Source organism: Helianthus annuus, chromosome 9, assembly GCF_002127325.2.
Source record: "Helianthus annuus cultivar XRQ/B chromosome 9, HanXRQr2.0-SUNRISE, whole genome shotgun sequence".
Lineage (NCBI taxonomy): Eukaryota > Viridiplantae > Streptophyta > Magnoliopsida > Asterales > Asteraceae > Helianthus > Helianthus annuus.
In genome coordinates, this window is record NC_035441.2 from 184,491,990 (window position 1) to 184,564,078 (window position 72,089).

The 72,089-nt window shown below is 37.8% G+C and overlaps 2 protein-coding genes across 2 annotated transcripts; both read right to left on the minus strand.

Annotated features, from left to right (window-relative positions):
• Positions 1 to 9,032: 9,032 nt before the first annotated feature.
• Positions 9,033 to 10,773, minus strand: LOC110876942 (nucleolin-like). Its single transcript, XM_022125099.1, has 3 exons — positions 10,478 to 10,773; positions 9,469 to 9,523; positions 9,033 to 9,242 (listed from the first exon to the last, which is right to left on the minus strand). Exons 1-3 carry the CDS (start codon positions 10,771 to 10,773, stop codon positions 9,033 to 9,035), a joined length of 561 nt encoding a protein of 186 aa, XP_021980791.1.
• A 33,665-nt stretch (positions 10,774 to 44,438) lies between these two features.
• On the minus strand, positions 44,439 to 49,575 carry LOC110880075 ((6-4)DNA photolyase). The gene is made up of 14 exons (XM_022128637.2): positions 49,131 to 49,575; positions 48,950 to 49,021; positions 48,704 to 48,784; positions 48,371 to 48,550; positions 47,495 to 47,566; positions 47,318 to 47,404; positions 47,143 to 47,241; positions 46,278 to 46,361; positions 46,126 to 46,212; positions 45,951 to 46,022; positions 45,768 to 45,881; positions 45,129 to 45,216; positions 44,955 to 45,050; positions 44,439 to 44,864 (listed from the first exon to the last, which is right to left on the minus strand). Exons 1-14 carry the CDS (start codon positions 49,485 to 49,487, stop codon positions 44,689 to 44,691), a joined length of 1,665 nt encoding a protein of 554 aa, XP_021984329.1. The 5' UTR covers positions 49,488 to 49,575; the 3' UTR covers positions 44,439 to 44,688.
• Positions 49,576 to 72,089: the final 22,514 nt, after the last annotated feature.

Genomic DNA, 72,089 nt, shown 5'->3' on the forward strand with positions numbered 1-72,089 from the left:
AAAATATGAATTAAGAAAGCATTTCTACAAACAGATGGTACAAGAATTATTTAGAATAATCTATAACTTAAAACCAAAGATCAATTAAAAAGACTGTAACTATAACAACTCACCTGATGAGTCTTTGTTTTCTGAAACAAGGTCTTTTTCTTCCTAAAGAAGAAGATAGAGTGAGTAGAGGAGGACGAAAAATATGAATTAAGAAATACATTATACAAAATACATTATTGACTTATTGTTAAAACTGTGAATGGAAAAAATATGAATTAAGAAAGCATTTCTACAAACAGATGGTACAAAAATCATTTAGACTAATCTATAAGTTAAAGCCAAAGATAAATTAAAAAGACCGGAACTATAACAACTCACCTGATGAGTGGTTTTCTGAAACGGGGACTTTTTCTTCCTAAAGAAGAAGATAGAGTGAGTATAGGAGGAAGAAAAATATGAATTAAGAAATACATTATAAAAATACATTATTGTTAAAACTGTAAATGAAAAAAAAAATTAATTAAGAAAGCATTTCTACAAACAGATGGTACAAGAATCATTTAGACTAATCTATAACTTAAAATCAAAGATCAATTAAAAAGACCGGAACTATAACAACTCACCTTCGAGTCTTTGTTTTTTGAAACAGGGTCTTTTTCTTCCTAAAGAAGAAGATAGAGTGAGTAGAGGAGAAAGAAAAATATGAATTAAGAAATACATTATAGAAATACATATTGTCAAAACAGTAAATGGAAAAAAAATATGAATTAAGAAAGCATTTCTACAAATAGATGGTACAAGAATCATTTAGACTAATCTATAACTTAAAACCAAAGATTAATTAAAAACACTGGAACTATAACAACTCACCTGATGAGCCTTTGTTTTCTGAAACAGTGTCTTTTTCTTTCTAAAGAAGAAGATAGAGTGAGTAGAGGAGGAAGAATAAGTAAAAATGAAGGTGAGATTTTTGAAGATACTATAGAGGTGTCATAAAGAGGAGAGGAGGATGAATGAATGTGGTATTCTATTTGAGGACATATGGCATGAACATTCCACTCATTCTCATTAAATGCCCTGGCCCTACTAAATGTTCAATATGTTTCATAATTTTCCGAGAAATACGATTTTTATTTCTCGTAATTAAACTTATATTAGATTTCCTTGCAAACTTTTATAATTTCACCACCCATTCTAGTTATAGTTCTAGTTGCTAATAAAAAATAACATTATAACAAACATTTCATTTTCGTTGACTTGAGTTTGGTACCGGTATGATTTTCTATGCCTCACTACATTAATACAACATGTTTTAGTGATCAACTTAATGTGTTCTATTAAATCTTAACTAACTTTTCATTAAACCTGTTTTTCATAAACCTTGAAATATTTTTTTAAAATGTTTGCTTAGTTTACAAAAGCTTTATATAATTGCTTCCATTTTCAAGTGACCTTAAACTTCATTAAAAAATACCCAATGCTGTATTTTATTTAGGCTTATTGTTTAGTTGAGAGAACGCAATTCGACTTGTTCAATGTGCCTAAACATGCTATGGTCGAATCACTCGTCAGAAAAGTTTCTTAAGTTGACTAATTCTCTAAAATTCTTTCACCTCTTGGAGTAGTTGATTAATGATGACTTATTTTATCAAGTTCTTTAACTTTTCACCAAATTTAAATTGGTCAATCCTTAATTTATGGACGACTCACATATTAATTAACCTTGTACCAGTTGTATTCCTTTCACTTGATGTTATTCAATAGCTTAATCTTTTGGACATTCTCGGTTTTGATTGGAGAATATAATTACGATGTGAGCACATCAATAACTATAATTAACATGTGTGTCACATATTCTTTTTTTTATTCTCATTAAACAAACAGTGCATTTTACATTGTGCGATCGTGTATGCATCAACATTATAGTTAACGGAGATGGTAAAAAAATTAACTTATAATTTTTTTATACAAAAAGAAACTCCTACCGTTTTAAGAACATTCAAAACCAACTCCCATCGTTTCAAAAATTTTCAAAAATCGTCATGACTAAAGTTGATATTCAACCGGACGCCGGACACACCGTTCGAAAATATCTCTTATACAAAAACAAATCCCACCGTTTTAAGAGCATTCATTCAAAACCAACTCCACCGTTAACAAGTTCAAGAACATTCAAAATTCGTCATGACTAAAGTTGATGTTCAACCCGACGCACCGTTTGAAAACAAAAAAACCAGCCGACGTATCTGTTGGTGATTTTTCACAAAACTGGATGATCAGAGATGCGTGTAATCACTCTCAGATTAAATTATTGCGGTGGTTCACTAGAATAATTTAATCGGATACAACTCTGATTTTCGAGAAATTGAACCAGCGTATGTGTGTGCGAAAATTGTCTTAATCAGAAGAAGAATGATCAAAAACTTGTCTACGAATTTGGGGTTAGGGATGATTAACCGCCTGATGGCAGTTATCTCAATTTTTAAGACAAAACTTCCAATAAAACTGCCATCGTTTTATATTTAAAAAATGTGGTAATTTCCAGAAAAAAAAATCTGATGAAGTTTTTATTAAAGCAATTTTCTGCCATAGTTTTATATTTCGACCCCAGCCAGCGGCTCTACCCCTTGGACCCTGCTCTAAGGAGTGCTGCCCCCGGACCCTCTACAAGGGGGCGTTGCCCCCTTGGAACCACGGTAGAATACGGGCTCCGCCCGTACACTTCGAATTATAATAACTCAAATAAGCATGCACTCCCGCATCTCCTAATTTGGTTGATATGTATTATTATTCGCTTTGACCACCAAATGAATATTATATATCTTGTAATAGTAATGTCGGCGGAGTATAAATCAACTATTTACTGATACGTTGTGCTTAAAGGATCAACCCAGCTAGTTAGGTGTGTGTTGCATATCTAAAAGGTTTGGGTTTGAATTGGAAAACTAGGAAGCTTTCTTTAGCGGGGAGGGTTACGCTAGCAAAAGCGGTTATGGGGGCCCTTCCGAAGTATTATTTATCTTTATTCAAAACTCTGAAAAAGGTCATTAATACCCATCAGGGAATCAGAACGAATTTTGTGTGCAGTGTCAAAGGGGAAAGAGGGGATCGCTTGGGATAAATGGTTGTTCTTAAATGTATCAGAGGTCTAGGGGTCGGCAATATTCGGAGTTCAAACTTAACTCTTCTCGCTTGGGCCTCTTCTCTCTTCGATTTCAAGCTTGACTGAGTACTGCAAATCTGTATTTTGAAGTTAATTTACAATAATCAGTTTGGTCTAGTTTTTTTTATTGAAAGGTTAATATTAAATAATATATTCTGCTCTCTTCCTATGTAGTCTAGTTATGTATGTATTTATCGACAATTAAATGTGTAGTTAGGACTACACAAACTTATAAAAATACGAGTTTATTAAAACTTTACAGCATAATGTAAATAAGTACGACTTTCAAAGTATAAATGACGACGTAATAAAGTGCGGAAGCTTGTTTCTTGTTTGTGTTCGTGTTCGGTTCTTCTTTGAGCTTGATCTTTATCCGGGAACTCATGATATTAACCTGTGATCAAAACCAACTTAAAAGTAAGTTTTGATGCCTAAATAATAGTTTAAATAAGTTCGAAAACATCAAACGATAAACAACAATCAATTTGCTAGCTCTTGTGTCTCTCGCGGCCGCGAGAGACTGAGCAAACATCTACGCGGGCCGCGACCTGTGTCGCTTGGCGCACCAGAGTCATCAGACTCCCTCGCGTGGTGCAAGGGTCAATGTTTTCCAGCAGGTCTGTATCTGGACCTGCATTTTATGCCAGCTATGATTTTGATCGAATATCGAACTTTAAAATGTCTTAACTTTTTATCTACTTATCCGTTTCGCGTGATTCTTTTTCCTATGCGTTCGTAATTTAATTCTCCATCATATGGAGTTAAAATTTAACATTCAAACTAATAAAATTCCAAATTTTTAAGTAATCGACTTATTATTCAAAATCAACATTTTGACCCGTTTGTATTTAAAACCACCAACCTGATTCTTAAATAACCAAAATGCATACGCTAATGTATTTAACACACAATCTTTAGCTCGGGTTCGTAACTGCTATAAATTGCGCGACTAGTACGCAAGCTATGTGCATAAAATTTGCTCTTTTCTTTTTGACACTACAATATTTCCATATCTAAATAACGATATATAATTCACCACAACTATTTTGTGGTGGATTTAACATAACGAACCCCTTTTTCCCAATTTTACCCTTCGGCTAGTCCTTTTTCGCAATTGACTATTTCTAGGCATTCGACCCACAAATGTTTTTGCCTAGAACTTTTATACACATCTAAGGGTTACAAAGTCATAGTATAAGTTTCTAAACAACCTCTAAGGCGTTTACCCGGTTTACCTATCAAGGGCTTTTTGGTCATATTTAATCCTTCATTATTGCGATGAAGGACTTCGACTAAATATTTGACCCTCTTTGCACTTTTAACTATAAGTCCACATATGCGTACATGGCTCGGGTCAACATATTGACCCGTTTTAATACCTTGTCTCAAGGTTGCTAATCCGTTGCATCATTAATCCATAAGCCGTCTTATCCTGTGAGCGTATATCTCAACAAACGCTTATTAGTCGTTAATTGTCAACTGGTATCAACGTTACCATTTAACCCATTGGGTCTAAATGACCAATATTTTGTGCTTATAATCGAATGGTAATTTATTTTTTTACCATCTCATTAAGTAACTCATTTCGAATTTTTTGCTAATTTGTTTAGGTTTCTTAAATCCGTTTCTTACGCGTTTATCCAACATGGCTTATGCCATTTGGTGTCGTTTTAAATATTGACTTTGATTCATTTATACTTGACTAAATCACCGTTCTACACTTTTTATTCGTTTAGGCTTACTCACCAAGTAGCCGTTCGAAAACTCATTTTTTTACCTTAGCGTTTTCATGGTTAATTTACTGTTTTACCTCAATTTACCATTCATTATGGTTTTTATCATTTATATTAGTTCCGATCCGTATTATTTCGCGTCGAAAACCATATCTTGAACTTTATCCTTATCGTATTTGCAATTTATAGAATAAACACATATTCTACAAAAAAAGGTGTAAGTTTCACTTGTCTTGCATCCGGTTAGGCTCTTTTTCACGTACTCGATCCGTTTGACCTGCTTCTTTCCCAAGCCTCCACCTAGCTCGTTAAGCGTCAAACTAGCATCATAATTAGTAAGACAGTTAAATTAGTCATTTCTAATTACGACTATTCCATCTTACGTGTTTTACGTCAAAATTATTGTTCGACCTTATCATTGGTCAATTTAACTTTTAAAAGTCAACTGCCCTTAATCGTATGAAATGCATATTTGCATTCAATAACTCATTTAGGAGATCTCGTCAATTATCCGGTAGACATTATAATGATGCTACCGTTTTAAACTACTTTTCTATCCATGTTCATGCTATTATTAACATCAAGTTAACCTAGCTCCCACTTATCAAAGACACTTTATTCATTCATTACACAAAATCTACGAGTTTTCATCTATAAGTGAAACCCGTTTAAATTTGTTCTGAAAGTGGTTCAGAGAGAGCTTCGGTTTTATCTTTTCCTTTATGAACAAATGTCGAGTATTGAGAAGAGGGGATTTGAGGGAGAGATACATTGAAAGTGTGGTTTGAAAATACAAAAGCAGAGAACACAAGAGTGTAAATATGAAGAGGAAAATAAGAAAAAAAAACTTTATATAAGAAGATGATTGGCAGAAGTGAGAGAGTGACATGCATTAATTGCAAATTACGTATTCCCAGGCATTTTGAATTTGAATTTACCGCCAACAAAACATCTGCTGATATATACGCATCCCTTGAACCTTCAACCTCTGCTGGCTTTAAAGTATAGATATGGGCAGAGGTTTTGGATGGCAGAGATTTATATAGATTTTAAACTGATTTTATGCAGTAATGACATAAGAAAAGCATTGTTGGACAGCCTCTATGGTTGCCACCTCAGCTTTTCTTATGTCATCGGGATTTCTCCTTTTATAGAAAGTGTATATATATATATATATATATATATATAGAAACAGGATCAGGAGAGAACGGTGAAAAGTGTGAGAACAGTGAGAACGGGTCCTGGCCCAAAACGTGGCAGGGCGCGCTAATTGTTATGCGGGGGTATGATTGTCTTTGTCTCCTTCCCGCTAAACAATGGCGTTATTATTCCTTTGCCCAAAAAAAATAAGTATAAATGGCGTTTTCATCTTTATGATAGTTTTATATTGTGTTTTTTAAAGTATTTTTTTAACAATGGCGTTTATGTTTTAATAGCGTTTTCATCTTTATGCTAGTTTTACATGGCGTTTTTTTTTAAAAAGTATTTTTTAACAATGGCGTTTATGTTTTAATGGCGTTTATGTTTTAATGGCGTTTTCATCTTTATGCTAGTTTTATATGGCGTTTTCTTTAAGTATTTTTTTACGAATGGCGTTTATGTTGTAATGGCGTTTTATTGATATTTGATAGATATGGCGTTTTTGTGTTTTCTACTTGTTTTAGTTTAGTTTTTTTTAACCCTTTTTTAATGTTGTTTATGTTTTAAATGGTTACTATTTGTTAATTATTCTAATCATGACGTTTTCTTTGATTTGCCCAAATACGATAGAAGATCACACAACCAAACATGTAGATGTAATAATGTAAAGAGTAAAACACAATAGTCAACATTAAAATCCATGGCGTTTAGCTAATCTACAAATTCATCCATTCTTTGTGCTATTCTGTCGTCTGCTGTGTCAAACAATTCACGTATTTTTTGTTCCCCTAAAGCAATGAATGTTCTTAGACAACTTGTCAATAGTTTTCTGTTTTCATTTTCGCTATGAAACGGGATTTTTACAATGTATTTTACCCTTAGTTCATTTAGCTGTCTTTGCTGGAGTTGATTTGGGGCATCTTCTTTTGCCAAACCACTTCTCCAACGAGCTATGTCCCACATGTATGTTTCCATAGACGTTGTCCTCCAATCCATCTGTTGTCTGACAATCTTCGCCTTGCTCATGATCTTATGCTTTGGGTGTCTTTTTAATACGCAAGTAGTTTGCAAAAGCTCTGTGCTGCAGTTCACATTTTTTCGCATATATTAGTTTGGCGTTTTGTCAACATAGTTCCTATATACAAAGTTTTTAAGATACTTACCAATCTTTCCACACATCCTTCATACTTGTCCTCAATGCTGACGTCATCCTCTGCACCGCTGTTGTCCAATACATCAACTCTTTCGTGTTTTATGTTGAAACAGACAACATAGAAATGTCTTTCCCATATTATTGGCACGAAGACCAGTTCATAATCTTTGATGGTTTTATTTTTCTTATCTCCTTTGAAACGTGTATTTTTCAGAACAGTTTCCATGTTTCAGTTGAATTCTTTGTTTTGTATATTTTCTTCTGTCGTTTTCTTGTATGCCGGAGTATTCTGTAATATTGAGTACCATATTTTAAACAACAAAACAATGTCCTATTATAATTTTATCAATTAAATATAGCAAAAGAGTTACCAGCAGTAATTCTGAGCAGAATAACCTTGAGGGTGATTCTGGAGCCTTGTATTTTTCTTCATAGTTCAGGATATGTGCCCAACATAGAATAATTGAGACGTGTGCTTGAAATCCTGGTTTCATGGTCTCACATATCACCCTCATGAGAAACTTTTCTCCCATCTTGAACACCTCATGCTGAAAAAATATCATTTGGCGTTTTAGTTATAGAAACTCATTCTATTATAATACATGGCGTTTTGATCGTTTTTACATGCATATTTTCAAGTAAATGTTATGAATGGAAAGTTTGGCGTTTTATTTTTGAGAGAAGTGTACATACGCATAATCGTCGTATCCAGTGAAGATGTATGTGAAAAGGTTATTTTCAGGGTTTGTCCTTGGTTCATGTATAACCACTTGCCTCCTTACAAAAGGTGACAAACATACCATTCTCATTTTTTATCTCTCTTCTCCTCTTTAGCCACAATCTTTTATTTTTATCTTCTTCATCATCTTTATCATCTTTTTCATCAGTAGGCAGCTCTTCAGGGTTTAAAATTGTATTTTCTTGCATCAGCTTTGTGATGTCTGGAGTGTTATCCTCATCACCTTTCTCCTACACATCTGACCTGTTTGGCGTCTTTGGTGGTGATGTGTTGATGGCGTTTTCATCCTGGGGTTTATTGGGTGTCTTTTCCTCTTCAAAACTTTTCAAGAGGTTTTTCCCAGATGTAGATGTAGATGGTGGCTGCTCATATGGCGTTTTAACAAACACTGCACCTTGTTGGTCAACACTATTGTTCCCCATCTCCCATTCAATTTTTTCTACTTCAGGTGTTGAATGCCTGACTGTATTGTGTTTCTGTCGTGGGGATGTTTGGTGTCTTATCAAATATAGGCATTTTTGGGGTCTCTTCAGCAGGTTGCAGATGTTTTTTTTATTGCTTTAATCACTTCATCCACCATTCTTGAATTATTAAGACCTTCCTTTATATCAATCATTTGTTTTAGATCTTGTCCCGGCAGCTCTAAAATCTCAACAATATTCCTTTTAATTATTTTTTCCCATTGTATCTCGAAATGTGATATTCAAGTGTATTGAAATCACAACTCCATCTTTCAATATCGTTTTCGTTTATATCTTTATCTGATGATATAGTATCCTCATCACCATATATGGGGGCTGTTGTAGCAGTCGATGGTCCGGCGTTTTGTTCTCTGGCCATATCCCTTTCTTGTTCTACTCTTGTATCCTCTTCTCCTTCTCCTTCTCCTTCTCCATCTCCATCCCTTTCACCATTCCCTTCCGACTCCCCTTCCTCTTCTCCTTATCCTTCCCCTTTTCCTTCTCCTTCTCCTTTTCCTTCATTTTCAACTTCAATGGGGTTTTCATGAACTCTTTCCGCTTCAATGGCGTTTTCATCAATTGTTTCCACTTCAATGGCATTTTCAATTTGAGTCATCTTCTTCTCCCTTTCTTCTTCATTTTCACCTCTTTCTTATCCTTCTTCTTCATTTTCAAATTCCTTGGCGTTTTCATTAGCTGTTTGCACTTCAATGGCGTTTTCTGTTTCGGCCATCTCCTTTTCCGCTTCTTCTTCATTTTCATCTCCTAGTACCACCTCATTTTGAACCTCAGTTTCATGTGTACCTTCTTCTCTTTCAGCTGACATTTCTTTGGTGTTTTCATCAACAAATTTTGAGATGTTCTTCAACAATGTCGTACATTGTGAGTATTTAATGTGTACCAGGAGACTGTTTGGGTATTCAGACTTTGACTGTTTTAACAATGTGCTCATTTTATTGTAACAGTCTTCTAATTATTTGTATGCTCCATCCAATTTATCAGCCATTTCCTGTTATATTAAAAAAAAGGATTTTGTTGATCATGGTGTTTTGTGGTTTTTTTTTAAATTTATTATTTGAACAACATACCTCTTCAGGTTCATTGTTTTGTTCTTCTTCATCAGCAAAAATGTTGTCGGGGTTTCTTCCATTTGAAAAACGGAGATGAAAAATTGAATCGAAACGAGAAGAGATGAAATAAAAACTGAGAAATCGGTGGGCGCCAATGAAGAAACACTGGTTTAATTGATCGGAATCAACTGAACCAGGGGGTTTGAATCCGTATAAAAAGGGTTAAATCTTCTCGTCCGATTCGTGGGTGAATGGTCTTCTTCCTCTAACAATCACTGCAAAACAACAGCCATTAGACTAACCACGGGGAGAATGGAGGTTCTCTCCGTGACCACCCTCCGGCGTGAGAATAAGTACAGGGTATGATGAAGAAGAAGTGAAAGTGAAGTGAATGTAACTTGAGAATTATACCTGAATTATCCTTCTATTTATAGCCGAAGTTTGGGCGGGAAAATTTGTTGATGAAAAGTTGACGGAAAGTGCCTTTTCCGTGAGCGGTTATTTTTTTCTTCCGTTAATCGCTAACGATTTGTGTATGCACACGGATCGTGATTTTGATCAGCAGTTAGGGTGTTGCCACGTGGAAAGTGGGCAAGTGTAGATCTTTATTCAATTTCGTGTCATCATCGTGACTTCGAGGGAGCCTGGGATGATGCCACGTGGCTATTCGGTTATAACCGAATAGTGGTGCATGATAGAGTCTTCTAGAAGGATACAGCTGTAATCCTGTGTGACTCTTCCTCATGTTAACTTCGTGGTAACAGAGGAGTTATTTTTATCCAAGTCTGGATATTATTTATGTGGAAGTGTTTGCTAGGATTATTATCCTACCTGCTTTGGAGATTGGCGCAAGGATTTGTTAGTTTCCTTTTGGCGTGCAGATGTTGAACATCGTTTTTCTTTTCTAAGTTCTCTTTGCAAGACCAGTGCGCAGCCGTGCAAGGTCTGAGGAAGGTTTTTTGACGAGGTTGTGGTATGGTCCCGAGTACTTGAAGCAAGGTTTTTGGGACCTTACCCCTTCACATACTGTGTTACTCCTCTGACAAGAGCATGGTTTCCTGATGTAGAAACTTCAAACATCATTTCCCGGCTTTCTCTATCCTCATTCACCATCCTTTGAAGTGAAGCCGCTTCATCATCATTGAAGGGCATGGCTTTTTGCACATCATAGTTATAATGATCATCATGATCAAAACCATCATCATCATCAAACTCATCATCATTGTTATCATCATGCTCATCGACCTTGTGAACATCATCTTCATTCTCATCATCATCATCATCCTCATCACCATCATCTTCATCATGAACAACAACCTGCATTTTTCTTGTTTTTTGTGTTTGCTTTCCTTAGCTTTTTAGACTGTTTTCCTTTTTACTTCATTGCCAACAAGGCATTTTGCCATTGCACTCTCAAATAAGTCAAGAGTATCTGTTGTAACCCACTCAATTGGGTATCCTTATTTTCGGTCCCATTTTTTTCCTATTGCAAGCATCGTTCACCAAGGCAAGCTGTAACAAAATAGATTTTTCAAATGACAGATATTTTTTGGCGTTTTAATGACACACAAATGAATAGTGAAATTTTATTCTTGTTGCAAGTATGATCAGCGGCCCAGTGTAATGCTTTTTGGGAGCCTAACCGGTTTTGGCGTGTTGCAAGAATTGGATGACATAACTACACCAGTTCATTTGGTTTATTTGAACGTTTGGTGTAACGTTGTGCAAGAATTGTTTGTTGACGACCGCATTGTCAGTTGCATGCCCCATTATAGTGAAGAATGCTACAAGGAAATTTAGGTAGGAGTCTCTCCCAAAGCCATGTATCATAGGCAAAACGCTTTCAAAGTATATCTTCACACTTGGTCTGTTAACCCAGCCTAACCCTTGGAACTGTGCTTTCCACTCAGCCACCACCTTGTCTTTAGTTGTTGGTCTTTTTTTCATGTTCACGGGCACCCTTCCATTCGGTATACCCGTTAAAGAGTGTATCAATTCTTCATTCATATGTATGATATGGTTGCCAACGTTTAGGGTGTTTGTCTTTTCATTGTAATTTTCAACCAACCAGTATGCAAGTATTGTCGGTACGGTGTCTATTTTCAACCTTAGTGTAGCACCGAACCCCATTTGGTGTACTGCCTGTCTTTGATTTTGGTTTAGATTCATAAACCAAGCAGTCAAGTTTGTAGGTTTTACTCTTGACAAGATCCTAGCCCCTCTGAACTCATGATATGGTTCTTCCTCAACCTCAACATTCTGACTTAATGCCTTCCTCTTATTGGCGTTTTGGGCCTTTCCAGTGTGGACATTTATTCTCAATCTTAACCTCTCTTCGCCTATAAAAAATGATTTCATGGCGTTTTATTTTATGGTGTTTTAATAGTATAATTTAACATAACTATGATACATTTATGGCGTTTTATAAATCAATAAGAGATAATAGATGTTGAATAAGACAATAACAGTTAAATGGCGTTTATAACAGAAACCATACATTTTTTGGCGTTTAGTAACAAAGCATGACAGGATACATGTTAGTGGCGTTTAGTAACACATGAGTGATATGTAAAATTTCCTTCTCATACATTGTTAAACAAACGATACAAATTTTGGCGTTTTCGCAACAAAGTATCAATGTGTAGTTTTACATCACGAAAAGTAACATTGTGTACCATGTCCTCTTGTTGTCTTCTTTCGTTGCCCGTTCGTTTTTTGGCGTTTTGGAGCCGATGACCCTTCCCTTTCCACACTTGTAGAAACTACAAATTTTTGTTAAAATTAGAGCGCCAAAAGCAGCATAAACTAGCACAATGTAAATCGAAGTTAGCTTACTATGTTTTTTTCCTCTGGATCTAGTTTGATCTTTCGATGCCATAGTTTTTGTTGTTTCGCGTTTTCTAGGGTTTTTGTGTTTTACGTTGGTTTTGGGGAGGTTTCTTTGGGAAGTATATATGTTTCAGTCACACTTTGATGTGTTTTGTATGTGAACATTTACATTTTTGCCCTTATGGAAGCGCGCCACACTAATAAAAGTGATGTTATTTACGAAAACGTCACCGTGTCATGTAGTCCGTAGATTGTTTTGATCTGACGGTCCGTAATCGTTCTCACACTTTCACTCGTTCTCTCTAAATCCTGACCCTATATATATGTGTATATATATATATATAGAGAGAGAGATAGGGTTAGGATCACGTGAGAAGTACTAGGCTAATTGAGAAACTTGAGAAGCATTCTGTACTACACATTTTCCCTAAGCTTTTTGTAATATACACATATGTATAGTTTAAAATTGACTATATACATATGTGTATAGTTCAATATTTGACAATATACATATATGTATATAGTCAATTTTATACTATACATATGTGTATATTACAAGAAGCTTAAGGAAAATGTGTGGCCCAGAATGCTTCTCAAGTTTCTCAAATAGGGTGGACTTCTCTTAGGATCCCTACCCTATATGTGTGTGTGTACGCGCGTGTGCGTGCGCGTGTGTGTGTATAACAACCCTATAGTAAACCAACACCCTCAAAATATTTTCCGACATTCTAAAAATATTTAAAATATCTCAATATGTCCTAAAATACCCCCTATACGCGAAAACGGACCCCGAATACCTTTAATATTATTAAAATTAATTAAAAATCAAATTTTTGGGGCTGTCGCGGGCCGCGTAGACCCCTTAGGGATCTTACACGGGCCGCGAGCGATCATCAATACGGCAAAACCCTGGGCCGACACGTGTCATGATCGTGTCAAGGCTAGGGGTGGTGACCGGTCAAGGCTAAGGTCTACGCCCCTATGTTTCGGGCCACGTAGACCTAAGCTGTAACACCTCGAAAATTTGTGTTCAATATATAACGACACATGTCATGTAAGACAAAAGCATTATAAACCGGATTTAGTTAAAGATGTATTGGCAGGATTTTTGAACATGTCGACATGTTAATTTATACCTCTGAACGACTTCATTATGAATCCCAAGACCCTAATATGAATAATAAACATCTAGTATACCTTTAAATCCGGTGATTTCTAACAATAATGGGATCCTATGAAATAATGCACGAGAAGCCTTCGTTTATGAATTTCAATATAGTTCAAGCCAATAATACAATTTGATAGAGTAGACACAACTGATCAAGCATGGGTTAAAGGCCTCATACTGACAATTCCTGGCTCAAAAACATGTTATACAAGTTGCCTGTTCGAAGCTTGAAAGGGTAATTTTTTTTTTGCCTTCTGGTAAAGGCTTACGGACCGTAAAGGTCCTGCCTTACGGTCCGTAAGGAGTGCCCAGCGACAGAAAGTTGGCAGTTGGCTGTTATAAACGTTTTAACCGACTTAAAGAGATATTTTCACCCTCATGGGCGACCCCTAACAGTTCCTAGGCACTAGGGACACTTGTGGATGATCCATGATCAGTTGTAGCATGATTTGTCATGATCATAATGAACCAAATTCACTATAAAAGGCTCTCATGTTGCAACATTTTGATCACACCTTCCATCTGCATTTGTGGAGCTTCCTGGAGCATAAGACCTGTTCCCAAGCATCTCTAATAGTACATTAGACCTTGGTAAGTACCCTTGACCTTCCTTAATTGAGTTTTACTTAGTTATTAGCTTAGAAGTCAAACCGTCGAAATTAACGTTTGACTTAGCGATTAATCACTAATGGTTCAGTGTTTAGTCGAATCAAAGGTGGTTATAAGTTGGTAATCATGTGGGCTTTAAACCCTTAAAAGGGCACCCTCTGATTCCCATTCTAACTAGATCAAATGTCGGGTCAAAGTTTGTATTAAAAAGTCAACAGAAGCTTAATTTTCGAATTAACATGTAATTAGCAATGTAGAAGGCTTGCAACCTATTTTATCACTCATATAACATGCTAATAAGTATAAGAGCAGGTCTAGGCTTGCTTGATCCGACAATTTTCTGTTATAACCCGGTTCGGAACCGAAAGTCGCAAAACTTTGACTTTTGCTTTGACTTCAGTTCTGACCCGATTTGGTATGATTTAGATATGCCTTAGAGCTTCCTTAGGACCAAGTTACATGATGCTATAACCCTCTGTGATTGGTTCGTTGTTGCCCCATTCGTTTACACGTTTCCGTTAATTGACTAATGTTGACCAATATGCCCTTTTGACCATAAGACGAGAATTTTGGATATGTAAAGGGATAATAACCTTTGTTGCTGAATTATAAACATGTCCCTAAATTTTCACATCAGTTTGAGGTCTAGGTTAGGAGTTATGCTCAGTGACGTAATTAGAACGCTTTTTAGTAATTTAACGGCGTCATTAGCATAAAGCCTATCTAAACCCAATTTTTGACACCAAACCTTTTACCCACTGATGTAATATAATATTTTGAGATTTTTAAAGATTTTAATTATTTTTAACCTGCTCATAACCTAAGGTTATGGCCTTGACTCGGTAAATACCGATTATACCCTTTCGGGCATAAAACGAGTTCTACATAATATTTTGACATAAATCCAATTGCTACTGATTTTATATAATAAATAAAGTATTTTGAACTATATAACCTGATCAGAAAACTCAGATTTCCTGTATAACCCGGAAATCGCTTAAAATAGCCTTTTAAGTGTAATTAAACGCATAATTTGGGTTTAAAACCATTTTGTCATGTAAAGCTTATTACCTACTGATATAACTTGTTAAAGTAAGTGGTTTTACTGATTACTTTAGACCCGAACATCAGAATTATAAATAATCTCTTTTATAATCTTTTAAAAATGACCAAAATACCCCTACGGGACTTAAATTGGGATTAAACTCGTTTTGGGCATAATGGGAGATATCCTACTGATATCACAACATATTTAAAGCATATTGACTTAGGAAACCTGTATAGGACTCTTACGGTTACCCGTTACGCTAATTAAGCGTTCGGTTCGGTTTATGTAACTAGTTTGCATAAATTAGCCGAAACGGGTCAAACCTTGTCGTTTTTATCTCAAATTCCAGAATGTGGTTAGATTACCCATATTATACAAGTCTTCGAACTTGTCGGGTCGAAATCACATTCTATTCCGGTCTTCGCTTAATCACGCGTTCGAACCGTATCCTTCTTTAAAAAGTAATCGGTCTAAGTTTAGACTTAATTAAAGACCCGTTAGGATTCTAATAGGTTATTATGAACCTTCGTTCCAGAATAGGAGACCCGGTAAAAGCTACATGCACTTGCTTATTGTGATTAATACTTTGCAAAGGTAAATACTTTTAACTTATCTTCCCTATACGGGCTTGGGGTATGGTATATAAAATACCGCTTGGTCGGACATTGAATCTTTAATCGATTAGAGGTTAAATCATTGATATGCTCCGTTTTGAAATGTTTTGTTTGCTTAAAGCCTTTGGGGGGTTAATGACCATGTCCCGGATATCCTTGGCATCATTTTACGAAATGGCCACGACCTAAGCACGGGGTGTAGGCGTACACCCGTCAGTGCCAAAAATAAATAATGTGGTGTGTCTATTGATCTTTAACTCGGTCTACGTATCGGGCTACTGAACGCATAAGGAACATGTAATTCTTCTACAAGATTATATTCAAATAATTATCCCAAGTTATAAAGAGTTTGTGCCATGTGCATTCAAATCAGTTTTTATTAAACCTTTTCAAATAAGTCAGTTGAATGTATTTACCAGTGTAAACTGACGTATTTTCCCAAAAAGGTTAGGTGCAGGTACTACGCGAACTAGGCTGACTTTCTCCTAGCGTCCACAATAAGCCTCGCAAGCTTGGATGTCAAAACTGTTGAACAATGTTTCCTATTTATTTTTTATCCACCTGTGGATTATTTTCAACTATTTGTGATACTTGATATTACAATTATATTCGGTTGAAATACATCTATCTTTTGCTTCCGCTGTGCATATTTAATATTGTGTTGTTTGACTATAATGTTACCAACTACGTCACGCTAATCCCCCACCGGGCCCACCGGTGAAACGTGGAATATCGGGGTGTGACATAAGCTGAAGCTTACGCAAGCCGCGAGGAAGTCCGATTACAGCCCTATAAATTGAGGGCATCAGATACGTATCATAACCCCCCTAATTTTCACATAGTAGGCACTATACTCGGGTATAATACCCCCCTAAATAACGAGGTTCTGCTCCATTGTAAGTATCATAACCCCTGGATACGTATTAGATACTCTGCCCGATTGATCTAGGGTTCTGTAACGGTTGTTGTGGTTCTGCCCGACGTAGTCATTGGAATGCAGTCTCGGGGAGGGTATTACTAATGTTAAAATGGGTTATTATAGTAACACGTGTGCATTTGTGTAAAATTTAGATAATTCTCAGGAAATCCTTACAGAAAACCTAAGACAGCAATGTGAGTAATCTTCTTTTTGTAAACAGTTTTTACAAAACCTTAAATATTTTACAATGCAATTTAGCAGTGACTGAGTCTTTGTAATTCTACAATTACTGCCGGTATGTTGGGGTTTTGTATACAAAATGTGGAACACGTTACCATTGGACGAAGAGTTAGCCAATGTGTAATATGACCCACCAGTCAGGATTGACAATACTGAATGAGTAATTGGGTAGATGTAAACATTGTAATCGCTCTCACTACTGTTTAAATTAATAAAACTTTTCTTGATTAAACTGGGATTCACTCACCAGTATTTCCCACTGATAAAATATTTTTAAACGCGTTTCAGGTAACAGAATGTGAAAGCCAATTAGAAGCCAGCTGGACAGCACTGAAGGCTTGGAAAAATGGCTATAAAAGTTACCTAAATAAAGAAGGCGTTTAATTTCAATAAAATGAGATTTATCCCTATAAATTAGTTTGTAACGAAAACTTGGGTTTTATCCCAATATGTTTATTTACATAAAATATGGTGTTTTACTCTGATAAAATAATTTCCTAACTACGGTCCTGATGTAATTTCCCCTGCCAAATTGATAAACACCGATACCACCGACACTGAGTTCGCAGCCGCCCGTTCCCGGGACAGATAAGGGGCGGGGGTTGTGACAGAAGGTGGTATCAGAGCTAAGCCACTGATTCAGCCACAGAAGTGTTCTGCTGACACCAAAATATTATTCAATATGTTAGGAAATAAATTACAGAAATACGTGCCTAATTGTATTTTATTGATATGTGTTATTTGACAATTTGTTAGTTTACAGTATGAGCGACCAAGGACCATCCGACGCGTATCGTCAGTTGTCTAGTTCGCCTAGAAGCGAAGGTGCCACTTCACAGCCTGCCCTCTCTGGGTATTCTGCTGATACTGAAGAAGGAATATTCGTGTTTAATGCTCAGTCTGAAGAGCCATTCCCTCAGAAAAAGAGAGGATGGTTCAGTAGGGGAGCACATGAGCGTAGAAAGCGAATGAAAAAGTTGCAAGAACAGAGAGTCCTAGCAGCAGCTAAAAGAGAAACCGATGCCCATGCCCAGGATATGTTAAATAGGAGTTTAGCCAATTTCCATATCCTAGCAACCACTGCAGCCGACCCTAACCTGGAGCAATTGTTAGCACCCCAACCACAACCACCAATTCCCAACCAGCCTATGGAAATAGAAAACCCTGAAAATCAAGTTGAAATGCATGATTTTAACCCGGAGGAGATACCTAGGGTACAAGCACCCAATCCCTTAGACCCGAATTACGACCCGTGGTGGGACGACAATAGGGACCATGTGCAGCGTTACCCCATACATGAAGATCTGCCCATGCCGAATCTAGGAGCCTACCTAGGTTTGGACCCTCTAGATCCTTATTACGATAACGATGTGTTCATTAGGGAGATTTTAGAGAATCCTTATCCATACCAGGCACCCACACCTCCATACCAGGAACCCGAACCCCAGATTCCGAAACCAGTCCTAGAACCTGCACCCCCAATGAGTGCAGACAATATACAAGAACTCAGGACATTTGGTGAGAAAATTTTAGAGAGTAGCGAGAGAATGCGACAAGTGGGAGAGCGACTCGTCTGGAAGTCTGACTAGCGCAATATGGATTTCTAGATGAATCCATATCCATGAATGTGATGATAGAAATAATGATAATAATAATAATAATAATAATAATAATAATAATAATAATAATAATAATAATAATAATAATAATAATAATAATAATAATATATAATATGTGTGTAAAAAAAACTACGGATGCCTACTACTATTAGTGTAATTTTATTTCAGTTGGTATTGTAATTTTAATTTCTAGTGTTGGTTTGTAGTAGATGCATATATATATAAAAAGAGTAAGTCGCAATGCTCGACGTTTTTTTATCAACATGCGTGTTGTGTGATTAATTGTATTAAATATTATTTTGTGATATTAATATGTGGTAAATGTTTAAAATTCAGATGGACAACGAAGTGAATCCGGAAAACCAGAACAATAATAACCAGAACGACAATAACCCGAATAATGAGAATCTGAACCCCAATAACAATGGAAACCAAGTGGATAATAGTGCCGTCCAACACATAGTGGCACAATGAATCATAGATGCAATGCCATTTATTATCCAGACAGTTAGGGAAGCAGATAATAAAAGTAAACATAGCAGTAAGCGACCGACTGAACCGGAACACAGCGTGAACAATGGACCCATACTTCAAGCGCCCATTCCCAAAAGAAGAAGAACCATATCTCATTGTTGTTCTTACAAAGAATTCTGGTCCTGCAAACCAATAGAATTCTCGGGCAATGAATGACCCATTGCAACTCTACGCTAGATAGAAAAGTGTCACGACCCCCGACCCGGTTTGACCCGTTCCAGGAGCCATGGGACAGAAATCCCGTGATATTTATTTATTTGAGTTTAACAGCGGAAGTTTATCAGCAGGATCGTTGTAAAGCTAAAAAAAACTTTTCCCGATTATTTTATTTCACAATTCGGAATAAAATCCCGGTAATTTACAATAACATAATTTTACTGATAAATCTTTATTTTTAGAAAATATATTTCTCTATTTTATAATGAGCCACTTTCTTAAGCTTGAAATGCTCCCCAGCACTTTTTCTGAATTACAATAGATCACCTGAAACATGTTTGAAAAAGGTTTTGTCAGCGGGGAAATACTGAGTGAATCATTCAGTTTACTAAAATGACTCATTTATTATAATTTACAGTATTAAGAGTTTTTACATATGTTTCTGATATCTACCAACTACCCACAGTATTTGTCACTCGACCGGATCTGTGACTGTGGTCATATCACCATTGGCTGCCCCAATGAATGACGTATATCACTTAATTTTAGGTTCGCCCACCTAATGTGATTAAAACAGTAGTAATGTGCACAATACCCCACATACTGGCTGTAATTTGGTGATTACATAAACTTAATCACTGTAATTATAACTCTGAAAATATTTAAGATTTCATAAAACATTTTGAATAAAAGAGAATGACTCACATTGCAGATTTAACACGGACAGAATATGGTTTTAGCCTTGTTAACCTAATTTAAATAGCAATGCACACAAAACCGGGTTAGTAATCAATACAGCATTTACGATAACTCACGAGATCAAATTCTCACAACGAACGACAAAGTGCGATACTTAAACATTCATCGATTTAACGACGAACGACAAAGTATAACCCTATGTGGGCGGCACTTAAACATCCATTGGATATATTGATCAGTCGGAAAATGAATCGTAATAGCGATCGAGTTATTACCCTGAATTGTGGCAGCACTTCGTGATCAGTGTGTGTATTTATAGTATTTCGACTATATCTCAGTGAACATTTAGACTTTTAACGTCGAAGTAAGCAATCTGATTCAATCCCAGACCCCCCTATATATACCCGAATTTGGTACCTCCTGCGTGTCGCGGGAGATGTCTCTGGTCCTGTCGCGACTCGCCTGGATAGCAATCTACCCTAGGGTAGCCTTGTGTCCCAGTTAGGCTTGCTGAGTTGGTTTCGTGATATTTCGAATTTTTGACAACGTTTTCAGAGGATAATATCGATTAGGGTTTAACCCCCCCCCCCTGAGTTTTAGGGGCCCTGATCCTGATTCCGATTGTTTTGAAAATTTTAGGGTTAGTGCAGAATTACTTGGGTGTCTCAATTAGGGTTTCCTTATTGAGTAATTATTATTCTAATTACGGATTTTAATGAGAGTTGTTACATCCTCCCCACCTTAAGAAAAATCTCGTCCTCGAGATTTACTGAAATAGATGAGGGTATTTCCGCTTCATTTCTGATTCTAGCTCCCAAGTATATTCAGCTCCTCTCTTTGAATTCCATCTGACTTTGACTAAAACTAGTCGTTTGTGTTTGAGAAACTTGATCTTTCGATCCTCAATTTGAAGAGGTTTCTCAACAAATTTTAGTTTTTCGTTTACCTCTATATCTCGAAGAGGTACTACCAGTGATTCGTCTGATAAACATTTCTTGAGATTGGATACATGAAATACATCATGTACTCCAGCTAATTCTTCTGGTAGTTGTAAACGATAAGCTACTGGTCCTATCCGTTGGATCACTGGAAATGGTCCAACATATCTTGGACTTAGTTTTCCTTTCTTACCGAATCGTACTACTCCTTTCCAAGGAGAGACTTTCAATAGTACTTTGTCTCCTATTTGGAATTCTAGTGGCTTGCGACGATTGTCTGCATAGCTCTTCTGACGATCTCTAGCTGTCTTCAATCTTTCCTTGATTTGGGTTATCTTGTCTGTGGTTTCTTGCACAATCTCTGGACCTGATAATTGACTTTCTCCTATTTCTGCCCAACATACGGGAGTTCTGCACTTGCGTCCATACAGTGCTTCGAATGGAGCGACTTCGATGCTTGAATGATAACTATTATTATAGGAGAATTCGATTAATGGTAAATGGTTATCCCAATTACCACCAAAGTCAATTACACATGCTCGGAGCATGTCTTCTAGAGTTTGGATCGTTCTTTCACTTTGCCCGTCTGTTTGTGGATGATATGCAGTGCTTAGATTGAGTCAGGTTCCCATTGCTTCTTGGAAGCTTGTCCAGAAACGGGAAGTGAAACGACTATCTCTATCCGATATAATGGAGAGTGGGACTCCATGTAAGGATACTATTTCATCCACATACAGTTTGGCTAACCTTTCCATGCTAAAAGTTTCTTTCATAGGTAGAAAATGAGCAGATTTGGTTAATCGATCCACAATTACCCAAATCGCATCGTTACCTTTTCTGGTTTTGGGTAACTTAGTAACAAAGTCCATTGTTATGAGTTCCCATTTCCATACAGGCATTTCTAATTGTTGTAGTAAACCTGAAGGTTTCTGATGTTCGGCCTTAACTTGTGAACAGGTTAGACACTTAGATACGTATTCGGCTATATCCTTTTTCATTCCTATCCACCAGAAATTCTTTCTTAAATCTTGGTACATCTTATTCTTTCCTGGGTGTATAGTATACCTAGATTTATGAGCTTCCTCTAAAATCTTTGATCTTAAATTTCCCTGTTTAGGTACCCAAATTCTGCTTTTGTGGAATTTCCAAATTCCATCATTTCCTTGTTCCAATTCTTTTAGGTAACCTTTCATTCCTTCGGCATCGTCCTTGATTGCCGTTTCCTGAATTTCCTTTAATTGTTCCATTAAATCTACTTGTAGATTTATTCTAAGAGCACGGACTCGCCTTTGCTTCTCATGATACTTACGACTTAAGGCATCTGCGACTACGTTTGCCTTTCCTTCGTGATATTGAATATCACAGTCGTAATCACTCAGGATTTCCATCCATCTTCTTTGCCTCATATTTAACTCTTTTTGCCCAAATATATACCTTAAACTTTTATGATCTGTATAAACAGTAAACTTACTTCCATACAGATAATGTCTCCATATCTTCAGGGCAAAAACTATAGCTCCTAATTCTAAGTCATGAGTCGTATAGTTTTCCTCGTGCTTCTTCAATTGTCTGGAAGCATACGCAATTACCTTCTTGCGTTGCATTAACACACATCCGTATCCTAATTTTGAAGCATCACAATATACTTCAAAATCTTCTGTTCCTTCTGGTAAGGCTAAGATTGGAGCATTGGTTAATTTCTGCTTCAAGATTCTAAAGGCTTCTTCTTGTTTAGGTCCCCATTCAAACTTAATGGTTTTACAGGTTAGCTTAGTTAATGGTACAGCTATCTTGGAAAAATCCTTAATAAACCGTCTATAATATCCGGCTAAACCTATAAAACTTCTAATTTCCATTGCGGTTTGTGGAACCTTCCAATTGGTAATTGCTTCTATCTTAGCAGGATCTACGTGAATACCTTCATGATTCACCATGTGTCCTAAGAATTGCACTTCTTGTAGCCAAAATTCACACTTCGAAAATTTGGCATACAACTTTTCTTTTCTTAACAAGGTTAAGAGTGCATGCAAGTGCTGACAATGTTCGTCCTGACTTTTTGAATAAATAAGTATATCGTCTATGAAAACAATTACAAATTTATCCAAATATGGTTTACAGATCCTGTTCATCATGTCCATGAATGCTGCAGGTGCATTAGTTAATCCGAAGGGCATGACTGTAAACTCATAGTGTCCATACCTAGTTCTAAAAGCAGTTTTAGGTATGTCTTCTTCTTGAACCTTTAATTGATGATATCCGGAGCGCAAGTCTATCTTAGAAAAGTACCTAGCGCCTTGTAATTAATCAAAAAGATCATCAATCCTAGGTAATGGGTATGGATTCTTAATTGTAACCTTATTTAGCTCTCTATAATCGATACACATTCTCATTGATCCATCTTTCTTTTTTACAAACAACACTAGTGCACCCCAAGGGGATGAACTAGGTTGTATAAATCCTTTGCTTAGTAATTCATCTAATTGCTTTTTCAATTCTAGCATTTCGGTAGGAGCTAATCGATAGGGTGCTTTGGCTATCGGTGTAGTTCCTGGAATTAGATGAATCCTAAATTCTACCTCCCTATCTAGTGGTAACCCAGGTAAATCTTCTGGGAATATATCTGGGTATTCTGAGACTACAAGAATTTCCTTAAGTTCTTTACCTTTAGTACTAATGATTACTGAAATCATATATACTATTCCTTGTTTTCGTTCATAATTAGCAACTTTCATTACTGATATGAATTTCAGTGGCTTTCGAGGTTTATCTCCTGTAATCATGATTACTTCTCGAGTAGGTGCTTGAATTTCTATAGAGTTTTTATCACAAATGATTTGAGCATGGTTGGCTATTAACCAATCCATTCCTAACACAACATCAAATTCAGCTAATTTCATAGGTAATAGGTTTGCAACAAATTTATGACCTGCAAGTTCTATTCCTACTTTTTGTAAAACCTGATTGATTTTTACTGAATTCCCATCTGCGGTTTCGACTGTAAAAATTTGCCTAATGGTAGTTAACGGTAACTTAAGAGCTTGGCAGAATGAAGTATTTATAAAACTTTGGTTTGCACCAGAGTCAAACAATACTTTTGCATAAACGTCGTGAACTAAAAACGTACCGGCTATCACATTCGAGATGAGCTCTGCTTCTTGAGTGGTTAGCTGGAATGCTCTGGCATTCTTCTTAGTAGCTCCTTCGGTCGCCTTGGTTTTGTTGTCTACTGGTTTGACTAACTTAGGACATTCTGTTTTGAAATGTCCGGCTTCTCCACAATTGTAGTAAATTATGGATTTCTTTCTGCAGTTTTCTTCACGATGTCCTATCGTTTTGCAAAAATTGCAAATTTTATTACATTTCCCAAAATGTTTCTTTTTGCAAATTTTGCAGAATGGCAAAGTTGAAGATTGCCCTGCTCCTCTTTTCTTGAAATTACTACTATTACCCACCCTAAATCCTTGGGTAATTTTCTGAGCTAGTTCCTTCTTCTTGTCTTCATCTCTTGTGCGTATCAATTCATCAGTTAGGGTGTTAGCTAATTCTACTGCATCGTTAATAGTGCGAGATCTCGCAGCCTTAACGATATTGCGAATTTCGCTAATTAATCCCCAAATATAGCGAGAAATGAGTACCGGTTCTGGCGAAGCCAGTGTTGGTACCACTCTAGCATATTCAAAGAATGTCGAAGTATAACCACGACAATCCACACCTATCATCCGATGAGTTAGGAACTTATTTGCCATTTGTTCCTTTTCATACTCAGGACAGAATTTTCTTTCTACAAGATTCTTAAATTCTTCCCAAGTCATAGCATAAGCCATATTTCTTCCTTTAGCTTGTAACACAGTGTTCCACCATTCGAGTGCTCCTTCTTTAAATAGATTTGATGCCTACATGACCTGATCATCTTTGGCACACTTACTTATTGCAATTACTGCTTCGGTTTTCTCTAACCAACGCAGTGATGCAGTTGCCCCTTCATTGCCTGCAAATTCAGTGGGTTTACAAGCAAGAAATTCTTTGAAAGTGCAACCAGGTGTTGCAGCTTTCAGTTTCTTATGGAGCGGCGTGTGCTGGGATTCATTATCATGATTACCATGATTATTACCCCCGTTTATACTATTACTGAAGTTATCTTCAGCAGTACGTTTACTTGGAATGATATGTTGCGGTTCGATTGGACTTTTTACAGCAGCAACGAATGCTGGAATAGCATTGGCTATCCCTTGTCTTGTCTAGTCATATATTGATCCCCTGGATGTTGCTCCGACTGATTAACCTCATTTACCGGTTCATTACCAATATTTGCCATCTGATAATATACATAATTTTTTATTAGTATCTGATAAATAGCAATTATACACAAACAATCAGACAATTTACAATATACGTATAGTCAAAACTATCGATTTCTCGATTTCATTTTATATTGGTTATAGTATGCATCAATATACACCAATATGTTACAAAGTTTTATTCGGAGTTATGTTACAGACTGATTTCACTATTACTTTTACTATTACACAACTATAGTTTTACCATCCTCCTATCTCTCGTCACATGTCGTCCTAAAAACGAAGTTCCCTTTCATCATACTTCCAGGCAATTTGTCCCCCTATCTCCCTGATTCTATTTCCTGCATCCATCAATTCTTCACCGTAATGGCGAAGTTCAGCCATATTTTCGTTACTCATTGGTGGATTAGGTAGGGGTTCTGGATCGAATTGTGGAAGAAGGAATAAGGATCATTGACGATATTTTGAAATTGCCAATCATTCGTCCACCATTCGTCCATTCCTACAGGTTGGGAGTGGACTATTGGTTCTGGGATTGCTAGTTCAAAATTCATAGGGAGTGGATTTTCAATAGGATAGGTAAAAACATTCGTATTGACAGGTTGAATAGTCTCACAGCTTTCCAATAGAAAATCTATTTCCTCTTGAAAAGTTGTTCCCTGGTTTCGGTTGGAGCTCTCTCCAATTTCTCTCTGAGTTGGTCTAGAACCTTGTCCTACTTCCATTTCTATTTCTTTAGAATATTCCTGAAACTGTATTTCCATTTGCCTAGAATCTTTCTTAACTTCAGTTTCCATCTCTTGCTGTTTGGAACTTTCTTTGATTACAATTCCTTTTCCTTTTTCTAAAGGGTTGTTTATTTTAGGAAGTTTTGAAACTGGCTTTTTCCTACGTATACGACTTCCCCACACATAATTCTTTCTTTTCTTTCGTTTTGGCTTTGTCAAAGGTGGAGCATTGAATTCTACAGGTTGTTCCACATCAGCAAAGTATCCAGTAAAATCTTGGGAAACTTCTATATTCACCGGGTATAGATTGAGGTTCTGAAAGGCTTCAGATATCTCATTCATGTTGTGTAACATATATGCAAAATGCACAAAATACTAAGTTAAAACTTTGGAACAAAGTTTAACAAATAAACATTGAAGTTTTATTGCACACTATTTGTACATAATAACAGGAAAGAACACACTCTGATTTACTTATTTATTTACTGGGAATTACTAGACTTTTAGGGTATTTAAAGATCTGCATGTTCTGCTACTGTGGCTAACATATATAAATTTGCCCATTTCTTATCTAGCTTGTCTTCCCAAGGTGATTTATTGATTAATTCCTGGGTTTCCCTTTTAATCCTCTTTTCTCGGATTTGCTCTTTACTTTTCTTAATAATCATACTCCTTTTTCTAGGAGAAAGCGGTTTCTCATATTGTGCTTTTCGCACAAATATTCCTTCTTCAGGAATTGTAGGGAGTTTTGAAGATTTGGTTTGGGATGAACCTCCCTCTTCATAGACTGACCTATCTAATTTAAGATAGATATCTTGCAGCTTTTGCTTACCCATACTGTAACTAACAAATAATCAGTTTAATATAACACATAATCACATACTAGTAATCAGGAAAATTAAGTATCTTTAAATACTAAATTAGCTTAACTCAGTGGCTCTGATACCACCTCATTTCTGTCACGACCCCCGACCCGGTTTGACCCGTTTCAGGAGCCGCGGGACAGAAATCCCGTGATATTTATTTATTTGAGTTTAACAGCGGAAGTTTATCATCAGGATCGTTGTAAAGCTAAAAAAAAACTTTTCCCGGTTATTTTATTTCACAATTCGGAATAAAATCCCGGTAATTTACAATAACATAATTTTACTGATAAATCTTTATTTTTAGAAAACATATTTCTCTATTTTATAATGAGCCACTTTCTTAAGCTTGAAATGCTCCCCAGCACTTTTTCTGAATTACAATAGATCACCTGAAACATGTTTGAAAAAGGTTTTGTCAGTGGGGAAATACTGAGTGAATCATTCAGTTTACTAAAATGACTCATTTATTATAATTTACAGTATTAAAAGTTTTTACATATGTTTCTGATATCTACCAACTACCCACAGTATTTGTCACTCGACCGGATCTGTGACTGTGGTCATATCACCATTGGCTGCCCCAATGAATGACGTATATCACTTAATTTTAGGTTCGCCCACCTAATGTGATTAAAACAGTAGTAATGTGCACAATACCCCACATACTGGCTGTAATTTGGTGATTACATAAACTTAATCACTGTAATTATAACTCTGAAAATATTTAAGATTTCATAAAACATTTTGAATAAAAGAGAATGACTCACATTGCAGATTTAACACGGACAGAATATGGTTTTAGCCTTGTTAACCTAATTTAAATAGCAATGCACACAAAACCGGGTTAGTAATCAATACAGCATTTACGATAACTCACGAGATCAAATTCTCACAACGAACGACAAAGTGCGATACTTAAACATTCATCGATTTAACGACGAACGACAAAGTATAACCCTATGTGGGCGGCACTTAAACATCCATTGGATATATTGATCAGTCGGAAAATGAATCGTAATAGCGATCGAGTTATTACCCTGAACTGTGGCAGCACTTCGTGATCAGTGTGTGTATTTATAGTATTTCGACTATATCTCAGTGAACATTTAGAATTTTAACGTCGAAGTAAGCAATCTGATTCAATCCCAGACCCCCCTATATATACCCGAATTTGGTACCTCCCGCGTGTCGCGGGAGATGTCTCTGGTCCTGTCGCGACTCGCCTGGGGTAGCAATCTACCCTAGGGTAGCCTTGTGTCCCAGTTAGGCTTGCTGAGTTGGTTTCGTGATATTTCGAATTTTTGACAACGTTTTCAGAGGATAATATCGATTAGGGTTTAACCCCCCCCCCTGAGTTTTAGGGGCCCTGATCCTGATTCCGACTGTTTTGAAAATTTTAGGGTTAGTGCAGAATTACTTGGGTGTCTCAATTAGGGTTTCCTTATTGAGTAATTATTATTCTAATTACGGATTTTAATGAGAGTTGTTACAAAAAGACTGAAGTTGTTTTAAAAATGAGCAAATGTGCGGAAGAGGATAAGATAATGTTTGCTTCCAATCTGTTTAAGAACTCAGCTTAGAATGGTGGAACACTATCCTTCAGTCCAGGGGAAGTGATAGGGTTTATAATATGGAATGGGAGGAATTTAAAAATATGGTAGAAAGGAAATTTTGCCCTCCCAATGAAAAGGAACAGATAGCAAATAAGTTTTTGAACCTTAGGATGACAGGGGTGGATAGTAAGGGATACACTACATTATTCTTTGAATATGCTAGAATAGTGCCAACCCTTGCATCACCTGAACCAGTATTAATCTCCCGTTACATCTGGGGATTAATCGGGGAGATTAGGCATGTAGTCAGACCTCAAACCATAGAAGAAGCTGTAGAACTAGCAAATACCTTGACATATGAGTTAGTGCGTACGCGAGAAGAAGTCCAAAGGAAGAACCTAGCTCAAAAGCTTACCTAGAAATTCCGTTCTGGAAATTCCAACCGTGGGAAAAATGTAGGTTCTACATCTGCACCTTATTGCAAGTATTGCAAAAGGAAGCATTCTGGAAGATGCTCCATATATTGCAATTTCTGTAAAATATCGGGACACAAGCAAGAAGACTGCAGGAAGAAAGCCAACAACAGGATATGCTACAACTGTGGAGAGCAAGGCCACATCAAGCCAAACTGGCCGAAATTAGCCCCAGCCACAAACAACAAGAACACTAAAAATGCTAGAGCATTTGTTCTGACAGCAGATGAAGCCAAAATGATCCCGGACGTGATAGCCGATACGTTTTTAGTTAATGATGTTTTTGCTAAAGTATTATTTGACTCTGGTGCGAACCAAAGTTTTATTAATACTTCATTTTGCAAACTTCTAAATCAACCATTAACTAAACTTCCACAAGAATGTCTAGTGGAGACAGCAAATGGAGAAACCATTAGAATTTCTGAAATCTTGCACGGAGCAAGAATAGAATTTTTAAATCAAAAATTTGTTGCAAACTTTTACCCAATGAATCTGGCAGGATTTGATGTTGTATTAGGAATGGATTGGTTAATAGCCAATAAAGCCAGTATTTTATGTGATCAAAAGTCAATTCAAGTAAATTCACCAAGAGGTGAAAAGATCACAATTAAAGGAGATAAACCATCTAGATCCACAAAATTCATCTCTGTGATGAAAACAGCAAGTTATATAAGAAAAGGATCTTTAGTGTATTTGATTTCCATAATCACTAACACTAAAGGGAAAGAATTAAAGGATATTCTAGTAGTATCCCAGTTTTCAGATGTGTTTCCAGAAGAATTGCCAGGACTACCGCCAGACAGAGAAGTCGAATTCAGGATTCACCTACTGCCAGGAACAGCACCGATTGCCAAAGCACCTTACCGTTTGGCACCTGCAGAAATGCAGGAACTGAAGAAACAATTAAACGAATTGCTGGAAAAAGGATTCATATAGCCAAGTTCATCACCATGAGAAGCACTGATTCTATTCGTTAAAAAGAAAGACGGATCGATGCGTATGTGCATTGACTACCGTGAATTGAACAAGGTCACGATTAAGAACCGGTATCCGTTACCAAGAATCGATGATCTGTTCGATCAGTTGCAAGGAGCTCGATTTTTCTCTAAAATCGATTTAAGATCAGGATATCATCAATTGAAGGTACAGGAAGAGGATATTCCTAAAACCGCATTCAGAACAACGTACGACCATTATGAATTTACTGTCATGCCATTTGGTTTAACCAATGCCCCAGCTGCATTTATGGACATGATGAGCCGAATATGTAAACCATATTTGGATAAATTCATAATTGTCTTTATAGATAATATTCTTATCTATTCTAAAAGTAAAGAGGATCATGCAAAACATTTGCACGCACTTTTAAGTTTATTAAGGAAGGAAAAGCTTTATGCTAAATTTTCAAAGTGCGAGTTTTGGTTAGAGCAGGTACAGTTTCTTGGACATTTAGTCGATCATGAAGGAATTCATGTGGATCCCACAAAAATTGAGGCGATTACCCAATGGAAAACCCCTGAGTCACCAACCGAGGCTAGAAGTTTCTTAGGATTAGCCGGTTATTATAGGAGATTTATTCGAGATTTTTCTAGAATAGTCATTCCCTTAACTAAGCTAACCTATAAATCTGTTAAGTTTGAATGAGGACCGAAACAGGAAGAAGCCTTTAGAATTCTTAAGCAAAAATTAACCCATGCACCCATACTAGCGTTACTAGAAGGAACTGAAGACTTTGTAGTCTATTGTGACGCTTCTAAGTTAGGTTATGGATGTGTGTTGATGCAACACCAAAAAGTTATAGCTTAGGCATCTAGGCAACTTAAGAATCATGAAGAGAATTATTCAACCCATGATCTAGAATTAGGAGCCATAATTTTTGCCCTTAAGATTTGGAGACATTACCTTTATGGTAGTAAGTTTACCATTTTCACTGCTTATAAGAGTTTAAGGTATGTCTTCAGACAAAAGGAGTTGAATATGAGACAAAGACGCTGGATGGAAATTCTTAGCGATTATGATTGTAATATCCAATATCATGCAGGAAAAGCAAACGTAATGGTTGATGCTTTAAGTCGAAAGTATCATGAAAAGCCAAAAAGGGTACGTTCTCTTAAATTAAATCTACAAGTAGATTTAAATGAACATATAAGAAAAGCACAAGAATCAGTAATCAAGGATGATACTGAAAAATTAAAAGGAATGATAAAGGAATTAGAACATGGAACAGATGGGATTTGAAGATTCCATAAGAAAAGAATACAGATACCTAAAATAGGAAAACTGCGTCATCGTATATTACAAGAAGCCCACAAGTCTAAGTATACGATGCATCCTGGAAGTGATAAGATGTATCAGGATTTAAGAAAGAATTTTTGGTGGATAGGAATGAAAGAGGATATAGCAGCTTATGTTTCTAAGTGTTTAACCTGTTCACAAGTCAAAGCTGAACATCAGAAACCCTCAGGTTTATTACAGCAGTTAGAAATACTCGTATGGAAATGGGAATTGATAACAATGGATTTTGTTACCAAATTACCCAAAACAAGGAAAGGTAATGATACAATTTGGGTGATTGTAGACAGGTTAACTAAGTCAGCTCATTTTCTACCAAATGAAGGAAACTTTCAGTATGGAACAATTAGCCAAGTTATATGTAAATGAAATAGTTTCATTACATGGAATTCCTTTATCAATTGTTTCTGATAGGGATAGCCGTTTTACCTCTCATTTTTGGGCAAGTTTTCAAAAAGCTATGAGAACCAAGTTGAATCTAAGCACAGCTTATCATCCTCAAACAGACGGACAAAGCGAAAGGACAATTCAGACAATGGAGGACATGTTTAGAGCTTGTGTAATTGATTTCGGAGGTAATTGGGAAAAACACTTACCTTTAATGGAATTTTCTTGTAATAACAGTTATCACACAAGTATCAATGTTGCACCATTCGAAGCACTTTATGGACAAAAGTGCCGAACACCAGTCTGTTGGGCAGAGATTGGAGAAAAGCAACTATCTGGACCTGAGATAGTACAGGAAACAACCGACAAAATTATTCAAGTCAAGGAACGACTGAAAGCAGCACGTGATCAATAAAAGAGCTACGTTGATAACAGACGCAAGCCGTTAGAATTTCAGGTAGGTGACAAGGTATTATTGAAAGTCTCTCCTTGGAAAGGAGTGGTACGATTCATAAAAAGTGGAAAGCTCAGCCCCAGGTATGTTGGACCTTTTGAAATTCTTAGAAGAATAGTGCCTGTAGCCTATCAGCTACAACTGCCAGAGGAAATGGCAGGGATACATGATGTATTTCATATATCTAATCTAAAGAAATGCTTAGCTGATGAATTACTGGTAGTACCTCTAAAAGATATAGAGGTAAATGAAGAGCTTAAGTTTGTAGAGAGGCCTCAACAGATTGAAGACAGGAAAGTTAAGAACCTCAAGCATAAGAGATTAGTTCTGGTCAAAGTAAAATGGGACTCCAAAAGAGGACCAGAGTATACATGGGAACTTGAATCAGAAATGCAAAGGAAATTTCCACACTTGTTCCAGTAGATCTCGAGGACGAGCTCTAAAACAAGGTGGGGAGGATATAACAACCCTATAGTAAACCGACACCCTCGAAATATTTTCCGACACTCTAAAAATATTTAAAATATCTCAATATGTCCTAAAATACCCCCATACGTGAAAACGGACCCCGAATACCTTTAATATTATTAAAATTAATTAAAAAACAAATTTTTGGGGCTGTCGCGGGCCGCGTAGACCCCTTAGGGATCTTACGGGGGCCGAGCGATCATCAATACGGCGAAACCCTGGGCCGACACGTGTCATGATCGTGTCAAGGCTAGGGGTGGTGACCGGTCAAGGCTAAGGTCTACACCCCTACGTCACAGGCCGCGTAGACCTAAGCCGAAGCTTACGCGGGCAGCGAGGAAGTCCGATTACAACCCTACAAAATTGAGGGTATCGGCCTTCAGTTCCGATCGCTCAAATCTTTCTTTCTTTCTCTAATTTTCACATAGTAGGCACTATACTCGGGTATAATACCCTCCCCCTAAATAACGAGGTTCTGCTCCGTTGTAAGCATGGTTGTAGAAATCGTTAGTCGCTAGTCGGTCGGTGGAGTGGGGACTAGCGATTTATTAGGATTAACCGAGGATTAATCGGATATAATTGCGATTAGTTGTAATTAATCGGAAATTAATCGAGATCAATCGATGATTAATCGAGAATTAATCGGCACCTAGTCGGGATTTTTACAACCATGGTTGTAAGTATCATAACCCCTGGATACGTATTAGATACTCTGCCCGATTGATCTAGGGTTCCGTAACGGCTATCGTGGTTCTGCCCGACGTAGTCGTTGGAATGCCATCTCACGGAGGGTATTACTAATGTTAAAATGAGTTATTATACTAACACGTGTGCATTTGTGTAAATTTTAGATAATTCTCAGGAAATCCTTATAGAAAACCTAAGACAGTAATGTGAGTAATCTCCTTTTTGTAAACAGTTTTTACAGAACCTTAAATATTTTACAATGCAATTTAGCAGTGATTGAGTCTTTGTAATTCTACAATTACTGTCGGTATGTTGGGGTTTTGTATACAAAATGTGGAACACGTTACCATTGGACGAAGAGTTAGCCAATGTGTAATATGACCCACCAGTCAGGATTGACAGTACTGAATGAGTAATTGGGTAGATGTAAACATTGTAATCGCTCTCAATACTGTTTAAATTAATAAAACTTTTCTTGATTAAACTGGGATTCACTCACCAGTATTTCCCACTGACAAAATATTTTTAAACGCGTTTCAGGTAACATAATGTGAAAGCCAATTAGAAGCCAGCTGGACAGCACTTAAGGCTTGGAAAAGTGGCTATAAAAGTTACCTAAATAAAGAAGGCGTTTAATTTCAATAAAATGGGATTTATCCCTATAAATCAGTTTGTAATGAAAACTTGGGTTTTATCCTAATATGTTTATTTACATAAAATATGGTGTTTTACTCTGATAAAATAATTTCCTAATTACGGTCCTGATGTAATTTTCGCTGCCAAATTGATAAACACCCATACCACCGACACTGAGTTCGCAGCCGCCCGTTCCCGGGACAGATAGGGGGCGGGGGTTGTGACAGTGTGTGTGTAAGATCCAAGCTTACATGATTGAGAATTTATAAAAACTTTTGCATTTTATACAAACAATGCAAATAGACTTTCATACAATGTTTCGGGTTTAATAAAAGTATTCATAAGTGTTTAAAACACTTAAATACTATAGCACATTAATATGTTCATAAAATATAAAACCCTTACAAAGTTCATAATTGATTCGATTCATAAAATAACAAAAGTAAGCGGAAGCTTGAAATTCAGTAATGTACGGTTCGTCCATTAAGCTTGATCTTCATCCGTGAGGTCCTAGCTATCACCTTTACACCAATAACAACTCATAAGTTAGTTATATGGTGCTTAGACTTGTATTTATAACCATAAACAACAAATAGGCAATCAAAATTAGTTTTGGAAGGCTCGCCGTAGGCTACGGTTTGTGTACCGTAGCTTACGCCACACAAAAACAACTTGGACAACAGCTCTGTACCGTAAGTTACCGTTGGAGACCGTAAGTTACGCTGCAGCCTAGCTGCAGATTTTCCAGCTTTGGTTCTTTTTACGAAAGCGGCCGTAACTTTCAAACCATTTATCCGTTTAACCTCACATTTCTTCCTACGTGATCGTAATTTGTTCCTCTATCATTTGGACTCAAAAACCACCATTTGGATTAACAAAATTTTCATCTTATAAACCTTTGGCTTAATATTTATTTACGAAATTATTCGACCCGTTTCAAGATTTGAGCACTAAGCTCATATCTCGCTTATTCTTTCCACACCTCCTATTCCCACACTAGGATTTTCATTTATCTTCCACCACAACTATATCTGTGATGGATTTCATATGATAAAATTCTATAAAAATTTCGCATATAAATGTATTTATACAAATACAAGTCCACTAAAACTTCGAGTTTCATAATACTTCTTAAAAGCTAAAAACTTTTCGTCATATTAACGATGAATGATTTCGTAAATGACTATATATAATGCTGAAGCTTGAACTTGATCGTGTTCGGTTCTTCGTTGAGCTTTGATTATTTAAAATCCTATCGATTATCCGGTAAATATCTTACCACTAACGGTATTTTACAGTTCTTTAATATTAACATGTTTTAATTACCAAACCCGTTTTTGGGGTATTACAAGATGTATCCCCATGGTTTGAAGATTATTTATATTTTATGTCATTCGACTTGTTGACTATCTATAATTTTTGTGATCTATGTTTTGAAGTTTTAACTTTGTGGTTGTGTGTATGACTATTTTATGGATATGTTTGTTTTATTTTGCTATGTCTTTTATTTATATATTGTTAGGTTTAAATTCGTTGTTGATTTGATGTTCGAAAGTTAGAACACAAACATAAATATAAATTAGAAAAAAAGTACTTATGTACAATTTGGTTAAATTTGGTTTCTAACCGAAACCAAACCGATTTGAATTTGGTTTAGTTTGGTTCGGTTTGCATATTTCTAATTTGGTTTGGTTTGGTTTTTTATTTGGGGTATAAAATTTTGAAAACCAAATAAACCGAACCTAATAAACCATAAACCGAACCGATGAACACTCCTACAACCTGGAGTGTAAAGAACATGATCATGCTAAAATAGAATGTTGGAACAAAAGCATGACCATGTTAAAACTCCATTGCTTTTTAGAACCTACAATGCAAAAGATTGATTTTGGGTTCATTGCGTTTTAAAAGCAAAGAACATGATCATGCTAAAATAGAAGCATAGTCATGTTGCAACAAAAGCATGACCGTGTTAAAACATAAACATTGTCATGTTAAAACTCCATTGCTTTTTAGAACCTACAGTACAAAATATTGATTTTGGGTTTCATTGCGTTTTACGACCTGGAGTGGAAAAAACATGATCATGCTAAAATAGAAGCATGGTCATATTGAAACAAAAGATGACCATGTTAAAACATAAACATGGTCATGTTAGAACTCCATTGCTTTTTAGAATTTGTAGTGCAAAATCTTGATGTTGGGTTTCATTGCGTTTTAGAACTGGAGTGTAAAAGAACATCAAAGAACATGATCATGATAAAATAGAATTGGAACAAAGACATGACCTTGTTAAAACATAAACATGGCCATGTTAAAACCCCATTGCGTTTTAGAACCTGAAGTGAAATGTTGGAACAGAGGCATGACCATGTTAAAACAAAGGCATGACCATGTTAAAACAAAGGCATGACCATGTTAAAAGAAAAACATGACCATGTGAACCCATTGCGTTTTAGACCTGGAGTGTACGTTTTAAGAATTTGAGTGCAAAGAACATGATCAGGCTAAAACATAAACATGATCATGTTAAAACATAAACATGACCATATGAACCCGATTGCATTTTAGAACCTGGGTTATAGTGTGTTATTCTATCAATTGCGTTTTACGCATCTGTGTTTTCATTTTTTTTTTCAAAAGTATAGCAATAGTGTGCTCGTTTTAAAAATAAAAAAGCTTGTTTTTAGACCATGCGTAGTCGTTACTTGAATAATGCACCCACCCTGGGGCGTTTTCTACCATGTGGCCGAGGTCTCGAATGTCTTGGAGACGACGGTTCATCTCCTCGAAATCTTCCTTCAACTCGAAATCTCGAATGTCTTGGAGCCGATTATCGTAGTTACGTTGATAAACTTCTTGGAAGGCGTGCCACTTTTTGTTGATTTTGGTCCATTTGCTAGAAATGGAATCCTTGTCACGATGTTCACCCTTACCCCACGTGCTATAAAAGAGTGCACGAATCCTATTCCAAAATTCGGGACCAGTTTGAAAGTTTGCTACAAATAGAAAAAAAAAGTTGTACGTTAAGAATAAAATAAAATCGACGTGTAGGAAAAAAAATAAAACTTACCAACATCGGGGTCCTCCGAAACATCGACCCACGACCGAACCAACGTGAATTCCTCGTCCTTCGTCCAAATAACGTAAGTATGCTTACGACGAGGTTGGTTCGGTTCCTTCTTTTTATGTGACCTTTTGCTGCGTTTCGATGTCTTTCGCTCCGGTTCGGGTTGCGTCTCCGGCACGATATTCACATCGGGTTCGGGTTGTTGTTGTGATGGTTGCGAGCCGCCGGCTTGGCCAAAGCCGAAAGTGGGTGGCATGAAAGGATTATAGCCACTCAAGTAAGCCGTGTACGATAACATGTTCGGGTCCATGTCTTGAAGGCTAAAGCTTTGTTGCGATTGAGTGGTGTTCGGGTTCCCGGGTCTTGAGGAGACACCAAATGGGGGTCGGAATGGGTTCATACTTTTATAAAATGTAAAGAAGTAGAGACAAACTTTGATTGAGGTTGAGTTTTTTTTATAAAAATGTGGATGTAAAGTGGGGTTTTTATAGTATTAAATGGGAATTAAAAAAACCATTAAAGAAAGTTACCGTTGAACGGTAAACTCGCTCCCCAAAGCACCATTTTGGCGTGTTTCAAACAACGCCAACAACCAACTTTTCGCGAAAAACGCTAGATCACGCCCTGGGGACGGCTCCGGGGCGTTTTTGGGCGTGTTTGGACAATTTTTTTTAAAAGCCCACTACGGGCGGTCTTATGGTGCAATTTTAATAAAAAATATTATCGTATGAAAAAGTTATTAACGTTTTATATACGGTGGGTAGTTGGAGAAGAAAGAAACTGTTGACTAAGATGGACTAGAATACCTTCAAACTAACTCACGCGCCTCTTTTTTTCAATCTCACCAATTTAATCTTAGTCATTAATTACTTAATAGATTGTCACGATTACCTGCTAGACTTCTTACCCAATAAACTTAATAGTATATTATGACCCTTTAATTCTATACATTGTATACTATTAATAGAACAACTAAATGAACAGTAAAACTAAATGAACAGTAACTATTTATTTTAAAGGCTTTTTTATATGTGTTGTTAATTAGTGGTTTTTTATATGTATTATTTGCTTTTTTATATATCTTATATAACTTACGTTTTTTTATCTATGTAAATCATGTGTCGGTATTTTTTTGTTATATCAAGATTTTTTCTTTATGGGTTGTTGTAACGAGTATAGGTGACGTAACAAAACAAACCAATACCGATCAAATTCCCATTGTGTTGGTATATTTTTGGTCATATCATGATTTTTTTAGTTTTTTTCTCTATTGGTTGCTATAACAAGTGTCACTACCGAAGTTAAACGAACTAATACCCACCCACGGCACAATGTGCGGATCTATACATTAACATCTAATACAACGAAGTAGTGAAAAGGATAAATGTATAATTATAATTTAAACTAATAATTTAGTTATTTTCTGAATTTAAGTAATATAATTATCAAACATTCATCATATCCTTATTATAATAAATGATTTCGAAATACACGTGTGATTACCAGAATTACTCTCTCACATTTATCTTTTACACTGTTGTAAAATAAGCTTTTGAAGACCGAGTACTATCAAAGTAATCGCCACAAGATAGGCCCAAGTACTTTTTGGGTACTTTCAGCTTCGACTTAGAAACGACTATGATCTTTTACAATAACTTTAATTTAAATATCAATTTTTTATTCATACCATCTTCCTATAATAATTCTTATAGTAATAATGATTTAAAAAATGACATATGTACCATATTATTTCTAAACAAAAAAAATTGATTTCCTTACTTTAAGTAAGTTTAAATTTTGAAATTTAATTATGTTAATGTTTTTGTCAAGAAATTAATATTTAATATAAAATTGAATTCTAACTAGCGACTATTACTTAATTAAGAAAAGAAAGAATTCTATTGGAATATTAAAATATTATCGTTACTTTTTCGGATGCTTCAAATTAAAATATTTAATAACAGTTCATTTGAGAAGAAAAATTTAATGTGAAAAAAAAAGAAAGAAAATATTTGTAAAAATACTATTTCATTTATAACTCATATCATTAATTTTTCATTCTTTAATTAATTGGTCAAGTAATCATTAATTATCCTACATATAATCTACAAAACCTACACATATCAAAATTTTTCTACATATAAGCTACACATTATATAATTTTATCCTACACAGTCGAAATTTATATCCTACACACCTCGAAATATATCCTACACAACTCGTAATTTATCCTAAACAACTAGTAATTTATTCTACACTTTAAATTAAGTTGTTTTTTTTTAATTTGGAAAAACTATATATATTTTGAAAAGAAGTTACAAATTCAATTTAATTAGTTATTAAAGGGGAAGAATACAAATTAATGATTTATGTAAGTTTACCAATATACCCTTATATTAAAATTAAATGCAAATATTAAATGAAATAAAATGAAGCATTCTTATTGGTTGAAACTTTTTTATTTTTCTTCTTATAAAAAAATTTTGCTCATTTGAACCCTCCACTATATATTCTATTTATATATTTATATTTATATATAATATTAAAGAACAGAGGATGAATAGTGTCTTACTAACATGTAAGACGTGTTTTACAAGTTTATCAATTTTTTTTTGTTTTTATTCTATTTCGTCATTAATGTAAACTTTTTCATTTACAACCCAGTAGTTTTAACTATTGTTTTTTTACTTTAATCAAATTACTTTTCTACCCCTAAATAGGATTTTTTTTTAACGAACACGTTAATACCGTTTTAGACATATATTTTTTTTATTTTCCTTTGCTATAACGAGTGTGGCAAAGGTTTTTTTAGTTTAATATTTTTTAACGAACATGTCGGTACTCTTTTGAACATAATTTTTAACTTTTTTTTTTCTTTGCTATAATGAGCGCGCCAAAACCGACCAAATTTCTATCATTTTCTTTTTCATTTACCTTAATTTTACCTTTGTTATTTACTGTGTCGTTTTATATTTTGTTATTATTTTGAAGTTCAGAGCCGAGTTACGACGCAAATAGCATAACCCATTAATATATCATTTTAATTAATTTTACAAATTTATTTATCGGTTGTCATGGTGTGCAATACGTTCTGAATTCCAACCGCGTCCCTGCGCAACGCACAAGTAACTACGACCCTAGTATAATATTAAAGAAGAGAAATTCTACAGTTCGCTTCTAAAATTATTATTATTATTATTACTACTATTATTATTGTTATTATATTTCGTATTTTAGTCTATTTTGTCATTTAAATTTTCATTTGCACCCCATTTACTTTAATTATTGTATTCTTTTTCTTTGACCAAATTAATTTAATACCCTAAACATTAATAAAGTAATTATACAACTCTTAAACCGATCGAATTTCTATCGTTTTTCTTTTTCGTTTTACCTTTATTTACCTTTGTTATTTATTGCATTGTTTTACTTTTTCTTATTTTTTTATCTTCAAAGCCAAGTTACGACAAAAATAACATAACACATTTAGATATTATTTTGTCATGGTGTACGATACGTTCTGAATTTCAACCGCGTCCCTGCACAACGCGCGAGTAACTACTACCCTGGTTATAACAAATGAGGTGATTAAATAAAGGAAACTTTCTTTAAATATCTACGTTTTATATTGGTTCTTAAAAGTGTTTACTGTTGTTTCAAGGCTAAAATTGAAACGTTAGTTTTAAATATTTTAAATCGAGTGTATGTATATATTTAAAAAATAGGGACAAGTTTAAGCAATTGATAGTTAATAAAGGCAATAAAATTACAAACAAAACAATAAAGGTCTTTTACAAAGAAATATTTAAAAATTTGTGAAATGTAATTATACTTATATTTTTTATTGTTGGACATAATAAAAATACTTTAGTTAATATAAATTTCATACACTATTATATTTTTCATTTCATTATTATGCAAGCTATGTAATACAGGAACATTCTTGATTTGCACGAAGGGATGCCCAGATTAGAGGCGAAGAAAAGGATCATTCACGCTATTACGGAATAGCATGCTAGGGTATTTGGAAACTTCGAAATGAGGTTGTCTTCTCCAGTAAAAGAATCGATATTGCAAGGCTTATGATGGATATCAAAGCATCGAGTTACCTCTGGGTGAAAAATAGAGCCGAATTATTTTCTGTAGAATTGTTAAATTGGCTTGCCTTTGATTTCGTATAAGCTTGTAAGTATTTGTATGTTTTGTTGTGTTTCTGTTTAATAAAATGGGTAGTTCAAAAAATATATATAAAAAGAATTATGTTTATTGGTTGTTGGAATTAGTAAAGATAAACTCAAAAGAATCCGATTCAGTTTAATATCAAATTACGAATTTATTAATGACATATATATGACAAATGGGAAAAAGTTATAGAATCAACTTTAGCTACATGCTAATAAATAGAACTCTAGTGATTTATTTCATATTTAACATGGTGAACTTTTTGGAAACAAAGACGATTAAATACAATTTAATGCATAAAGCTATACGAATTATACTTATTTTTTGGGAAAGTCAAACGCGTTAAGAATTGGAATATCTACTCTTTTAATATAATAAACAATAAATACACATTAAATAAATACTTTTCGACATTAATTCATATTTCTTTCCCACACAACAAGAAGAATTCGGCATATAAGTATATAACTACGTATGCCATCGTGGCCTATAAGTTCTCATCCCATAAATCAAAGAATAATACAATGTCAAGATCACCAAAAGAGCTTTGGCATGTGTAAGTTGGGTGAGCATGTTTCGTTTTAATTTTGTCATTATTTTGTGTTATTGAACCTGGGCCTCCCACAATAAGCACATACAAGGTGACCACTACACCACAAACCTGTGGGTGCAAACTTTATCCTAGTAAGAAGAGACAAAAGTTTCTTAGAGGATAATTCCTAGGTTCAATTCTAGACATGAGGATTTGTGGTGTAATATAGTTGAGAAATTTACTTCTGAAAAATACTAAACTTTGTAATAGCTCTATTTGCATCGTAAGAGCAATCATTAGTCGATCTGAGCACGCAGAGTTTCCACTCATATAGTGAAAACACATTAATTCGAGTTATGTATTTTGTGAATAATGGTTTAAATATAATTAAAGTTAATCATTTAGGATGTTCGTCTTGTCTGGTTTAAAACAACGAAAAACGCTAAAGCTTTTGGCATTTTGGTTCGTAAGATGACCGGCTAAAGTGTTATTTTGGTTTTACAAACGATCTTTTTCACTTTTGTGTTTTCAGACCGGCATTTCTTCCTTACAAACGTGACTATATAACTTGGTTTGCGGATTGTTTAAAACCGTTCTACATAAAAGAGAAAAAAAATAATAAAAGGCATGAGAGTATTAGTGCATGTGTAGTGGGGCGCCATATGTGGCTTTTTTTCATCCATAACGCCCCGCACACCGCGACGGACGGCGTTATGGGGAAAAAAGGGGGGGAGGCGCCATATATTTCACGGCGTTATGGGCTTTCCTTTTCAACCTTTGACCAATCAAAATAAAGCATGGTTTTTTTTATAATTAATTAATAAAAACAAAAATTAATAATTAGGTAATGATGGGTAGGGGCTTTATGACTACGGGCTCTAGTGATATAACGCCCCATAAAGCCTTTGTGTGACGTGGCACGACACGTGTCGTATAACGTCCCACAAGGGGCTTTATAACTACGGATGACCTTATAGAGGGACAACAATATTAGCTGACAACTACCAACCAACAAAAACGTTAACAAAAGTCATGAATACGATGCCACATGCAACTTGAATACGTGGTGGTGTGTCAATGTATGTCTTCTTGATGGAATAAATTTTGATTATCAGTTCTTTTGATGCACGTGTCATCTTGTAACTTATATGATAGTAACTTGTTTCAAATTCAACTCTAGATAACAAACTAGTGGTCCGTTAGTGATCTAAATTTGTCGTTAAAAAAAACATAACAAAGTAATAAACCTTCCCCCCTAAATCCATGTTTTACCTTAAGATTGGTTATAGGTTATTTTTTTTTCAAACATCAATTCCTCGTTTTTTTAAGATAAATTACCACAACCCGCACTCTATAGGATTTGCTAAACTTTTAGCTGTGGAGTACACGACCTAACCACTAGAACGTCCCTTGGGGACAAATTGCTTATAGACAGACAGGGTTGATTTTTATAAACTAGTTTTCATAACTTCAAAATTCCAATTACTATTTTCAGGCTATTTGACAAACTTGTTTCAATAATAAAAATATAGTTTGGTTGGATCAGTTGCATTTATGGTCACAGTTTAGTTCGTTTGTTAGAAGATAGTTGGTGTTCTAATCTAACTAGTATAAATACATACTTACAAAGCTACGTGTGATATTACAACAAGCAAATTGTTAGAAGACAGTTGGTGTTCTAACTAGTATAAATACATACTTAACTTACTTTAGTTTAGATTAGATTAGATTTGTGTGTTACCTTTGAGATGAGTGAACCTCCTTAAAAGGGCCTAAACTTAATGGTTTATGGTTATGGAGACCATGATCGCGACACTCGCACAATCTGAAAGCGACAAAAAAGATGAGAAGGAAAGAATATATGCTCCAAAATAGGGGCCAAGAAGTAAGACGGAGCGAATGAAAACAAAACACAAATCCTCGACTACTATAGAATATACTTTACCTTGTAATGTCACCGGATTCTTATTCCGTCTAGCACACAAAGGTGGAAGCTGATGCTATTACATCACCATGACCTTCTCAAGGTACCACTTCCAACTGTGCCAAATTAACATCAACGTGCCTGCCTTTTAGCACTTGGCTCATGTGCCCATCATGTACTTAATAATTTTAGATGCGGTTTTCTTTTTTTATGAGACCAAAGGTATTATTATATAACCAGTTCCACGAGAAAAGAAATGAAAAAGTGGAACTTATTTATATCAAACCTACAGGTGACCATTTCGACTGGCTTATTTATAATGTATAAAATGGTGGAAATTTATATAGAAAATTAAAGCATGTTACATAAAAAGGGCTTGCTTTATAAAATGGGTTGAGGTCACTAAAAGTGCATTTTTAAGGGCAAATGTCAAATAAGCCCAATGGACATTTGTTGGATTCATTTTTCAAGTCCTTTTCTTCTTGATGCATGGTTAAATCTTTAGGCTTGCAAAAAAATTAAGAAACGGGTCCTTTGTGTAAACTATAGGTACTTCAAAAGACTTATTCAGAGGTGTACAAAAAACCCGGACCCGGGTTTTGTAAAAACCAGGTATTGACAACCTAAACCTGGATTTTTAGACCCGCTTTATACCTAGGTTTTATGTATACCCGGGTTTTTTCAATACCCGTAACCGGGTTTAATAATACCTGTATCCGGGTTTTAGGAATGCCCGATACGAGGTTTTAGGAATGTATGTACTTTGATTATTCTAGTTCCTACTTACACTGGGTTTTAGGAAATACCATTCCAGGTTTTTTTTAATACCCGCCTAGGTTTTTTTTCATACCCGAACCCGGTAATAGGGTATTCTAATGCCCGGGTATAGAAAACTCGAATTCGAACCAGGGTACACAAGGTATGGATTTCCTAGCCATATCCGAACCCGGTCCGGGTAATGGAAATACCTGAAATTTCAAAACCCGGGTATGTACCCGAACCTGGGTTTTAAAAAAACAAATATCACCAATATAATCTTATTTTGCAAATGGTAGTCATTAATTGTAGCTTAATTTAACGCCTTCATTGTATGCAAAAACAAATACCACCAATATCTATCAAATTTCAAAACGTTTCATTAATTCATAAATCACAAGTTGCTTATCTCTATTTCTAAGTTCTAACAAACTAAGTAGTACAACAACAAACTTATAAAACACATGTAACTTGACCTCATATACTATCCAAACTTGTTAGTCATGCCAATTGGGTGAATTCTAGCCAAGATGATCGAACCAACACGACCCACGACTCATCAAATCAACTTCTGTTTGAGTCTTCTGGGCACGGTCGCTTGGCTTTGGTCTTCCACCCGAGTTCTTAAGTTTTGTAGATCTTCGTCGCTCACTATACCATTTTGTTTCTTGTTCAAGTCATATGCCTCCGCCATCTTCCTCTTGCATTCCTTGCTTGCAATTTCATGAGAAATTACTAAAACCACAATAAATAAATTATACATTAAGGTAGATTATAATTGATAAAAAAAAAGATCAATTACATGTAAGCAAATAGCATACTCACTTGGCTTTGGATAATCTTTTCCAATAATACAGTTAGCTTTTGTTTGAACGCTTAACGGAGCTGTCCATGGCTCGTAGATATACTCCTTCGGCATATCTAAAACACAAAATTATGTGTTATTTACCTATCTTATAATCGAGTGACACTAAACTAACGAGAAGATGAGAAACCAACCTTTTAGAACAGGAAGAAAGTGTCTGATGTACGCACCAGTAGGATCATATTTCTTTCCAAATGTGATCGGAGAATATATACGATGATACTGGCCAAAAAACATTAGCACGTTCAATGTTGTAGAAGGCGCTAGGTGCTAGTCGGGCGGTGAGGTACAGCCTAGGGATTAATCGGGATTAATCGGAATGGGATTTTTGTATGTATTTTTTCAAAATTTTATATATATACCCAATAATATAAAAATAATACTTCAAAATTCACATAAATACTTCAAGTTTCAGATAGTATGGTTCGATTTTGACCGATTTTGACCAATTTTGACCGCCTAGGACCGATTTTGACCGATTTTGACCGACTAATAATGTCCGATTAATCCGATTTTTGACCGCCTAGGACCGATTTTGACCGATTTTTGACCATGACCGATTAATTGACCATGACCGATTTTGACCGATTTTTGACCATGACCGATTTTGACCGCCTAGCTCAAAATTAGGCAGTAAGTGACCGCCTAGCGCCTAGGCGCCGATTAATCGGCCGCCTAGGCCGATTTCTGCAACCATGAGCACGTTGATGAAACCTGTTGTTTTTTTAATAAATGTTTGATCAAGTAAGAAGCAGAGTAAATGAGTAAATCACCTGGTAGAAAAACGCCGAGCAAGATAGCCATAACCAGTTCCCATTGTTGATCGCCCAATCTGAATCCACAAGAAGTCTCTCAAACACATCGCGCCCTTTTTCCCAGTGAATGAACTGAGAAACATTACATTGTACGTGATTACAATAATTTTAGATTCTGAGATTATTAATAAATCCACTTACGAGATCTCCACGAGTTAGAAAACAAGCAACGGAATGGCGAGCCAAATGATGAATCCAACCCCATTTTCGAAGCTACAATAACATGAATAGATCTCAGCCGGAAACTACTGGATATAAATAGACGTAGAAAGTATAAACTGATCACGGTTGAAAAGCTTGAGATACAAGAATTAACCTGGACCATGATGGCATCGATCCAAGGAAACCCTGTCCGCGAATCCCTCCACGCCGCCAGCAGTTCGTCATCGTTGTTCCAAGGTATCTACAAAAAAGTTGTTCATTTGTGTTTCGGCATTGTAGGTTAAAGCACAAGGGATTACTGATTACCTGTCTGCAAATTTTATTACCCCTCATGCGATCGAAATTAGGAGTGCCAAAACCAACAGTGTAGAAGAAATCCCTCCAAAAGAACTGTAAAAACCGGAAGCACATATTAACCCACTAAATATGTGTTTTGATCGATATTGGAGAGAAGAAGGTTTACTCAAATCAATCGATATAGGCCTGTAAACAAACTGAATGTTCATGAACTGTTCGTGATGTTCGTTTAATTAAATGAACGAATTCGTTCATTTATGTCTATTCATTTATGTTCGTATATTTGTTCGTTTATATTTTAACAAATACATGTGGAGTTGTATTTATACAAATATAAACATAAAAGAGGTTTTCTAACTACTTGTATGTATATAAGTATATAACTAATTGAGCTTTCTAGTAATAAAAATGTGATTTCCAATAGAACTTATCGTAATTAATCAATAGTTTATATAAAAAAGCTACTTTATGTCTGTTTATGTTTGGTCATTTATGTTTATTTGTATTGTTTTATATTTGTTGAATTATGTTCGTTTAAGTTTGTTTGTTTGTTTATGTTCGTGAACTGTTCGTTTAGGTTTTAAACGAACGAACATAAATGAACACCGAACATGCCTATTTTCTTAATGAACGAACACGAACACAAAAATTTATTCGATTATATGTTCATGTTCGTGTTCGGTTAAAGTTAAATGACGTTCGGTTCGTTTACAGGCCTATCGATACCCATTTCATTCGATAACTCTGTTTAAGTACATCCATCATTAACAAACTAACCCTTCTACTATTCAACAATTACAATTTAACCCTTACACTATTATTATTACCATAACAATGTGCAACATTTATATACAAATTAAAAAAGAAAACTAACCTGCCCAAGAAGGGAAACTGGCGGTGAAGTATGGTTTTTGAACTCTTTTTCAATCTCTTTGATGCACTGGTAGAAGTATCTCGAAGATAAGCAACCGAACTTCCATACAGATGCAAACAAATAGGATTAGAAGCTTATAAAGGTAATAACAAAGGCAATTATGTAAATAACCTACTTTTAAGTATGGCGATAACATTGTCGTTGAAGGCTTTATAAATGCAGAAGGATCGGTATTTGGTTTCTCGAATGTTGCAACCCATTTCTGAAAGTATATATTAATCAAGACCAAAAAGGCACACACAGAACAAACGATCTAAACGGAAAAAAAATACCAGTTGAACCAAAAAATAACCTTATCGTTAGTTGATTCTCTAAGCCTTCTCAATGCTTCAGATTCACCACCTTTAAATACAGGTGGTTCATCCTGCAACATGATTCGTCGTGTAACGAGTGAGTAGTGGTGGATATATGGCTTGTGACCAGAGTATGGACCGCTTATAAAACAAAGCAATATGTACGTGAATGTCACCCAAGTATTCAACTTTTTTTCATCAAGGCTACTATATATTGAACCCGCTTTATGTGGGGCCCAGTGGCGGACCCAGGATTATTTTTTTACTGGGGGTCCATTTTTTGTCGAAGAATTTTTCACAACCAAATATTAAAATTTTCGGGTCGGTAATCGTAGTCGGGTCAGGGCTAAGAAATAATGTAAAAGCATTTAGTGGACATGAAACCACTACTTTATTAAAAAACTAAAAAACAAATATTAAAATTTTCGGGTCGGTAATCGTAGTCGGGTCAGGGCTAAGAAATAATGTAGAAGCATTAGTGGACATGAAACCACTACTTTATTAAAAAAACTAAAAAACAAGACTTGTAAGACTTGAACCTGGGATCTATGTGTTGGAATACAAGAGGATTTACCACTACACCATATTTGCTTTTAATACTATGGGGTTCAACTAATTTATTTTGTGGGGTCCTTGATAAAATTAACATATCGGTTCTACCATTTTTAAAAAAAACATTGGGGTCCGTGGACCCCGATCCGGACCATGTGGGTCCGCCCCTGGTGGGGCCCAAGTAAGTATTAGTTTCTTGTATATCATCCGGCATTTGGTGATAATACCTAATAGATCCAACGGCATTTGGTGACATTTCAGAAAAAAAAATATTAAGAGCATTATCCCGAAGGCTAAAAATACTAAAGTAGTCACACACACACCTCTTGAATGTCGTCATAACCAAGTTGTTTAACAGTTGGAACTTCGGAGATTTCACAATTTCCAACATCACCGACAGGAGGAATCACAGAAGGAGTTGTGGAGAGCGAGGATGATAACCAATGAGGCTCGCCAGCGATTTTTGAAAACGATAGGCAATTCATTGGCGGCGTACCTCCATTCTGTTCATAAATTATAACAGAAAGTATTGAAAAGGGTAAGCTTTTAGCAATGCAATTATAAGTTGTCTATTCCAAAAAGCAATACGCGGATAATCAGTTTTATGAAGAAATCACAAACACCCCCATTAGATGCTCATGTGTCCAAACACGTACCTTTTGTATAATATCTGCAGGATTGAACAGTGTATGACTCACTGGAGAGAATATCTCTATGCCACTCTCTAAAGCATAGCTCTGTATGTAAAACAATACCTTTTAATCATTATATTCACAACTAACAAGAAAGCACATTTAAGTAAAGGTGATTAACCGAAAGTTTAACTTAAACAATTCTAGAGTTCAACGAACTCCATTTTGTAGGGCAAACTTTCGTACACAAGTTGGGGTTCGGACACGTACCTGTACTTTAGCATCTAAAGCTTGATAATACGGATCGGTATCATACTCAAAGCATAGTCTTTTTATGTCCCACTGCAAGTAAAATAATTATTTTAAAAATTAATATTACACCTAAAATACAAAAAAAGAAATATATAATAATAAAAAAATCTTAAATCAAGAAACAATTACACAATATTACCTCCTTTAAACAACGAATTAAAACCTCTCCAGGCTCTCCATGCAACACCAACAAACGTGAGCCCAACTTCTTCAAATTAGAATCCAGATCAACTAGACTCTCGAGCAAGAACCGGATCCGGTTCAACCCTGCAAGGTTCGAACCGGGGGAGAATGCAGTGGGGTCGGGCTTCATATAATGCGGGTCAATGACAAACAACGGGTAGACATGGGTGGAGTTTTTAGCAGCGTACTCCAGGGCCGGGTTGTCGTGGATCCGAAGACCCTTTCGGAACCACATTAACGAGTTCGACCCGGATGTCATATTCGGGTATGATGAGGGAGAGAAACGGGTGAAGGTTTGAGAGGAAAGTCGCATTTGAATGGGGTGAGAAATGGAGGGAGTTGTGACACGATAGCGGTTTGGATGGGTTTATTATACGATATTTAAATAATAATTTATTAGTAGGATTTAGAATTAGTTATTGAGAACAGGTTTGGAAGAACGTTACGTTGCTTACCTGAGTTCGGTCTGTTCATCTGACGTGGGACGTTTATTTCCACTAGTTTTCTAGGGCCATAAGATAAAACAAAATTCATATGTGACCAGTTTTCTTAAGGCCTTGAGGCCCATAAGATAAACAAAAATTCACCCTACTCGCTGCCGCTAGTTATTTATTGATTTCATGCGTCAAGTTATTCTACAAAGGCTTCTAATTGTAAGAAGTGTAAGAAAGATTTATAGAGTGACAAGTTTCCAATAACCTAAAACTAAACCCACTACATCACCACCAAAAACCTAAACACCCACCCCCACCCCACCCCACCACCACCCAAAAACCTAACCCCCCCACCCCCCACCCCCCACCCCCCCCCCCCGGCAAAAAAAAAAAAAAACTATACCTCATCAAAAAAACCCCCAAAAAACCTAAACACCCCCCCCCAACCCCCACCCCCCCCCAAAAACCTAAAAAAAACCTAACCCCCCCCCCCCCCCACAAACCTAAAAAAAATCTAAAAAAAACTAAACACCCACCCCCACCCAAAAACCTAAACCCCCATCCCCTCTGCTAAAAAAAAAAAAAAAATTTTTTTTTTTAGGTTGGGTGATGTGTGTGTGTGGGGGGGGGGGGGGGTTAGGTTTTTGGTGGTGGTGGATGTTTAAGGTTTTTTTTTTTTTTTTTGTAGTGAGGTTTTTTTGTGTAATGAGTTTTTTTAGGTTATTGGACACTTGTCACTCTATAAATCCTTCTTACACTTCTTACAATTAGGATCCTTTGTATTTGATCCTAATCCTTGATTTCATACCCTATGATTTTGAAACCGATTCCAACTTAGTTATACTCGATTCGTATACATCAAAACTTAAAAAAACACCGTGGAACCAGAACAAAAAAAAAACCGACCACTTTCTCTTCAAAACCTGAAATTTTAAATGTGGGGTGTCTAAACAGACACCAAATACTGTTGTAACATCGTTTAATAGTGACTAGTGATGGCGCTAAATTTTTACCCAATTGACCCTAGGGATGAGAAATTTTGTACCAATACCATTACATAATGATACCGTCCAAATATATACGAAACAATATTCGATTTTGAATTGAGCTCAATTTTTGTATCAGAACTATACAATATGGTACAATATTGAGCTTAATATTTGGTTTAGGACTTTAGCAGTACCATACCATACCGCTACCGACCAAAGTATATATATAGTACAATATTTGGTGTTGGTTTTAAACTAACTTTCGGTATTGTTAGTAGACGACATAAACCAGATTTGATATGGCACACGATACCGAATTGATAAGAAATGAGTATCGATCTTATTTCTAGTTCTAGTGGAGCGTGTTTTCTCTCCGGTTTGGTATAAACAAATGATATATTTTAAGTGGCTTTTTTTAACGACGAATTTCTTGTATTAGGCCACCATAAGAGTTGAACACTCTTTGGCGTAACCCGGGTGAGTTCAGGATAGAACCTGACACCTCTGCTTGTTTTTTTTTTTTTATCATTGCCTAATCCAACAAAGTGACATAAATGAGGATTAAACTTGGTCTCCATTAGAGAACCAAGCCTCTCAAGCACTAGGTCACAAATGACTTATAAGGGCATGATAACTTTAATTGATTGATTGATTGATTGATTGATTTATTTATTTATTTATTTATTTATTTATTTACTAGGTTATAACCCCGTGTATTACACGGGTTGAATAAATAAATTTTATATACTAAATAATAAAACAATATATCTTTAAAAACTTTTTTTATTGCACAAGTTGAATAAATATAATTTTATATATTAAATAATAAAAAGTTATATCTATAATAACAATATTGTACAGGTTGAATAAATATAATTTTATATACAAAATAAAAAAAAAAGTTATATCTTTAAAACCACGTGTATTACACGAGTTGAATAAATGTAATATTGTTTACCAAATAATAAAATAATACATCTTTAAAAAACCTCATTTATTACACGGCCAAGAGCTTACATATGCCATCCGCCTCGATTTCAAAAGCACAAATAACGAGGCCGAATATGAAGCCCTACTGGCAGGACTACGTTTAGCAGTCAAACTCGGCGTGCAGCATCTGGAAGCACACGTTGACTCTCTGTTGGTTGCAGGACAAATACGCGGCGACTATGCCGCAAAGGGGGATATCATGATCCTCTATCTCGAGCAAGCCCTGCAACTAACATCCCAATTCGCTTCGTTCAATATCCGACATATTAATCGAAGTGAAAACAAGTCTGCGGATGCACTATCAAAACTTGCATCCACCAGCTTCCAGCACTTGGCAAAGGAGATACGCATCGAAATTCTACAAAATCCCTCGGTACCCCTGCGCCAAGTCAACGTCATTCAATATGGTACAACATCATGGATGACACCTATCATCGCATATCTGCAATCAGGTGTGACTCCCGAAAGCAAGTCAGAGGCACGCAAGCTACAATACAAAGCGTGCCATTATCAAATGGGAGACGGTATCTTATACCGCAAATCATACCTAGGACCACTACTACGATGCGTCAACCCCCAGGATGCCGCATACCTCATCCGAGAGATACACGAGGGCATATGTGGCATACATGCTGGACCGCGCATGGTAGTGACCAAAATCATGAATGCCGGGTATTACTGGCCCGGCATGCACCTGGACGCCGTCAAAGAGTTGCGCAAATGCATCGACTGTCAACGTCATGCTCCAAAAACTTTGCGGCCAAAGAACAACTTAGTCCCCGTCACAACCGCATGGCCCTTTCAGAAATGGGCAATTGACGTTGTGGGACCTTTCCCTGACGCTTCGGGTGCGGTCAAATTTATCATAGTAGCGGTTGATTACTTCACAAAATGGGTAGAAGCAAAACCGCTCGCCTCAACCACTGCTATGATAACAAGAAAATTCATTTGGGAACACATCATCTGCCGTTTCGGTTTACCAATGTGCATTGTCACCGATAATGGCACCAACTTTGCTGCTGACGAATTTCAAAAATGGCTAAAAGAACTACACGTTGAACACATATTCTCATCCGTGGCACATCCGCAAGGAAACGGACAAGTTGAGAGTATCAACAAAAGCCTAGTCAAGGGCATCAAAGCAAGGTTGGGAACAGCCAGGCGTGGCTGGGTCGATGAACTCCCAAGTATCCTATGGGCTCACCGTACTAGCCCAAAAACAAGCAATGGGGAAACACCCTTCAGCCTAGTCTACGGTTCAGAAGCGGTGATCCCCGCGGAAGTAGGTCTCCCCTCCCCTAGAATGTTGGCTATTGAAAAACTAGACAACATCACAGAACGCAGGATCGATTTGGACCTCTTGGAAGAAAGGCGCGAAAACGCGGCCATCAACGAGGCCAAATATAAATCCAAACTTGAAAAGTACTACAACACGCGCGTCTGCGTTTGTACTTTCAATCCAGGAGACTACGTCCTACGCGACAACGAAGCATCTAATGCTGAGCGCCCAGGCAAACTTGCCCCCAAGTGGGAAGGACCCTACCTCATCAAAGAGGTCTTAGGGAAAGGCGCATACAAATTACAAACGTTAGAATGCGAACCTATCGCACGAACATGGAACGCACAACAGCTTCGACGCTGTTATATGTAAGCCATATTCCTACATTTTCTATGTAAAATATCGGGCCGCAGGCCATTGGCAAATAAATAAATAAGCAATTTTATACATTATTGTTTGTTACTACTATTACAAATGCGTGTTCCACTTTGCGGTATCCCAAAAACAGATTGGCAAAATCTTCATTCGCGATACCCATACAAAGTGGTAACCACACACAAATATTGTAATAGGCCAGCAAAAGGCAAAAAGACTTGCATATTTATTCGGCCGGATAAACAAGTTTTGTTAACACTTAACACAATTCCTGAGCCCAAAAAGGCAAACAATGGAATTGACGCGTACTCATACGACAAAGGTATGGAATATACTTGACCCCATTCACAAATGGGTAGAGGTCCGGATATATAAGCTTTTACAAAGCTTACACAATTCTAAAACCCTAACGGGGTAAACAATAGAATTGACGCGTACTCATACGACAAAGGTATGGAGTATACTTGACCCCATTCACAAATGGGTAGAGTTCCGGATATATAAGCTTTTACAAAGCTTACACAATTCTAAAACCTTAACGGGGTAAATAACAGAATTGACGGGTACTCATACGACAAAAGTATGGAGTATACTGGACCCCATTCACAAATGGGTAAAGTTCCGCATACATACGTTCAAACATGCAAGAATTAAAAACACTTGTACAAACTGAACAAAAAACTTTATATTCAAAAAATTCAAGCACCCACGCGATGCTTAATGGATTTACATAAAGTTCCTAGTATATACAAGAGGAAAACTTAAAGGGGGCACACTTGCCAACCTAAACCCTATTTCGTACCACTGGTACCCGCGTCATCTCCAGCACCACCAGCGGGATCCTCCTCTTCGGCATCAGCATACAACATCCGCAGCCGGTCAACGTAATCCGCAGCCTCTAAGCAGTCGTCCAACTTCTCCACACAAGAGAGGGACGTATCATAAAAGGAGGCTACGGCCGCGTTCAGGCGACCTTCGGTATCCACGTCCCGAAAGCCGGATCGCTCTTCGATAACACCGCCTACAGACATGACGTTCATATGGGAAATGCAGCGGTTATAACCAGCTTTAAAACCAGCGTCACGAGCACGCTGCTTGACCAAGTCCAAACCAGCTGCGATCTCAGGCGCGTCCATGATAGCCTGAACAATCTGCAGTAAACAAAGGATAAGTCTCGGATACTAATCCAAGCAAATATAAAGGTAAGGGATACTTACACGCGCGATACCGTGACTCCGCATCCACTCACGGTCAGCCTCCAGTTGGTTAAACGAAGAGGTCAGAGCATCTCTGGCCTCAACGGCAACATTGGCCCGCTCTTCCGCTGCAATCATGCGGGCTGTGAGGTCAGTGACCGCGACCTCCCGGGTCTGAACCTCAGCCTGTCAAAGAGCAGAAAACAGTTTACTCAGTAAACATTCTCAAAAAGCAGAGAAATATAAAACAAAGGTAACAAGTTATACCTGAAGGCTGGCAACAACTTTATCTAAACGAATGCGCTCAGCATTCGCCTCTTCAAGAGCCTTGGAAGAACGGCTCTCCCTCTCTTCGGCCTCCTCCAGGGCCTTCGCAGCACGCGCCCCGGCTTCCTTGGCCTCTTCAAAAGCCTTTATGGCCCCGGCCTCCGCCTGCTGCGCTTTAACCGCAATTGCCTCAGCTGCAGCTTTCTCTCTACCCAAGGCAACGTTCGCTGCCTTGGCGTTCGTCAACTCCTGCCGAGCACGGAACAAATTGTCATTTTGCTTAGCCCAAGATTCATTCCACTTCTTGCGCTCATTGGACAACTTTTCGTTCCAGCTCTTGCGTTCATTAGAAAGGAGTTTGGCAAGAGTACGAACCTGTTTCAGCTGAGCAGTGGCAGCCCACTCCGAGGTCTGCTTCTCCTTCTCAAACGTAGCTCTATCTTTCTCAAGCTGCTCCGCACCCGCACGAGCAGCCTTGATCAACTCTTCCGCTTCGGCCCGCATGCAAGCAGCTTCCTCCTCTCTGCGGCCTAACACCTTGTAGTCTTCCAAAATGACGTTAGCGACTATGGAACTTCCTACTAGCAAGGTGGAAAGTTGATTGATGCGCAACTCACGGGGGGCGGCACGGGCACGTTCTACTTCAAAGGGGGTGCCCAAACCAACCAGAATCTCCTTGCACGCAGAGGGGTCGTTGGAAATATCATCCCCCTGCATAACAGTCCAGGGGGGTCGGTGATAAACAGTACTTCGACCCTGGGTATAGGTGCGATAATAATACTCCAATTCAGACTCCCCAGGCTGAATTGGAGGCCCATCATAACCCGCACCACCGGCAGACGAACCGGTACCCTTCTCACCAGCAGAAGACTTCTGCGGCTCAGCATCATGCTGCCACACCTCAGCATCAGTTTTTTGCGGCTCAGCATCAGACTTTTGCTTCCCAGAATCAGAAAACCGCAGACCCAAATTATCACCCTCATTGGGAGAGATCAGATTGTTGGACGAATCAACGGTATCGAATATCTGGGTCGCGACCTTCTCTGCGGTACCCTCCGTTTGCACGGTCGAATCAGGCACCACCTTGACAAAGGGTGCCGAAAGTTCCTCTGACGCACCCGCACCTGCACCCGTGGCATGCGGAGGTGACAACGGAGCATCAAAGATAGAAAAATCTTTATCTTGAAGCTCTGCAAAACAAAGTCAAATAGTTATCAAAACACAAGTTGTACATAACACTTGAGACAAGCAATACAACACTTACCAACAGTACCCGCAGGTTTCTTTGATGTCGGACCAGTCCTCTTAGACTGCAACCTCCGACGTTTCGGTTCACCGGCACCAGCGGCCGTCTCTTCTACTTGCCTCTTCCCAGCACCAGACTGCGAGCCCGCAGCTGTACCCAAACCCTCAAGAGTATCAGATACTATCACATAATCCAAGTATCTACGGAAAGAAGAGTGAGAGATACCTGCCGCCTGCGGTACCAGATGAGGCACAACAGTGACCTCCGGTATTTTCTTTTAGCGAAAGCGCACGCCTTTCACCGTTTGCCTCTTAGGCACACCCTTCGCATCAGGGTCCCCTAAGGCCCCAAGATCACCTGCATGAAAACCATCCAAGAGGTGATTCAGTGCAACCATTATTGTTATCACAAGAATAAAGGATTCCTAAACATACCTTTGCCCCGCGGCAACTCAACTGCTAATGCGGCCTCAGTAGGCACCCGGAAGTTATCTCGAATGATAACATTAAACTCCTCCTCGCCATCCGCACAAACAACTATTTCCACCTGACCCTGGAAATCCGGGGCAAACATCCTCCATAAGGGAGCATCCTCTGATAGCAAACGCACAACTCAGTAACGTATACGGGGATAAGAAAGTTAAACAAATGAAAAGTACGTACCACCACTTTTCTCCCGCACCACGGGCTTTGACTTCTTGTTCCTCCTTGTGAGCATCATGCGCAACACCCACAACTGTGTGTTGCTCAGCTTCACCGACTCAATGGTCTGCAACTGCGGGAACCACTCCACCGACTTCATGCTAGGGACTGCAATGGTCTCTGATATGATCGTATCGGTCACATTCCGAAACGTCATATTGCCAACAATCGCAGCAGCCTTGATGTAAAAGAACTTCATTTTCCACTTCGTCATCCCCTTGGGAGGAGTCATCAGTTTGGGACTACCCTCTCGCTGACGGAAAGAAAAGAACCCCAAGGACACCGTCATTTGATAAAACCGGCGGAAATCTCCAATGGTAGGCTCTATGCCAAGAGCACGAAAGGTGAATTCAAAATTTCGAATCCGGATCATACCAAACGGACTCAGTTGAGAAATGTGGACCTTGTACCACTCCAAAACCTCAACAACAAAAACAGTCAAAGGTAACCGGAGATTACAGTCACCAAAAAAGTCTGCCCACATGGTCACATAACCGGCCGGAGCATCGGCACCGGTGTCACCCTCCGAAGGGTAACAGGCCCCATATTCAGGGGGCATTTGGACATCAAGCATCTGACGATCAAAGGTCTTCTTGGTCCACTTTAACTCCGGTAAACCACCACCGGCGGCCCCCCCTCTTCTTCCTCCGCCACTACCGGCTGTTCAGGGTTTTCACCCTCCACATTGTGTGGACTTGATGGTTCAGCCATCAGAAAATATCGAAGAAACGAAAGAAAGTGAGTAGAAACACTAAACTCGGAAAACCTCACCGGAAACTTCAAACAATTGATCGGAGAAGACGAGTAACTTCTTTTCTCTCACCGGCAAATTTTTTGAAATTTTGAACAAGTGAGGGGAAACCATGAACGGTTTCCCCTTATATACCCATCGCAATTAATGAGGAGGGAGAAAACAAATCATCACGTTCAAAAAGAACGAATTACGCGACACCACGTGTCAAGCGCCGTTTCCGCTGACGGTTATCACGCGCGCGTGGCCGCCCACGTGCCTGACATAGGAGACGTTTATACTCCTTGCTACAGTGCATTTAATGCCTTGGGCAGTGCAAATGTCCTTTCATTTCATCACATGCCAGAAAATCTCACCAACTTCCACCAACTCACACGTGCGCTCAGCCACGTATGTAACAAAAAGCGACTACCTTATCCAATTGCAAGCAGTATGCGGTTTCTCTGCTTCCCGCACCATAACCCATACCGCATATCGTTTTTTTTACATACCCCTAAAAATAGGCAAAAATATATATCTCCACACTATAAGGGGGTATAATACCTTTCCGCACTACCCACGAGCACACGTGGAATATGCGGAAATAACACACATGAGCCCGTTCAGGTGTGTCAGATACTCAGAACCAGCGTTGTTCTTTGGGCTGAACCGCATCTCAGAAATAGGTAAACCGCATTGCCTTCATTCTCTTAAGCTTCAAATCCCTCCTGTCCGGTTCACAACCGCAGAGGGTACATGAACACCAGCTTTAACTTGAAGAAGGAAGGGAATGTACGCACGCGCACATCAGCAACCCTGACTCCTGAACCTTCAAGAGCCACATCCGAGCAACACACCCGTTTCGAGCGAATATGGGAATGCAAAACCGCAGACACTCATGAGTCACTGCGGACATAACCATAGCTTCCGGAAATGGTTGCTACGGTGGAGCCACAACTAACTCCACATCGAGGGACGAAACTACTCCAAGGAAAACTCCTCGGTATTGGAGCGGGAAGGAAGGTGCCTAAGGAAGAGATGCGGACGAAATCCACAATAATCACACGAGCCCTTGTCGAACAACAAGCGGTCGAACAAGCGGTAACAAGTCTGCTTATGACTTTGTTACCCTACTTGTACGTTGGATAGAATAAACAATGATGGGCATTACCATGCCTATGATCATGTTTATTTGACCGTTATCCAGAATCACATTGTTCGACTAAACATGGCCAACAATGACGCAAGTACCCAACGTTGCTCCCACAACCGTGGCCAACAATGTCAAGCAACGAGGTAACCGCAAAAGACGTGCGGTTACATGAGAGCTAATGGGAAGAACATGAACACCCCACGAACGGAATCATCATTAGATATCCAATCATGGGAACAACATGCTCTCTTCTTCATTCACCACTTCAAAGGTTGGGTCGAAGTTTGTGCACACCTTCAACCACATCTCAAAGTTTGGTTCGAAGTTTGTACACTTCCTCCAACTAATTCCTCCAGTTGGTTCGGCACACCAACAGGTGGCAACTAGCCAAAGGCTGAGAATTTCGTATCAGACGAAACATTTTCACCGGTACGGAAGAGGCGTCAAATGACCCTTCCGGACCTCCAGCTTGATCTATAAACAGAAAAGACCATCCACATGGTCTAGGATCTTCTCCAGACTCCAAACTACCTTCTAAACACCATAGTCCAGTACTCCTCCCACATACAACTTGTATGTGGCAGCAACACTAGACTGGGGGGGACTTGAAGGGGTATGGTCCCAGATCTCGCGTCAGCATCGACCGCGAGTGACCATTACCCTTATCAAAACCCCCACCAGTTAACAACCTACTTGTGCCCATGCGAGAACGCATCGACACAAGGGGTGAATCCAATCTGTATAGTAACGAAGGAGGACTTACATGGAACATGAGAACGGTAGAGTGATGCGATATAGCATCACATCTGGTGTATGAAAACGGAAGTATTCACAGCGATGCGGCCTCGCACCGCGTCCAGTGAACACTTCTATCAATACAAGGAAGCTGGATAACAGCAACAGTCACCACAGGCGACGATGCGGCCAGCACCGCATCTCGCGTATTTCTTGATCACTAGCAAGAGACGCGATAACATCAGATGTTACCGCAGACAGCGATGCGGCTAGCACCGCATCCTATACGCTCAACAAGTGGGACTGACACCACAGTGCAAGTGGAACCAATGGCAGTTACCTGTCAGATCTACGGAAGCGATAGACTGACGTGGCGTCGTCTCAACGGCCGACATGTCTGACACACCTGCAAAGGTGCAGCATGCCGTCAGTCTATCCATCCACCTCCTCCTTCACTCCTCGGCTATAAATACCAACCCCAAACCAGGTTTGAGGTATCTCTTCACAACTCCCTCACTACTACTACTATCTTACTTTGCTTCCCAAGCAAACTACTGATTCTCACGCCGGAGAGTGGTAACAAGGAGCACCCCCCCCACCCCATCCTCCTTGTTACGAGTCACGGTTTGTTTCCTTGTTGTCACACCCCAATATTTCCACATATTACCAGTGGGCCCGGTGGGGAGTATCGTGACGTAGTTGATATCATCATTGTCAACACACACAATAATATAGCACAGCGGAAGGCTGGGTAAATAAACTATTACAAACCATACTGTCTGTCGATGTTCGAATACAAGAAAATACAGACTGGAATGTAATAAGATCCACAGGCGGATCATAAAGTACAAAGAAACAAAAACTACAGACTCAGGGTATCTATGGGATTTGCAAGATCCTCTACAACACCCTATAGCTCCAGCCTATTTCGATAAGTACCTGTCAAATCAATCTTTAGGAAAATACGTCAGTATACACTGGTAAATACAATTTAACTGACTCGTTTTGAAAACATTTAAGAAAATTGGTTTAGATGCACAAGGCACAAATCTTTTATAACTTGGGACAATCTTAATAAAATCTTGTATACAGTTTTACATGCTTGTCATACATGTGGGGCCGGTTTGTAAGCCGGACATGATTAACTGACTCACCACTTATAGAACCCACAAAGGAGTTATCCCCAACTTGTGGGTAAATTAATATTTAGCATTTGCATCTGTCGGGTGCATGCCTGCACCCCGTGCATAGTCGTGGCCATTAATAACTTAAATGAGCCAAGGATATCCAGGACACGGTCGTTAACCCCCAAATGTTTATGTTATCAAACAATACAGATTAAAACGGGTTATGCGGATTTATTAAATCACAATCCGACATAATAATCCCATACCCGACCAAGCGGTATTAATATACCGTATCCCAAGCCCGTATAGGGAAAATTAAGTTAAAAGTATTTACCTGATGTAGCAGTAAATTCCTAAGATTCTTGAAAAGGCACTTTTTACCGGAAGCTATAAATCTGTATAGAAGGTTTGATTATCTATTAGGATGCTAATGGGTCTTTACTTAAGTCGAAGACTTAGACCAACTAGCTAGAAAGAAACCTTACGGACCTAACCGGTAGATTAAACGGGAACCGGAATAGAATGTGATTTAGACCCGACAAGCTTGGATACTTGTATAATATGGGTAAACTAAATACATTCTGGAAAATGAGGTTTTAATAACTAGGTTAAGCCCGTTTCGGCTATTTTACGTAAACTAGTCACGTAAACCGATCCGAACGCGTAAATGCGTAACGGGTAACCGGACAAACTATAAACAGGTCTTAATCATTATTATGCTCATAATATGTCGATATATCAGTAGTATATCAACATTTATGCCCAAAAAGCAATTTAAACCAAAATAAGTACCAAAAGGGCATTTTGGTAATTTTGATGCTTATAAAAGAATTTATTTATAAAACTGAGTTCCAGGTCTGATTAGATTAGTAAAGACATGTATTTTATTAAGTTACATCAGTAGGATACTTAATATATGGAAAATATACCTTTTATAACTAATTATGCACCGTAGGGGCATTTTGGTAATTTTACATAGGCTTTTAGGGGTTAAAATAAGTTTCTGAGTTTAAAACATTAGCTTACTGTAATATTATGTAAATTAGTTTAAAACATCAGTAGGTTATGAGTTTTATATGATAAATATAGTTTTGACCCATACTAGGTGCTAAAAACGCTAAATATGCGATTTAAAGGGCTAATATGGTAAAGATAGGAAATCTGATATTTTGGTCAGTTTATAGGGTTCAAAATAATACATTTATCATTTAGGATCAGTAGCAAAAAGTTTAGTTTCAAAAAGTTATGTAAAACTCATTTTATGCATGAAAAGGGTAAAATTGGTAATTACCGAAACTAGACTATAATCCTATGTTAAGTTCAGCTTAAAAATAAATAAAAATCTTTAAAAATCCCAAAATATCATTTAACATCAGTAGGTAAAAAGTTTGGTAATAAAAATCGGGTTTAGATGGGCCTTATGCTAATTACGCTTTCTAATTACTAAGAAGTCCCTTAATTACGCTATTGAGCATAACTCCCATTCTAGACCCCAAACTGATGTCAAATTTTCGGGACATGCCTAAATATCAGTAGCAAAGGTTTTAGTTCATTCACATTGCTAAAAATCTCGATTTTATGCAAAAAGGGCGTTTTAGGCATTAATGAGCATAATTACGATCAAGAGCATAAATGACAAACGATTAGGCACCATGCAATATAACTTCAGAGAGTTATACTACAATGTAGTATGGTCCTAATGGAAGCTTAAAACGTGGAAGAATTAAGCTTGAATGGGTCAGAACTGGAAGTCATAGCAAAAGTCAAGCTTTTGCGACTTTCGGTTATAATCTGCCCTTAGATGATTAATTGTCGGATTAGGACTGATAAAACACGTTTATATAATCATTACCAAGTCATTAGAATGTTATAATATAATTTAGAACCTCTGGTTTATTAATTAGAATCATTTTTGTCATTTCTGTCCAGTTTGACTTTTTGTCAAACTACTTTGACCCGACAATTAACCAGTCAAACGAGATAATTAGGAGACACCCTTTCAGGGGTTAGTCACCTATACTAATGTGGTTTCATAACCACTTTCAATTTGATCAGTGGTTAAGCCACATGTAATTAAAACGAAAGTCAAACTGATTAGGCACTAAGTTTGACTTTTAAGCAATTAAACTAATTAAACAACTTAAAAGAGTAATTAGAAGCTTACTACAGGTCCTAGCAAATCTTTTCTACACTTCAAATCTTCTCCAAGTCCTTAGCAAGCTCCAGAGGTAGTCCTTTGAAGTTGTTTACAATTGGTGTGCCAAGAACAATAGTCTAGCTCTCCTTATATAGTGAAAGAATTGATCAAGGATTGCTTCCAGGTGTTATTTGAGGCTAGGAGATCAACCCAGGTGTCCAAGCTACTAAAATAAACCGACATATAGCTCCAAACTTCGTTACAAACTAGATTAAGGCGGTGGAAAGCCAAAACCCGCACCTGGCAAGATCATTCTGCCCAGCGAAGGCCGTCGCGTAGCGCGACGGCAGAGGGTCTCAGGCTCGCGCTACGCGAGTGCCTGGGTTACCAGTTCAACCATTTTTAAATCTGGCAATTTTAGTCCCTGCACGATTTTAACCCTATTTAACCCCATTTTTGGCAATCAAGGCCCTTGTAACTATTTTCTTGGAGCCCAAGGATGGACAAACAAACCTTGTTAGCCTCGGGTTCGTTAAATTCCTTTATAAACGCAAGTTTCATCAAGTTGACGCTTTTAACCCAAAGTTTAAAAATCATACTTAATGATCTCGGAATCATGTGAAATTTTTATCATACATTCTTGGGAGTATGATTAAATATTACGAAGCTTCGGTTTCACTAAAAGGCCACTCGGAGACCAAGATTCACATATTGATACTTTTAACCCTTGTAATTTATAATCGTCCGATTATTTTCACAAACTACTTCGTATACCGAATCAATCACCCAATTAAGAATATCATCTTCACACTTGATCATTCAGAGGCCTAAGTTTGACATGTTGACACTTTTAGTCCTTGCGAAAGCATAGTTTCACTGTTGTCACTTTTAGTCCCTTAAATTCAATCTTTCGCATAGTCAGAGCTTAGGACACGTGTCTATATATAATTGGACACGTTTTTAAGTGGTGTTACATCCTCACCCCCTTAAAAGAAATCTCGACCCCGAGATTTACTGGAACAAGTGAGGGTACTTTTGTTTCATAGTGGACTCAACTTCCCACGTATATTCGGGACCTCTACGAGCGTCCCATTTAACTTTTACTATCGGTACATACTTTCTTCGGAGCTTCTTGACTTGCCGATCTTCAATTGCTATAGGCTTCTCAATGAATCTCAAGCTTTTATCAACTTGCACGTCTTTATGAGACATTGCTAAAGATTCATCAGCTAAACATTTCTTGAGATTACAAACGTGGAACACATCATGAATTCCACTTAGCTCCTCTGGCAGTCTTAGCCTATATGCTACACTGCCAACCCATTCGAGGATCTCGAATGGTCCGATATATCTGGGGCTCAACTTCCCCTTTTTACCAAAACGCATTACACCTTTCCAAGGTGACACTTTCAACAACACTTTATCGCCTACTTCAAACTTTAGAGGCTTTCGTCTTAAATTAGCATAGCTTTTCTGCCTATCCCTGGCCGCTTTTAGGCGATCTCGAATTTGAATAATCTTTTCCGTTGTCTCAAGGACTATATCAGGTCCTGATATCTGAGCTTCTCCCACTTCGGCCCAACAGACAGGTGTTCTACATCTTCTACCATACAGTGCCTCAAAAGGCGCAGCCTGAATGCTGGTATGATAACTATTGTTATAGGAGAACTCAATCAAAGGCAGGTGGTCGTCCCAACTACCACCCAAATCCATAACACATGCACGAAGCATGTCTTCTAAGGTCTGAATAGTACGCTCACTTTGACCATCGGTCTGAGGATGGTAAGCAGTACTAAAATTCAGACGTGAGCCCAATGATTGTTGAAAACTTCTCCAAAAATGAGAGGTGTATCTAGTATCTCTATCAGAGATAATTGCCACCGGTACTCCATGAAGAGCTACAATCTTATCGACATATAAATGGGCTAACTTATCGGAGCTATAAGTCTCCTTAATGGGCAGGAAATGAGCTGACTTTGTCAGTCTATCAACAATAACCCATATAGTGTCATTTCCGTGCTTTGTTTTGGGTAACTTGGTTATAAAGTCCATAGTTACCATTTCCCATTTCCAAGTGGGAAGTTCCGGCTGTTGTAGAAGTCCTGATGGCTTCTGATGTTCGGCTTTAATCTGAGCACATGTCAGACACTTAGCTACATGGGTGGCAATAGATTTCTTTAAACCTATCCACCAATAATTGGCCTTTAAATCTTGATACATCTTATCACCTCCCGGGTGAACCGAATACTTAGAATTGTGGGCTTCCTGAAGGATTACATCCCGTAGTCCTCCTTGAATAGGAACCCAAATTCTGCCATTCATCCTAAGAATTCCGTCTTTTCCAGGTGTCAACTATTCAGCAGTTACACCTAACTTTTCATTTAAAAGATTATCTTCCAACATGGCATCTTTTTGTGCAGCCAACAGTCTTTCGTTCAAATTATTCTTCAACTCAATGCTCTTTGCATTGATCCTAATTGGCTTAACTCTTTCCTTCCGGCTTAAAGCATCTGCGACCACATTCGCCTTACCGGGATGGTAGCGAATTTCGCAATCATAATCATTTAACGTTTCCATCCAACGACGTTGTCTCATATTGAGTTCTTTTTGGTTGAACAAATGTTGGAGACTTTTGTGATCTGAATAGATCACACATTTAGTTCCATACAAGTAATGTCTCCACAGCTTTAGTGCAAATACTACAGCACCCAATTCCAAATCATGAGTGGTGTAGTTCTTTTCATGAACCTTTAGTTGTCGCGATGCATAGGCAATCACATTGCCTCGTTGCATAAGTACACACCCCATGCCGGTGTGTGAAGCATCGCAGTAAACAACAAAGTCTTCAATTCCTTCCGGTAGTGACAAAACCGGAGCGTTGCTCAATCTTTGCTTTAAAGTCTTGAAGGATTCCTGCTGCTTGGGACCCCAGATAAATTTCTCCTTCTTACGGGTCAAGGAAGTCAATGGTGCAGCTATTCTTGAGAAGTTCTCAATGAATCTCCTATAATATCCTGCTAAACCCAGAAAGCTGCGAATTTCTGTAGGTGTCTTAGGTGCTTCCCAGTTCATTACAGCCTCTACTTTGGCAGGATCCACCTGAATACCGTGTTCACTGACCACATGTCCAAGAAACTGGACCTTGCGAAGCCAAAATTCACACTTAGAGAATTTGGCATATAATTTCTCCTGTCGAAGCAGTTCTAAAATACATCGAAGGTGCTTTTCGTGCTCCTCTTGGCTACGCGAGTAGATAAGTATGTCATCTATAAAGACAATGACAAACTTATCTAGATATGGTTTGCAGACTCTATTCATGAGATCCATGAATGCTGCAGGTGCATTAGTGAGCCCAAAAGGCATCACTAAGAACTCGAAGTGTCCATACCTCGTTCTGAATGCTGTCTTCGGAACATCCTCGGTTCGAACCTTAAGTTGATGATACCCAGATCTCAAATCTATCTTTGAGAAGTAACTCGCTCCTTGGAGTTGATCGAACAAGTCATCGATCCTGGGTAAAGGATAACGATTCTTGATCGTTACTTTATTCAATTCACGGTAATCAATACATAGACGCATTGATCTGTCTTTCTTTTTCACAAACAGAATAGGAGCTCCCCAAGGTGAAGAACTAGGTTGGATGAAACCTTTATCTAACAAATCATCTAACTGAGTTCTGAGCTCCTTCATTTCAGTAGGCGCTAGGCGGTACGGAGCTCGTGCTATAGGCGCAGATCCTGGAAGAATATCTATTCTGAACTCTACCTGCCTCTCAGGAGGTAATCCAGGTAATTCGTCAGGAAAGACATCTGGATACTCTGAAATGATTGGAATGTCTTCGATCTTCGGCTTTGGATTGTCCATAGTCACTTGTGCCACATAAATGATACATCCACTTTTCAAGCACTGAGATACTTTAAGAATGGACATATTGTCGGGCAATCCATATTGTGTATCTCCTTGGATAGTGACTACTTCATTAGAAGGGGTTTTGATGGTAACTAGCTTCTTATCACAGGCAATTTGGGCTTGGTTATGCGACAACCAATCCATGCCTAAAACTATATCAAAACCGGCCAACTTCATTGGCAGAAGGGACAACGGAATAGAATGATTCTTAATAGCTATGGAACATCCATCCAGAAGAGTCGAAACTGATTCTAAGGTACCATCGGCAAGCTCTACCTCATATTTTATGTCTAGAGTCTTAATAGGTAAATTCAACAACTTACAGAACTTATGGTCTACAAAGGACCTATCAGCACCGGAATCAAATAAGACTCTAGCATAATTATTATTGATGAGGAAGGTACCTGTTATGACTTTATCATCATTCACCGCTTCCCTAGCCTGCATCTGGAACACTCTGGCATTGTTCTTTTTAGTCTCTTCAGACTTCTTCGCGTTCTTGGGGCAATTGGTCTTAATATGCCCCTTTTCATTGCAACCATAACAGGTTGCATCCTTGATGCTTCGGCACTCAACAGACTTGTGCCCTTTCTTCTTGCAAATCCCACATGGTTTGGCCTGTGGGTCCCGATTGCATTTGCCAAAGTGTCTTTTATTGCAAGTCTTGCATCTGGGCTTGTCATCAGACTGCCCTTTCTTGGAACTAAAGTTCCCCTTTCCTTTCTTATTCGAGTGAGAGGACTGATCATCCTCTCTCTTCCTCTTCCCCTCTTCAGAATTTTTCTTCGCCCTACTCCTCACCACATCCAAAGTGAGGGATAATGACAGATCCACAACAGATCTATAGGTGGTTGGCTTAGAAGCCTTCACATTTCCTTTAATTTCAGGAGCCAAACCACCAATAAAACGCGCAATGCGCTTGGGCTCAGGTGTGACTAAATACGGTACCAGTCTAGACATGGAGTTGAAACTAGTCACATAGGATCTACAATCTAGATCCTTCATCACGAGAGTGAGAAAATCAGTCTCCACACGCTCTACTTCGTGTTGAGGACAATAAGTGTCCTTAACCAAATCGACAAACTTTTCCCAAGAAAGGTTATACAAATGGACTTTCCCGGTGGACTGCACGAGTGCTTTCCACCACGTAAGGGCATCACCCTTAAAAGATTGGGAGGCGAACATAACTACATCTTCCTTAGCGCAGCCGCTAATGTCTATCACCGTCTCCATCTCATCAATCCATTTCATGCAATCTATCGCCCCTTTTTCTCCCGTAAAATCCCTTGGTTTACAGGAAACAAAATATTTGTAGGTACAACCCTTGGCGTACCTAGGGGTCGGCTCAAGATCTATCTGTCTTTTGGGTATACTACCCTGGTTAGACGAATGCACTGACTCACTCTTCTTATGAGTGTGAGATTTAGAATGAGCTTTCGAGTGAGTTTGTGACCGAACGATACTCGGCTCCTTAAATTTAGCATCAACCGCTTGAGAGACTGCAGTGGTGATCATAGCTTGTAATTCTGCACCAGTAATGTTAATTCTGGTATTGCCCTGTGCTGGATGACTGTTCACTTCGTCGGAGCCAGCCATTTCAGGATGCTATAATATAAACAATAATAGTAATTTAAATTACATATAAGTTCATCACATTGATGATTCATTGGTCATGGTATTATTAAACCATTTAGACCATTTTATAATATAACTGAATGTTTACATAATGCGTTTCTACATATTACTGGACAGGGAAAAGATAGAAATTTTCACAACTGTCCATGTTATAGAAGGCATTTTATTTATCTTTAGACTCGTTTCAAAGGACATTTAAATTGGCTTAAAGCTTGTCACAGAAACGAGTTGAGATTCAAATTAATGATCTCAAATATCAGTGATCTTTTAAGGTCTGAATCAAGTTCATTGCCTTTTTGACAAGAAGTTTATAAATCATACATTCATTGTCATTTTACACCTTTGCCTAAAGCATGCATCTCAAATGGATGTCTTGGTGTATTCATCACACTGATATTTTCTAGCCAGGATTCATATTGATCATTTTGGCTTTATATGACTTGGAAGGGTCCAAGTACCTTTTTGGAAGTTTGTGTGGTTTCTCATACCGCACAGCTAGGAGCGTTAACATGTTTTCAGATGTTAACAGAGATTTATTTTCTTAAAAAGGTTGTACCATCATAGCCAATTAATACTTTGGCTAGGTTATACCTCTAAGAATTTCTTTGGCAGATCAATTATAAATTAAAAGGAAATAACATGGTGTAATAAAATACACAATTAAAACCAAAGCTAAACTTCATTACGAAAAGAAACGAATACAATTGCCCTAAACGGGACTTAAGAAAGACAAACTACCCACGCAGGGGTAAACAGGAATGAAAATAAGTCCACGCAGGGACTTGATACAGAAATCAAACAAATGTCCACGCAGGGACATTATTACAATTAACAAGAAACAAAAACAACCCTCTATTTCTTCTTTCCCTTGATAAGGTTGGCAAGACCCTTCATGAAGCTATTGTGCCTCTCCTTGTTCTTCTTGGTCTTCTGCTCAACCCTGTCCAACCTTTCCAAGATTTCCTGGTTTTGTTGCTGCTGCTGTAGTTGCTGGGAAGGAGGTGGCTGATACGGAGGATACTGATAACCCTGAATAGGGTAGTCAGTTGGAGGCACAGGGGGGGTAAGAAGAAGGATAAAGGTGGTGATACTGCGCAGCCGTAAGATATGGGTCATGGGTTCCGTAGCCCAATGGATATCCCGACGGGTCTCCATAAGGATTATACCCGGAAGAACCTGGGTATACCGGAATTGGGTTATCAAATCCCACAGGCGGCATAGGTGGTGCATAAGAAGCTTGCGGAGGATCAGCCTCCGGTGCCGCATTCGAGGGCCCACCCATTTGAGGGTCCTCGGGAATAGGGGGATAGGAACTCGACCCTCGAGGAGAACTAAAACGGGGTCCTCCTCTAACGGACATGCGAGCGTTCCTCCTTCGCCTCGGAGGCTCGGGAGGTGGTTGTGGTGGCTGCTGCGGTGGCTCCTCTACCGGAAGTGGTGGTGGTGAGACAGCTTGAAGTTGAGGATCATCTAAAGGTGGTTGAGCCGGAGAGCTATGATAAGATGGGGTAAAGAACCAGTCATAGGTAGCCATCCTCTCTTGGAAGGAGTCGGGTCCACGATAAGGAGATCCCTGAAATGGTGACCCACTAGATATGCTGATAGGGTGGCCCGGGGTTCCTGTTTGCATTTCCGGGTCGGGGTCGTCATCCATCTCCATTTCTTGAGAGAAATGGTCTTCAGGGCCCAGTGGGTTGTAGCCAAGAAAGTCGTTCACATAGTCGGCTGGGTTGAATTGTCTTGGAGAGTAGGGGGATTCGGAATGATGAAATGAATGAGATTGCAAAGAGTTATGCGAGTGGTGAGATTGGTCCGAATGGTGAGAGTGTTCGGGCTCATTTGGAGCAAATGGTCCGAAAGACGGATGAAAAGATGGTGAAGAGCTAAGCGAGACCGAGTGTCTTGCCGGCTCGAAAGGTTGACCCCACATATCGCGGGAGTCGGAAGTGGAAAAAGACGCCGATGGAGTGCGTCTGTGAGATGGTCCTGCAGATGACGGTCCTCCACGCATGGGACCCTTGCCACGTCCTCTTAGTCTTGGAGGCATGATGGTTAACTTCCTGTTGAACAAGAGAACAAAATAAAACAAAACATAAAAGTAATAAAAGAAAAATAAAGATGCATCCTAGGTCATTTGCCTAGACTCAAGAGTCTAAGGAATGTGCTTATTGTGTCATTGAGATTAAACACAAAAGGTTAGTGTTTAATTCGCTCAATGTTGGCTCTGATACCAACCTGTCACACCCCAATATTTCCACATATTACCGGTGGGCCCGGTGGGGAGTATCGTGACGTAGTTGATATCATCATTGTCAACACACACAATAATATAGCACAGCGGAAGGCTGGGTAAATAAACTATTACAAACCATACTGTCTGTCGATGTTCGAATACAAGAAAATACAGACTGGAATGTAATAAGATCCACAGGCGGATCATAAAGTACAAAGAAACAAAAACTACAGACTCAGGGTATCTATGGGATTTGCAAGATCCTCTACAACACCCTATAGCTCCAGCCTATTTCGATAAGTACCTGTCAAATCAATCTTTAGGAAAATACGTCAGTATACACTGGTAAATACAATTTAACTGACTCGTTTTGAAAACATTTAAGAAAATTGGTTTAGATGCACAAGGCACAAATCTTTTATAACTTGGGACAATCTTAATAAAATCTTGTATACAGTTTTACATGCTTGTCATACATGTGGGGCCGGTTTGTAAGCCGGACATGATTAACTGACTCACCACTTATAGAACCCACAAAGGAGTTATCCCCAACTTGTGGGTAAATTAATATTTAGCATTTGCATCTGTCGGGTGCATGCCTGCACCCCGTGCATAGTCGTGGCCATTAATAACTTAAATGAGCCAAGGATATCCAGGACACGGTCGTTAACCCCCAAATGTTTATGTTATCAAACAATACAGATTAAAACGGGTTATGCGGATTTATTAAATCACAATCCGACATAATAATCCCATACCCGACCAAGCGGTATTAATATACCGTATCCCAAGCCCGTATAGGGAAAATTAAGTTAAAAGTATTTACCTGATGTAGCAGTAAATTCCTAAGATTCTTGAAAAGGCACTTTTTACCGGAAGCTATAAATCTGTATAGAAGGTTTGATTATCTATTAGGATGCTAATGGGTCTTTACTTAAGTCGAAGACTTAGACCAACTAGCTAGAAAGAAACCTTACGGACCTAACCGGTAGATTAAACGGGAACCGGAATAGAATGTGATTTAGACCCGACAAGCTTGGATACTTGTATAATATGGGTAAACTAAATACATTCTGGAAAATGAGGTTTTAATAACTAGGTTAAGCCCGTTTCGGCTATTTTACGTAAACTAGTCACGTAAACCGATCCGAACGCGTAAATGCGTAACGGGTAACCGGACAAACTATAAACAGGTCTTAATCATTATTATGCTCATAATATGTCGATATATCAGTAGTATATCAACATTTATGCCCAAAAAGCAATTTAAACCAAAATAAGTACCAAAAGGGCATTTTGGTAATTTTGATGCTTATAAAAGAATTTATTTATAAAACTGAGTTCCAGGTCTGATTAGATTAGTAAAGACATGTATTTTATTAAGTTACATCAGTAGGATACTTAATATATGGAAAATATACCTTTTATAACTAATTATGCACCGTAGGGGCATTTTGGTAATTTTACATAGGCTTTTAGGGGTTAAAATAAGTTTCTGAGTTTAAAACATTAGCTTACTGTAATATTATGTAAATTAGTTTAAAACATCAGTAGGTTATGAGTTTTATATGATAAATATAGTTTTGACCCATACTAGGTGCTAAAAACGCTAAATATGCGATTTAAAGGGCTAATATGGTAAAGATAGGAAATCTGATATTTTGGTCAGTTTATAGGGTTCAAAATAATACATTTATCATTTAGGATCAGTAGCAAAAAGTTTAGTTTCAAAAAGTTATGTAAAACTCATTTTATGCATGAAAAGGGTAAAATTGGTAA

Bases quoted from the DNA above. Each gene is read 5' to 3' on its own strand.
- LOC110876942 (XM_022125099.1), bottom strand. From the start codon at position 10,773: ATGCAGGTTGTTGTTCATGATGAAGATGATGGTGATGAGGATGATGAT. The intron at 9,524-10,477 runs GTATGTGAAGGG...TTCAAATGGAAG, and splicing joins CTTGTCAGAGGAGTAACACA to AAACCCCGACAACATTTTTG. The intron at 9,243-9,468 runs GTATGTTGTTCA...ACATTGTTGAAG, and splicing joins AAAACAATGAACCTGAAGAG to AACATCTCAAAATTTGTTGA.
- LOC110880075 (XM_022128637.2), bottom strand. From the start codon at position 49,487: ATGCGACTTTCCTCTCAAACCTTCACCCGTTTCTCTCCCTCATCATAC. The intron at 49,022-49,130 runs GTAATATTGTGT...TTTTACTTGCAG, and splicing joins TAATTCGTTGTTTAAAGGAG to TGGGACATAAAAAGACTATG. The intron at 45,051-45,128 runs GTTGGTTTCTCA...TTTGTGTTTTAG, and splicing joins CTTTCTTCCTGTTCTAAAAG to ATATGCCGAAGGAGTATATC.